At 37.9% G+C, this 72,089-nt stretch overlaps 1 protein-coding gene across 10 annotated transcripts; it reads left to right on the top strand.

The window, feature by feature from the left end:
• The first annotated feature begins 38,169 nt into the window (after positions 1 to 38,169).
• Positions 38,170 to 68,970, top strand: LOC105224339 (ATP-binding cassette sub-family D member). 10 transcript variants are annotated; one of them, XM_029549980.2, is made up of 10 exons: positions 38,251 to 38,269; positions 38,330 to 38,445; positions 39,190 to 39,863; positions 56,359 to 56,457; positions 56,520 to 56,659; positions 56,722 to 56,894; positions 61,514 to 62,388; positions 62,450 to 62,539; positions 68,574 to 68,699; positions 68,755 to 68,970. In XM_029549980.2, the coding sequence occupies exons 3-10, from the start codon at positions 39,250 to 39,252 to the stop codon at positions 68,840 to 68,842; spliced, it is 2,205 nt and encodes a 734-aa protein (XP_029405840.1). In that variant the 5' UTR covers positions 38,251 to 38,269; positions 38,330 to 38,445; positions 39,190 to 39,249; the 3' UTR covers positions 68,843 to 68,970. The 10 variants fall into 10 exon arrangements, with proteins under 10 accessions (XP_019845257.1, XP_011200709.1, XP_029405860.1 ...); XM_011202398.4 differs by having other exon boundaries at positions 38,256 to 38,274; XM_019989698.3 differs by lacking the exon at positions 38,330 to 38,445 and having other exon boundaries at positions 38,170 to 38,274; positions 39,186 to 39,863.
• The last annotated feature ends 3,119 nt before the right edge of the window (positions 68,971 to 72,089 follow it).

The raw sequence follows: 72,089 nt of genomic DNA, 5'->3' as shown, positions 1-72,089 counted from the left end.
TCATGTTTAAATGCATTTGCACCATGGCTACTAATTTGGAAAGTAGTAGTGCGCCACATAAGCCTAGTCGTGGGAGACTTATAGTTTTCAAAGGTGACACCTTTGCTTCTACTACTAATAAGTGGCTTGTGTTCGTGGTGTCACTTTGCATGCGCACATATATAGTAGCGCAGTATGCCTTTTCTGAGGCGTCACAAAAGCCATCTAATTCAACTTTGTGATCGGGAGAGTAATTTACCCATCATTTGTATCTGAGAAATATCATTCAGACTGTTTGCGAACTATGAACATTTTTCTAAGCGAAGAGGTTTCACTTGTTCGTCCCAGTCGGTTCCATCTAGCCATAATTCTTGTATTTAAATTTACGCTTGTATCATAATTGGCGAAAGCCATCCTGCGGGGTCGAAAAGTTTTGCCACCGAGGATGAAATCTGTTTTTTTGTGGTGGCTGATAATGCGGATATGGGCTCTGTCGGGTATGAGAACTGGTCCGATATCGCATCCCAATTGGATGCCTAATGTTTTTGTTGTTTTGCCACCGAGGATGAAATCTGTTTTTTTGTGGTGGCTGATAATGCGGATATGGGCTCTGTCGGGTATGAGAACTGGTCCGATATCGCATCCCAATTGGATGCCTAATGTTTTTGTTGTACTTTCCTTTTCGAAAATAAGGAAATTTGTGTCCAACAAATTTTCTTTTGGTATATTTTTTAATATACTTATGTGATTCGCCGTAATCTTTTTTAATGGAAACCCTGCGGATGTGAGGGCTTGGATTACTTGTGATAATGATTCGTATGCTTGTGGAAGATTGTGACTTCCAGACAGAATATCGTCTACATACGTTTGTGTTTTTAACACCTGGGTCGCCAGAGGAAATTCTGACTTGGTGTTTTCTGCCAATTCGTGGAGCGTTCGAATGGCTAAATATGGGGCACAGTTTACGCCAAAGGTAACTGTTTTTAATTTGAAGTCGCGTAAAGGACTGGTGGGGGATCTTCGGAACATAATACGTTGAAAATCTTGGTCGTCTTTATGCACGCCTATTTGCCGATACATTTTTTCAACGTCCCCATTGAATACGTATTTGTATCTACGCCAATTTAATATCAGAAGCATTAAATCTGGCTGGAGTGTGGGTCCCGTAAATAGGATATCATTTAGGGAATTCCCTGAACTAGTGGTTCTCGAAGCATTAAAAACAACTCTTACTTTTGTTGTTTTTTTATCTGGCTTTACTAATGCGTGATGTGGCAGATTAAAGGAGTAGTATTTGCCGTTGACGATTTTCTCCCCTGGGTTTACTTCCTCCATATGATCTAAATGGAGGTATTCTTCTAACACACCATCATATTCAGATTTGAGTTCGCCTTTTTTAAGTAGGTTTCTTTCCATACTTAGAAACTGCTGTATTGCAGAGGTGCGAGAGTGACCTAAGGCGAGTGTGTTAGGAAGTTGTTGCTTAATTGGTAGTCGTACGACGTACCGACCATTTTCTGATCTAGTAGTTGTGGCTTTGTAAAAATCCTCACAATACTGATCTTCAGGGGTTGTTACTGATATGGGGGGAAGCTCTTCTAGTTCCCAAAATTTTCTCAATTGTGAATTGAGGTACTCATTTGAGACTTCCTCCACTTGAGTTGTTAATGTTGCAACTGGTTCCGCAACTAGTCCGCTTAGGACCCATCCGAAAATGGTATTTTGCGCCAGAAGTGTTTTGGTAATTTTCTCAATACCTTCGAGAATAATTTGTGGTATGAGATCGCTGCCTAATAGTAGATCTATTTGAGCGGGGGTGTTGCAGTTTGGGTCTGCTAGCTTTAGGTGTGAAACCTTTTGCCAATGCTTGCTATTTATATGATAGCTTGGTAGCATGTTGGTTAATTGCGGTAAGACAATAGCTTCTGCTTGTATGCGCTTATCCGCTTTGGGGGAAAAGAGGGTAATGGGGCAGATTTTATTTGAGTTTTGAACAACTCTTCCGCCCATTCCCGTGATTTCAAAGTTGGCCAGTTTTGTCGGTAACTGTAGCCTGTTTTGTGCCCTAGACGCTATAAAGGATCGTTGTGATCCCTGGTCTATTAAGGCTCTGAGTTTAAACAGTTCTCCTCGGTGCTCGATGGAGACAACTGCTGTGGGTAAAAGTACCCTACTGTGATTTTCGCTATGTAGCGATTGGGTTTTTAACGCCTTTGAGCAGCATGGTGCTTCTTGGCGGTTTTCAGAATTTGTTGTGGCAACTAATCCTGTTGCTCGTTTAACGTTTGCATTGTTTGGGGGTAAGCTGGAAAAATTGGTTATATGTAACATAGAATGATGTCTTTTATGGCAATAAACGCAATTAAATTTGCTTTCGCAATCTTTAAGCGTATGCGCATGTGACAGACAGTTGGAACATAATTTTTTCGTTCTTACGAAATTGTTTCGATCGCTAACATTCATTTTTTTGAATTTTTCGCATAATTTTAGTTTGTGACCTCCTCTACAAAGTTCGCATGACGTTTGCTTATATTGTTCGGATGTGAACGATTGATTTTAAAAAAAAACTTCTATTTAAATTATTGTGGCTACTTGCTTGGGGTCTATTGAAGCTTCTATTGAGGTCGTTTTGAACGTTTTTCGTTCTGACTAGTTTTTTATCTACCCTTTCTGCAATTTCGTATTGGGTAGTAAGGAATTCTTTAATTTGCTGCCACGTTGGGCACTTTCTTCGCAATGAGAGCGATTGCTCCCACAATAATAATAACTTTTCTGGTAATGCTGCGGTGCATATGTTTACCAGTATAGGGTCCCAGTTGTCTGTGGGAATGTTTTGGGTCGATAAAATCGACAAACAATTGGAAACAGTTGATTGAAGTTTGATAAATTCTCCACTGGTTTCCTTTTGAATTTTTGGCAAGTTCATTAGAATTGTTATCTGCTTATCGACCAATATTCTCTCGTTTTCATAACGTGCTTTTAGAGCTTCCCAAGCAAAATTAAAATTTTCGTCATTGAGAGCGAACTGTTTCACTATTACGCCTGCCTGACCTTTGGTTTTGTATCGGAGGTGATACAATTTTTGTGCATTAGATAATTTTGGGTGGTTTATGTAAACGGCTGTGAACATGTCTCGGAAGGACGGCCATTGTTCATAACCCCCATGAAAAATTTCTGTGTCACATGCGGGCACCTTCAAGTGGATACCTGAATTCGCCTCTTGACTTTGTACTTGTGGCATCTCTACTCGCGGAAGTGGAGTAGGTGCAATTGCATTAATTAATTTTAGCTGATCTGAGATCATCGCTTTCGTCTCTTCGTACTGGTCTAGGCAGTTTTCATATTTGGAGTATGCTGAAGATTTGAAATTTTCAGGTAGATCTGATTCGTCAGATTCTACGATTGCGTCATATGCCGCTTGGAGACGCGTCCAAAAATTGTCTAAATTATCTTTTTTGATTTCTAAGACCGATTCAGAATTGTCTTGAATCGCTGAAGATGAAAATCGAGTGCAGTATCGTACTAAACTGTCACTCTCAGCAATGAATTTTGTATAAGAAATATCTTTACCCCTCTTTACTTTTGTAGCACCTTGCTTTGAGCATGTAGCTTCAGCAGGTGTACATGGGCTCTTTTCATCTAAAACCATTTTTGGGACTTTTAGTGACTGTGTTGTTTTAGATTCCTTTGAGTCTGAACTCATTTAAAGATGTATAGAATGAATTAAAACGTCTTAGTGAAAACTAGACTTGTAGCTGATTAGAAAAAGTTTCGTATTTAAGATGTTGAATAAAAGACTCTTTTGTATGTAAGAGTTTCAAACAAATAAATAAAACCAATGGCTTTTTGATAAACCGAGATTTTAAAAATATTTTCGTATATATGTATATGTCTTTATTTATATAATCAGACGAGAACTCTTTTAGCTAAATAAGAGTTTTGAACGAAATTGAAGTATAAGAAAGCGCTTTACGTATTTGATAATATGCGCGATCGCGAACTCTTGTACGTTAATAAGAGTTTTAAAATTAAGTAAATAATTGATCGCTTAAATTGGATTTAATTATTATTATTATTTTTTTTTATTTTTTATTTATTTATTTTTTTTTAATGACCGGAAATATTTTACGTATTTTATTTTTCTGTGTATATTTCTTTTATATATTTATTATGTCCAAATGTCCTATAGGGTATACCTATAGGTGGATATTTTATTATGTGCTAATGAGCGCTCGTTTTAGAGATCACTGCACTTTGTACATATGCATGTATGTACATATGTATTACGCTTTTGGTTTTTTATGCAATCCTGCTTGCTTTTGTTGCTCAAAAATCAAGGGGTATTGCTGGAATATGCCAATGTGGACTTTGAATATGTTTTATACGCAATCCTGCTTGGTTTTGTTAGACGAAAACCAAGGGGTATCGCGGAATATATGCCAATGTGGACTTCGAAGCAATGAGCGTATCTACATATGAGACAATACACTTTTGTACAAATATGAAAAAACAGTCTATTTGTTATATAATCTGTACCCGATGTCGATCGGGGATACTTTTCAGTATATATTGTATATCTGATATTTATATGCGCCCGTATGTGCATATATATATACGCATGTATGTAAATATGTATATATGTTCGTACGAAGAAACCACGAAAAGGGAATTAAACGACCGCAGGTAATTCTCTCAAGCTCACTCGTTTTTATGTATATATATAGGCTGGTATTGTCACTAGCGAAGCGAATGAAATTTTAGGCGAATTTCGCTATTTCGAATTGCGAGTAGCGAGCGGACAGTAAATTCGCCACGAAGTGGCGAAAGAACTAGCGAAAATGAATATTTGGTATTGCCACTTGCGAATTTATAAAATTCGCTTCACCTCAACTGTCAAAATTTGGCGAACGTTTGTTTGATTCGAGAATCTAATTAAAAATGGAGAAAACGTTAGTAAAATTTTAAAAATTTATTTATTGTATTTAATTTATTACAAATTTAATTATTTTTAGAATAAAACGAACTACTCAAAAGCAATTTGAGGTACTCGTGAAGTTGATGGAAGGAAATCCTGTGCTAGCCAGAGGAATGGCGCCGTTTGGCTCAACAAAAAAAAAATAGGATGGAGTTGTGGGAAGGTATTGCTTCAGAGTTAAACAATATCGGCCCTCCAATACGTAGTGGCAGCGAATGGAATAAGGTAAGAATAAACAATTTTGATTGCATATATGTATGTACATATCTGTATTGATTTGTGTATTTCTTAGGTTTGGTTGGACTATAAGCTAAAATTAAAAAGGAAAATTGCAGATAATCAAAAAGAGATTGCAGCCACAGGTGGAGGACCATACAACCAACGGAGTTTAACGCCTTTGGAGCAGGCCGTGGACGAGCTGCTCAGCTTGCAGCAGGCAGTAAATCCAAGCGGAGCCGCATTTGGTAGCACTACACCTGCACCTGCATATTTAGAAGAAGAACATCTGGAAGATGTCGAGGTGCAGCCTGAACAGGCTGGGAATGTTAGCATTTCGTCTAGGCAGGCACCTACAAGCAGAGTGGAGGACCGCGAAAATTTGCGTATGAAGGCTTTGGAGAAACAAGCAGAAACGCAAGAAAGCCTTGTCGGTATTATGCAAAATATTAATTCGTTGTGTAATGAAATTTCTAGATACAACAGAAAAATTTACGAATTAAAAAAAGAAAAATTGGCGCTTTATAAAATGAAAGAAGAAAGAAAGAAGGAAGAAAATAAAGAAAAAAATAGGCGACATAAAGAAAAAATTGAAATAAAACTAAAAGAATTGGAATTAAAAAAATTTAAATACTCAAAATAAAAAAACGTATTTTCTGCATATTCAAAATTAATTTCAGTTATTTTATTGTAGTTATGTTACATATATATACATATATTTTACATATACTTTAGGGATGCAACTAAACTACGACAATGCATTCGCAATTTGTCTTCGGCGATGATCTGCTGCTGTTCCACTGAAGTTTCCTTCAACTGGTTTTAGTGGTACTACGACATCAACAAAAGTTTCTTCTTCAGGATCATTCACATTATATTGTTTGCAAATATTGTGTAAAGCACAACAAACATTTGCAATAACAGTTGCTTTACTAGGAGGATATCGTAGTTTACGTTCACGTAGTATACAACGAAAACGACATTTCATCACTCCAATTGTCCGCTCAACTACGTTCCTTGCCTTTGCATGTTTCTTATTAAAATTTGATTCCACTGTTCCTAGTAAAGCGTTTCGGAAAGGCCTCCATAGATACTCGTGTAGTGGATAACCACAATCACCTATAATATATTTAATTTTAGTATTTATGTAGGTACATACACATATAAATTGTAGTTACCTAAGTAAACCGAATTATGATCTCCTCTTTGGTATGTTTGCTCCAGATATGTTTTTAATGCGCTATTGTTCCACACAAATGAGTCGTGGCTAGATCCTCCATATCTTGTATCAACACACCGAATAACCATATCTTGATCGCACGCCTAATAAAAATTAATTTTTTAAGACGAAATAATGATAAGTAAAAATTTATTTATTTAGTTGCTACTTACAATCATCGCATTTATGCTGTAAAATCCTTTTCTATTCATATATATGTAAGTGCTTGTTCTCACATGGAGCAATAATTGCAACATGGGTTCCATCAACGCAACCAACCACATTTGGAATTCCAGCTCTGGTGAAAAATTTCCTTCTTGTTCGTTTCTGCTCGTCAGTTATGTCTGTTTTGATCCAGACACTGCACAGAGTGGATTCCAATATCGGAAGCATTTCCTTAAAAATCAACGAAACAGTGGGCTGCGCAATACCTAGTTGGAAATCATTTCCCACTGTTTGCTGATAGCTCCCATGAGCAAAAAATTTGAGAACGCAGCACAGTTTCAACATTGGCGATATTGACGACGATAGGTTAGTCGGACATTTTTCCTTTATGCTGTCTAGCACATACATAAATGCGTCCTTACTTAACCGAAAGTTTTCTTTAAATCTTTTAATAAAAACTTATGTGACGTGATATTTGTTTATGCACTTTTATAGCAATAGATACTTACAACACTGAAGAAAGTTCCATGGGATTAGAGTGATCTCTGATGAACCGTCGCTGCCTAAGTAACTTCGTTGTTGTCCTTTCAACATAACTGTCTTCAAAATACAAATCTACGTTGTTAAACATTTTTATTCACTTTTTTAAAATCACGGTAAAATTTCAAAACACACAATAACGAATAAGCGAATAATAAAATTTCAAAACAATAACAATAATACGTCAAATATGTCAATTTCGGATGAACTCGTGTGACATTTCTCAATTATTTTAGTATGGCAACAAAAAAGTTGAGCGAATGTGTTCATTCGCCAGTCACAATGTGAACATGGCGAATTTTCGCCTAAAGCATTCGACTCGGCAATGCATTCGCTTCGCCAGTGACAATACCAGCAATAATATATGCATATATATGTATGTATATGTGTTCGCGGTACGAATAAATCACGAATAGAGAACCAAGTGCCCGTAGGTAATTTTCGCAAATTAGCTTGTTAACAAGTATATAAGTATGTAATTGTATAACTGCGACGCATATACATACGTATGTATATATGTACGCAGTGAGAAGAGGCCGCGAAAAGAAAATATAATGATATTCTGACTTTAGAATATATGTAAGTATGTAAATGTATGTATATATTTTGAAATATGCATATAATTTTAGCAGTAACTGAGCCAGTTATGCTCTTTATTGTTTTTACAAATATACGTGGAATATATGTACATATGTATGTATGGTATAAACTTGAATTCTCACTACGCTTTTGTTTGTTGTTATTTTTTTTTTCTTTTTGATTACCGTAGCTTACTTTTAGCAATTCTGCTTATACTTGGTTAAGTATAAGGGGTCTTGCTGGAAATTTCAAAGGTAAATACTTGAATTTTAATATGTATTTTCTCGGGGTAATTTTGTGTTATAACACAACGGTAATCATTTAATCTGTTATATACAGTACCAAACTGTTTTGTTAGCGGTTTTTGGTTTTTACCGAAAAATAAACCGAACTCCGAAAACAGTTTGGTAACGGTTTTCAATTATTTTTCGACCTGAAATTTGGTCTGAACCGTAAATTTAAGTTTAGATTCTACCATACATATGTATATAAAAGAGATATATAAATTGAAAGGAACGATACAACTCACTTTGAATTCCGCCAGGGGCTTTTGGGGATAATATGAGTGTATGTCTGTGTTTATGTGCCTTCGCTTTTGCCTTTGCTCGTGCCTGTGCTTCTTCCTCCAATCCTTGCGCTGCTGCTTGCTGTGGTGATTCCTTGGTGACTATCTTTTTTTTTGCCTTTTCTTTTTCCGTTTGTTAGTTATTTTTCACTGCACCTGATTTTTTTCTTTTTCACAGCGCAATTTTTTTTTTCCACCTCACTTATGCACACTTTTTTTTGTTATGTTTTCGGTGACTTTAGCCACTCCACTATCTCTCCTTAATTTATATATGCATATACATATGTATGAGTATATCATAAAAATTTTTTTTCTTTTTCTTTTTCCACCGCACTTTCCTCCTTTTTTTTGTTTTTTGCACTTTGCACGTTTGTTCACTTTTTTTTTCTTTTCGCACTTTGCACGTTTCTTCCCTGTTTTATATGTCATGCATTTTTATGCATGCATGTAAAAAAATTTTTGTCGTTTTTGCTAACGGTTTTTCCTTCCCGTTTTGGCACCAACGGGGTTTGTTTTTTTTTCCTTAGATTTTGGCACCACCGTTTTTTTCACTTTTCACCATCACCAGCAAGATTTTTTTTCCAATATGTATTAATATTTCACGGTTTTTTTTTTTGTTCTTACAGTTTTGTCACTAACGGTTTTCACACTTTTGACAATTTTTTTTTTTCTTTTTTTTTTTCACCGTTTTTTGTTAAATTATAATTTTGTGCACATAGAATGTGCTTGTTTCCATAAATGTACCAATGTACAAGTATGTATATTCTTTCACTGCACTACAATTTTGTAACTGATTTTATTTACCGCGTCGTCGCGTCACCGTGATTAAGTTAAAATTTTTTTTTTTTTTTTTTTCTTTCCGATTTTTAAAAGTTATCACTAGTGCCGTCCGGTACGGCTCGAAGGACCATAGAAAAACACTCAGAGGGTTTTTTATATAAAAACTCGCGGAACTTACCAGTGGTTTTAAGTTAAGAAAATGCGGGATAAGAAAAAATGCCGGTAGATGCGTATATGCGCGCTGATCGTATTGAAAGAGAGGCTGGCGCCGTCCGCCAGTCCCTTTTGTTAATTGTGTTTGGTGTCCTCGTGTGTGGTGTGAAAGGTGTGGTGTAGATGATGAGGTTACACCATCCGTGTTGAGTATGGTGTGTACGTGTGGGTGTAGCTTTATTATATTAAGAGGGGGGTCAGATGCTCATTTAGCCAAATTAATTTTAACTGGTCAGATATCATTGTTTTGGTATCTTCAGACTGATCTTAGCAGTTTTCATACTTATCGTAAGCCGAGGATTTAAACTTTCTGGTAGATCTGAGTCATCAGATTCTACTATTGCGTAATAAGTAGCTTAGATAGGTTTCCAAAAATTTTCGAGATTTTCTCTTTTGATTTCTAATGCCGATTTAGAATTGTCTTGAATAGGTGAAGGTGAGAACCGAGTGCAGTAACGTATTAGACTGTCACTCTCAGCGATGAATTTACTACACGTTATCTCCCCTTTTTTTGTTTCGTAGCACCTTGCTTCGAGGGTGTAGCTTCTGCGGGTGTACATGGACTTTTTCGTCAAAAATCGTCTTTGGAACTTTTAGCAACTGAGTTGGTTTAGATTCTTTTGTGTCTGAGCTCATATAAAAGATGTGACGAATAAATACAAAATGTCTCAGTGAACACTATATTGATACAATTTCAGAAAAATTTTCGTTTATAAGAAGACTCTTTTGTAAGTAAGAGTTTCACTCGTTGAATTTCAAGACAAATTTCGTATATAATAATAATACATAACGATTAGCCTCCTCCCTCCCAACCACTGCGAGGGGCGCAGTCCGCAAACGAGCGGAATTAGCCGAGTCATAAAAGGCAATCGAGTTTTAAGCGTTGCGATCTTAAGCTGCTTAACTACAGAAACAAAAATTTCAACAGCCAAAATTAAGAATTAGATTAAAGTAAATTTATTATTTTTAAATTTTACTTGTTAAGAGTAGATAATATATTAGGGTTATTCTCTTGCTCTTGCAAAACCCGGTGCACGGTGCAAGAATTGCAGATTTACAACGGCACAACAACAAACACACGCAGAAAAATATTTGCAAGGGCTGTAAAATATGTCAGACCAAAATCCATGTTTACTTGCGTGCAATGTTACGCAAAAATATAATTGCGACCCTGTTGTAGTTGCCATTTTACGTCGTTAAATTGTTGAGAAAGGTAAGTTTTAAATAGATTTCAAAATTTCTTTTTAATTTCTAAAGAATTTTTACAGTTTTCCACAAATATGAATAGCGAAGTTGCGCCCCCAGCGAAGAGGAAAAGGCAGCAGCCAAACAAGAAGTGGAAGGAGAGGTGCACTCTATAATAAAGTTTTTAATGGAAGAGGCGGAATTTGAGGTAAGTTGATACGTTTTTTTTTTTAATTTTTTATTTAATTCGGGTTTCTATTATTTCAGGCTCCAACTGCGGAATTGCTTTATAAACGATTATTACATAACTCGCAGTTGGATGTCTCATGGGATCTGGTGCGGTGGAAGGTCCGACATTTGAAGGCGCAGTACCGTAAAGCCAATGTCTGGCTCGCGTCATAGAGTGCAGGACTACAAGATGAAGCTGACGGCAGAACCATCGAAGGTTTATATTATACAGATATTTTAAATTTATTGTAAACTAGCTGACCCGTCAGCCGTTGTCCTGCGTGAAATTATGTAGTTTGAAATGAAAAGAAAGTTAATTTTATCATTTCATTTTTTTTTTTTCAATGTAACGCAACTTTATAAACAACATTTTTCGGTTTCTGTTCCGGTTTTCCAACTCGTGAGCACGCTACAGCCGTGTGAAAACCATAGCATTTCCAAATTTATACCTCACAGTATGCGACTATCTTTAGCTCCTGTTGACTGTCATCTCAAATTCAATTTTCACTGGAAACGGAATACGTTTGAACTGAAATGGCAATTCGTTAGAACTCAAAGGAATCAAGCATTCTGTCCCCTTGTATTTGATAGGTGCGTCACAATCAGTCGGGTTCCATTACACACGTTCTGCGCATGAAGATTGCGAAACATAATAACGGCGGATCCTACTTTGAGACGCAAATGATGCGGTGGCATACCAAACCTGTCAAAGAATTTAAGAATATCACTGGATAATTCACGGCGTCGTCTTCCTAGTCAAGACGATCGATCGATTTGTATGAGCGCAAGTCTCCCCGACTTTGAATCTTCCAGTTGAAGTCAACAACATCGGTATTTTTGGCAGCTAACATTGCGCGTGCACTTAAGGAATCGTAGTTACGATAATTTGGCCAATGTCCGAACATTTGTGATGAGTTCATCTTTCGTGAATTGATAAAGGGAAGATGGAATTGATATCGAACCACCAGAAGTATCAACCGAAATTGTACCATTTCCAATTTTTAGCGAAGACGATGTAAAATGTCTTTGGCAATCTCATTTTTGTTCGTATCCCATAACACCGGTCAACAAAAAAATATTTTTTTTGGGGTTTCTGTTCTCATGCTTGAATTCTGATTCTAGACATTGAAAAACACTTAAATATTAATCTTTGGTTCTTAAAGTTTGTTTGGGCTGATCTACATCGATAAGTATATTTTAATTTATTTCATAAATCAAAGATGGCAACACTTTGATTAACCCGAAAGTAAACAGTATTATTATTTGTAAGAGGCACAGTAGTGAATGTTAACTTGTTTATTATAGCTGTAACAACAATATTAGTGTATTACTCAGTTAAAAAATGGCATCAAGTCAGTGTGAAAATTATGTTGATTTATTCTGTTTTATTTGCGGTGAATTTATTAAAGTTAGAAGTAAAAAATTTGCTTTATAAACAAATTTGAAACTTTGCGAAGCCTATGAAGCTTATTTTAACCTAAAAGTCAGTAATCAAAATGAAAATTGGGTACCTCACTTCGCCTGCGTTAATTGTAAAAATACTTTAGAAGGTAAGAAAAAAAATCAAAAAATTGCTCTAATTTCTACGAAAGCATACTTTAACCGGAGAATTTTTTTCCTTATTTTTGTCATAGGAGAAACTAAAATTTAACATGTAGATGTCAGACCCAAAAATCGTGTTGACCGGTGTAATAGACACGGATTTGAAGGCATTTGCATTCCAGTGATTATCATTTTCCCGCAATTGTAATTGCTGGCTTGCTTCTCAAAAAGTTGCACATACCGTATCATTCATAGTACGCAATGACTCAAATGAAGTTGAACCGCGTACATTTATCAATAGCAACCGAAGGTAGAAAGAATCATCGTTTTTCGGTTGGATTGTGTAAATTCGTCTTAATGCATTAGCTGATAACACACCTGGATGTCCACCTACTGGTTGGCCTTGCTTTCTGCGAATTATTTCTTCGACGTTGCATTCTATGTATAATATCAAGGTATTTCCGAGTGTCCTCGCAAACGGATCACTGACGAAAGTTGAGCAAAAACTCATAAATGTTAATTGGGTTGAAATACACTCTTTGGCCATTCTCCAAATTAACTGCGATACGCACAACAGGTGGAAAACGTTCATGAATTGCAAAATTAAATATCCTTCAAAGCGCTTTATTGCAGTTCACATATCGACCGTATCGTTCAAGACCAATAACCGCCATGTTGCTTCCTCAACATTGATATGAGTTTAGAATGTGAATTAGACAATAATGGTGAATATAGTACGATCTATGTGTTGTCAACTTCGATATTCACTCTTCTAAATTGGATGTTGAATGTTTTGCCATTATCGTCTGGTGAGCAACGCCGATAGAGTGGATATCCATCATTTCTAGTTTGTGTTTCCGAAAGAAAAGCACGTGGATACTGTTTCGTGCATTTATTGTGAGACATACAAACCGAAGTGGGATTGTGGTGTCCGCAAGGTCCATGAACCTTATTCGTTTTTATCACTTCGTATAATACTGGATCTTTCTTTGCATCAGGAATTTCCGCATGATTGAATGATTTCATCAATTTGATCTGGTGTAACCACCATCCACAATCCAAAGAAGAATGTGTGCGTGCGCAAACCCTTCTTTTGCAACTCAACAGAGTACATCTAGTATCTAACAGCACCATATATATGTACGTTGCTTCAAGATAAAGTCCATCGAAGCTGTTGCTTGAAAAGTCGTGCTGTGACAACGTGACGATCGCTTGCTGATTGACCGCGATCCATAATACCGCACGTATGCCATCGCATCCTGGGAGTACTCGGTCATGTGCCTTGGGCTGCTAATGTATGTTGATGCCAAAATGAACGCCGACTGATATTAGCGCGACCTCTTCTTGGCATCGTAACAAATTTCAAATTGTAATTGATCACTTTATGTGCAACACACATAACATTTTTACTGAATAATTTTCAAAAATTTTTGAAGCAAACGACAAATTTGAACGATTCAAATAATTGAAAAACAAAACAAAAAAATTGAAAAAATAAAATTTGTATGGAAAAAATTAACTTTTTGGAATAATCCAATTTTCCGACTTTTCCTCACGAAAAGCATACAGGTTTTTTTAATTCTCGACCTTCACCGATTCACACAGAACATTCTCTTGAAAATTTCATCAATATTGGTTCAGCCGTTCTCTTAGCGTTGCTAACGAACAAACATTCATTCGTTTGTATGAGAAAAAGAAAAGGGCGTTTTTAGGGGTTTTCCGGCAATTATTCGAATTTTTTTTCTCCGCAGAAACCATCTCTGAACCTCAACGAACATTTAAAAAAACAGAGTTATCAAATTTGGTTCAGTCGTATGAAAGTTATGAGCGTACATACATTTTCGCGATTCATTTTTATTTATATAGATGAAATGTATATTTGTCACTCTTAGATTTTAGTCTTAGTATTATAATTCTCTCATATATGTATCTCTTTATTTATTCTCTCATTTAACATACAATGTGCTGTAAACTACGATTGCTTTTGTTTCCCTTTATGTAAGTTCAGTTGTATTTTGACGTTCAAATAAAGAAGACGCCCAGCGGTCATTCTAATCTGTCTGGTGACAGATACTCAGAAGTGGGATAGACATTTAGAAGTGAAAAGTAAATTAAATTTGATCGAAATGAATTTGAAGCAACTCAATATGTTGCAGCTTAAAGAGGTTCTCCGCCGCCTAGATTTAAAGGTGTCGGGAAATAAAGCGGAGTTAATTAAGCGCTTGCAGGAGGAAAGTGATGACATGGTGACACCCGTTGTTGAAGCCGTCTTGGAAGAGGCAGCAGGTATGGATGCAGAGGAGGACGATGACGGGAGCACGGGACAGCTGGAAGTACAGGTAAGGGAGCTACATGGTGTAGTGGAAGCCCTAAGTGCACAGCTAGAGGCTCTTCGTCCGCTGGTGACAAGTGTTCCGCAAGGGGACATGTCAGTGCATGCAAGAAATCCATACAACAACGCACATACGCCGCTACATACGTTACAGTTGTCGCCTCCAGTAATGCACGCAGTCGCAACATCAGTTTCAACAAAAACGGTACCAGTACAGTACACAGTAGCATCGTCGACCGTTACACAGCCGAAAGCAGCAGTTGTCGTCGCGCAGACGTCGACGTCGCAGCCAAGCTATCTGCTGACTCAGCAGGGTAGTTTGTCAACGCACATTCGTTCAACAGCACAACAAGTGGCACATGCGCCACTGTATAATATACCAGTTCACCAGAATATGACGCCGCAAACACATGTAGACAGAGCAAGAGAGAGACACACTCTGCAAGAAATCGCAGCAATTTTGCCTGTTTATGATCCGTGTGACAACGAGTATACATCTGTACAGTTTGTACAACGAATTGACCAATTAAGAGAGTTGTACAATTGGGATGACTCTTTGCTTATCTTCGCCGTATTGGGTAAGCTTAAAGGTGTTGCCAAGCGATGGGCAGATGCACAGCCTGTTTTTAGAGAGTGGAGTGAGTTTGTAAGTATATTTCTAATAGATTTTCCATATGTGTATAACGCTGCTGATGCGCATATACGTTTAATGAATTCAAGAATAGGTCGGGACGAAAAGGTTATAGAGTTTTATTATAGAATGCTTGCAGTGGGTCGTCGAGAACAAATCGATGATGTGTCAATAATTCGGTATATAATAAATGGTCTCTATGATGAGTATGTAAAGCGTACGTTAAGCGCAATGAATTTTGTAAAGTGCTCAGATTTACTGCAATCATTGACGAATTTGACAGCGAGTCAAATGTGTAAGAGAAGAGTAGGTAGCACAGAAGAAAGAGTAGTGTCGCAGAATTCGGCACGGGTTAAAGAATTTACAACAGACACAACAAAAAGTGAGGTAGGTCCGATATGTTTTAAATGCAAAGAGAGAGGACACATTGCCAGAAATTGCGTTAAGAAGCAACATAAAAATGGAAACGCTCCAAATGATAGAGTGAATAGTGTAGAGAGTGAGGAAGTTAACACAAGTATAGAAGAAGAGGCAACAGTTAATAAAATTCAAATTACAGAACCACAAAAAGAATTACGCAAGTGTATTAAGATTTTGGGAAAAGAAGAGATTGATTGCAATGCGTTGATTGATTCGGGTAGTTCAAAGTCGCTTGTTAAGAGATCAATTGCTAAGAGATGTAGTAAATGCTATACATCATGTGAGGAGAAGCTAATTGGTTTTGCAGGTGGTGAATTGATCTGTAAAGAGAAAATTTTAGTGAAGATTAAATTCGATGAAATGGTGTATGAGGTAGAATTATTGATTATCGATGACTCGATAATGAAATATGATGCACTAATAGGAATTGATATACTATCGAAGGGAAAGGTAGTTATTGAAGGTGGTAAGTGCAGTATAATGGCTATCGATAGAAAAGCGGTTGATGTAGGGAATCATCTACAACCGGAAACAATGAATAATTTATTTTGTTTATTGGAAAGGTATGGGCACTGTTTTGGGGAAAGCTTGTGTGAACTAGGAAGATCTAAACGGTTCAAGATGAACATTAGACTAACGACTACAAAGCCAATTGCAAAGAAGCCATACAGCATACCTATTCCAAAACAGCAAGTGGTAGAAAAGATAGTGAATGAATTATTAGAGTTAGGTATAATTCAGAAATCGAAGTCATTGTATGCATCTCCTATTGTCTTGGTGCGAAAGTCAAACGGTGAGGATAGGCTTTGCGTTGATTTCCGTGAGCTCAATGCGGTTACTGAGAAGCAGCCATGGTTGATGCCGACCGTAGATGGTGTGCTGGCTACGTTAGCTGGAAAGAAGTTTTTCACCACACTCGACCTTATGTCTGGTTACTATCAGATAGAGTTGGAGGAACAGTCACGATATTTCACTGCGTTTGTGACTCACAACGGTCATTATGAGTTTACCAGAATGCCGTTTGGGTTACGCAATGCTCCGTGTGCGTTTCAACGGATGATGTCGAACTTGGTAGCACCACTCAGCAACAAGGTGATCAGCTACGTCGATGAAGTTATAATTGCAAGTCACACCGAAGATGAAAATTTATTGCACGTAAAAGAATTTCTCGAAATAATTGAACAAGAAGGGTTAACGCTTCGACTGTCGAAGTGCACGTTTATGAGACGTGCGGTATCATTTCTGGGACACGAAGTAAACGAAGGTGGCGTGCGGCCAGGCGCGATGAAAACAAGAGCCATCAAGAATTTTCCAGTACCTCGTAATCAACTAGAAGTCGTTTCCTCGGACTTACAGGTTTCTTCCGTAAGTTCGTCAGTGGGTATGCCTTGATTGCTAAGCCGCTCACCGAATTGACAAGGAAGAATATTGATTTTGTATGGAGTATAACATGCGAAGATGCTTTTCGAAAGTTGATCGATCATATCACGAACTCACCGGTTCTTACAATTTATGATGTCACCAAGGTACATGAGTTACACACTGATGCTTCGAGCGTAGGACTCGCAGCGATACTGTTACAGTATGACGACACTGGTAACTTGAAGCCGGTGGCTTATTTTAGCAGGGCTTGTACAGAAGCTGAAAAGAATTATCATGCATACGAACTAGAAGTGTTAGCTGTTGTTGAGGCATGTCAACGATTCCGAACGTTCCTGTTGGGTAAACACTTCACCGTCGTCACCGATTGCCAAGCCATATCATGTGCGAAACTTACGACGCCGATGCGTCCACGAGTTGCAAGATGGTTGCTCAGGCTTCTTGAATATGACTACGATATTGTACATCGGGCTGGAACATCAATGTGTCATGTCGATGCAATGAGTCGAGGTCCAGAAAAGCTATCGAATACAGTCAACAAGGAAGGCAGTCACATCCAAGCATTGTCAGTTGATGACTGGGTGTCAGTGATGCAGCAGCAAGACAGCAAGCTGAGGATAATCATTGACGTATTGAGGGGTTTAGCAAACTCTGATCAGCAAGCTCAGATCAAGTCAGAATACTTGTTGAAAAATCACCGACTATTCAAACGAAACATGAAGGATAGTTATCCACTGGTTGTTCCAAAGGGAATGAGATGGCGAATAGTAAAACTATACCATGACGATTGCGGGCATCCAGGTGTTGAAGGCATCGTGAAGAGGACGATGAAACATTTTTGGTTTCCTCGTATGAGAAATTTCGTCAAGGGATACATTAAATCATGTATCGAATGTTGCTACCATCGCCACCCAGGGCGAAAACAGTCCGAGTTGTTCGGGATGGACGTTCCAAAGTTGCCATTCCAGGTTTTGCATATGGATCACTTGGGTCCATTTGTGAAGAGCCGACGCGGGTACGAATACGTTCTGGTAATTATAGACGCTCTAACCAGATATGCAGTTATCACTCCTACGAGGTCAACAAAGACAAAGCCAGTAACAGAAGCATTGAATCAACTTACGTTGTACTTTGGTCTGCCGCAGAGGGTAGTCACAGATCGTGGGACAGCTTTCACATCCACGACGTTTACATCATACTGTAATACCAACAACATACAGCACGTTAAGGTGGCAGTGCGCACACCGCGTTCTAACGGGCTGGCCGAGCGAGTCAACCAAGCAGTGTTGGCATATTTAAAACCGTCAATCGGTAATCCAAGAGATTGGGACATCCAATTACGTTCATTGCAATGGGTAATGAATACGAAAGTAAATTCAACGACTAAGTATGCTCCTATTGATTTAGTATACGATTTTCCACTTCGTGACATAAGCGGAAACAAAGTATTAGCTGCTGTACATGATGATGATGTACAGCTACTGATGAACAAACGGCGCGATGAAGCTACTCGCAACATAGAAACCGCCCGAGCTAAATGGAAAGCTAGATTCGATGCGAAACACTCCAAACCAGAGCCGTATGCAGAAGGTGACTTAGTACTGTTAGCAGCACCTGTTCCTAGCACTGGTGAATCTCGAAAGCTCCAACCACATTACAAAGGGCCATACATCGTGAAGAAGGTTCTACGATTCAATCGATACGTCGTCGAAGATGTTGATGGGCATCAATGCTCTCAACGTCGATATTCAACAATAGCAACTACCGACAACATGAAACCGTGGTGCGTTCTATTTCCGGAGGTTGATGACGAGTATGATGAATCCGGGTACATTACCAACGATCATCCAACTCGGGACGAGTTGAAGCAGCAGGAGAGGCCGAGTTGTCACTCTTAGATTTTAGTCTTAGTATTATAATTCTCTCATATATGTATCTCTTTATTTATTCTCTCATTTAACATACAATGTGCTGTAAACTACGATTGCTTATGTTTCCCTTTATGTAAGTTCAGTTGTATTTTGACGTTCAAATAAAGAAGACGCCCAGCGGTCATTCTAATCTGTCTGGTGACATATTTTTCAATCTTTTTGAGAAATTTTCTTAATATTTTTTTCCATAAGAACCTTGTACAGAGTATAAGAAAACTACAAAAAAAAAAATCAGTCAAATCAGTTCAGCCATTCACGCGTGATGCCGTGACAACGCATGCGTTGTCCTGCATGAAATTATGTGTTTTGAAATGAAAAAAAAGTTGAATTTACGTTGTGTTAAAAATCATTTATTTTCGATTTTTCTAAATTTTTTTCAATGTAACGCAGTTTGATAAGCAACATTTTTTGGTTTCTATTCCGATGCGTAAATGTACAGAGAAGATGGTTTTCCAACTCGGGAAAAGGCCATGTATAATTGGCGCACACCCATGCAATCCTAGTTACGATAATTTGGCCAATTTGGCATAAACATTCGTGATGAGTTCATATTTCGTTGAAGTGAATTGACAGAAGGGAGGTGGAATTGATATCAAACCACTGGAACCGAAATTTGCCTATTTCCAATTCTTAACGAATACGATGTAAAATGTCTTCGGCAATATACTTTTATTCGTGTTCCATAATTGACGCGGATTTGAAGGCTGATATGTCGAAATGACCATCGCGAAAAGTGTGCGCAATGACTCAAATCAAACTAAACGACGTACATTTATTAATAGCAACCGAAGGTATTAGCAATCGTAGTTTTTCGGGTGGATTATGTAAATTCGTCCTAAGGAATTAGTTGAGAACATACCTGGATGTCAATCTATTAGTTGGCCTTGCTTTCTGCGTACCTATTTCTACGGCGATGCATTCCATGCATAATATCAAGGCATTTCCAAATAGAGCAATGTTTTCACAAACGAATCACTGACGCAAGTTGAGAAAAAACTCGTCAATGTAAATTTTGTTGTTGGAAGTGTTTCCGCTGGCTGTACTGTATTCTCTGGGTTGATAAACACTCTTTAGCTATTCTCCAAATGAACTGCGAAACGCACAACAGTCGGAAAAGTCGATTTAACCAAACTACAATATCAAACATTGGCATGAGTTTTGAATGTGAATTACACAATAGTGGCGAATATGGTACGATCCATATGTTGTCGACTTCGATATTCACTACTCTAAGTTGAACGGTAGATGTCCTGCCATTGTCGTCTGATGAGCTACGACGATAGAGTGGATATCCTTCATTTCCAGTTTGCGTTTCCGAAAGAAAAGCATGTGGATAGTGTTTCGTGCATTTATTTCAAGTGGGATTGTGTTGTCCGCAAGGTCCATGCACCATATTGGTTTTCATCACTTCGTAGAATAATGGATCTTTCTCTACATGAGGAATTTTCGCAGAAATGATTTCATCAATTTGATCACCAGCCACCATTCAAAGAAGAATGTGTGCGTGCGGCAAACCTCTTTTTTGCAACTCAACAGAGTACATCCAGCATCTGACTGCACTATACTTGTATATACATACGCTGCTTCAAGATAAAGTCCATCAAACATCGTAGCTGTTGTTTGAAGAGTCGTGCTGTGACAACGTGATGATCGCTTGCTGATTGACAGCGATCCATAATTCCACACATACATATGTCATCGCATCCTGGGAGTCTCATGTAGTTCATGTGTCTTGGGCTGCCATACGTTGATGGCAAAAAGAATGCCGACCAGAGAACTGCAACGAGTAATAAATTTTTGTGTATACTTAAGTACTGATCCGGTACTCTGTCTGATTCTGCCAGTTCAGTTCATGTACACGAAGCGAATTGTTTTCCTCAAATCAGCGATAGAGAACAACTTTGTATCACTAGCGATCGGCTTATACCTGATTTGTTTATGAACGTTCGTATCAGCAGAAAATACCCGAAGTGATGCATACTTATGCTTCAATGATTGAAATGATCGTTCGGTTTGTATATCATCCCCTAAACACTGATTTAGTCGTGCACTTCTGTTCTATTTCAAATATATGTATGTGTTTGTATGTACATGTATGTATGTATGTATGTACAACATATGTTATAGGTATAATGAAGTGGTCGGCATTTCTTAGCAAAATTTTGCAAACTAACTTCAAGTACTAAACACATAACGACGACCAGACGACAAACGACAAACGAGAGTACGAAAGTGAAATGAAAACAAAACAACGCATGTACACAAACAACGCAGCTGTCCATTTTGCATGTACACAATTTCGTTGTGGCCATAGTAATACCTTACACTTCAATGAAATTTTAATATTTTGTTCAAAGTTAAATTTTTTATGCAAAAAATAAGTAAATAGGTATATATTTTTGTTTTAAATTATCAATTGTTATTACAAATGATAAAATAGAGCTATTTTATGCTTTTATTTGTAAAATAACATCAAGTTTGTAAGAGCTGTGAATAATTTTACATTTTACATATTAGTGGCATCACCACTCTTCCTCATCTCTCTTCTTCATTCTACTGTCGTTCTACTCTCGTTGGCAAATAGGAATTAGCGAGAATGACAACTGTCGGCCTACAGCCGTGTTTTCGTGTCGTTGTCAAAATAAGTGTCCATAAGAACGTGTGTAATATTTGACAGATGTCGTTTGTCGACCTGTCGTCGTTATGTGTTTACAGCCTCACACGTACGCTTACGCTCTATCGTTCAGTCGTTGTCGAGCCAGCAACGAATTAACATCACGCAAGACTATAGCGCAAAACCAAATATTCCCTGCGAGAAATATTTTATGATTCTAAATGCCTTTGGTGCCATGCAATGCCTTTTATGTTCCAAGTCTTTTAAAGATAATAGGGAATATATCCTTAAAAGACATTTTGTTAATTTTCATTATACTATTAATTATTTAGAGTAGATGCTTTTTTTTTAATTCCAATTTCTCACTGGGCTACTTTTTTTTCGTGCTCACCAACACAGTGACAGATCCTCTCATGCCGACCACTGGTATAATGGAAATTCCATCATGTACATACATACAAGAAATGTATGTACATATCGTCCCCTCAATATAACAATAGCGTATGTGCTGATACGCCATTATTTTTTTATTGCATATTTAGAATCTCCATCATTGATTCTATGTCTGGTCAAAATTTCGTCAAATTCTACTTCCACAAAGTGGGTCAAAATGTCATTAGAAAAAATGGTGTATAATTTCATGTTCAAAAATTTCCTTCAATAAGTGTATAGACATCTGATTTGACAAAAACTTTAAACTCGATTTTCTCAAAACCCAAAAAAAATTATACGCTATTGTTATATTGAGGGGACGATATATGTATATGTATGTACGTACTCGATGGAATTTGCATTGTTTACGCATCGAAAATTTGTAACATGCGCATATTTTCAAAGCTGATACGTTTTTTGCCACACATGATTCAAATCAGTCCAGCAGAAAATTGTTGTTGTTTGCTGTACTTTTAGATTTACCCATAGATTTACTCGAAGATTTACTTATAGTTTACCCAAAGTTTCATTTCAATTCAAACAATTGTCGCACATGATACGATTGCAACCGAAGCCAGCCAGACGTTTACACGATCGTGATTGCCGAAGAACAGATTGTTCGTGTTGCATCAGATCAGTTGACGCTGGCAGATACACGAATTGATTAACAATGTTGTCCAGAGATAATGAGATGTCCAACTCCTCTCTCACTGGAAGTGAGAGAACAATTGCTAAACGTCAAAACCACCTAAACTTTGACAGTTGACTGGATTGAGGAGGTTTTGAGAGTATATTTTAACTTTTACTAAATAAACTTGCATTTATTTAATACTTTTTTATTTATTTTGCAGATAAAATGCCGAAAACAACCAGCTGTTGGAGAAAGTGTATTGTTGGCTGCAACGAGGGAGGAATAACATTTAGGTTTCCAAACAGTGGAACGGACCTCGAACGGTGAGTGAAAAACATTAAATAGTGCAAAAAGTGTTTGTGAATTTGTGAAAAATTTCTATGAAATCAGTGTTTCGAATGTGCAATGAAAATAGTAATTTTGGATAATTAAATTGAATTTCCATGTGTTTTTAAATGTGATGTGCTGAACAAGTAGAGCGCGACAGACTGCAAGCGACATCTGTCAAATATTAAAATACACACATTCTTATAGACACAGTTATGTAGTCGTGCAGCTGCCTCAATAACTGTGTCCTTAAGAACATGTGTATTTTAATAGTTGACAAATGTCGCTTGCGGTCTGTCGCGCACCACTTGTTCAGAGCGTAACTGTCAATTTATTGCCATTGCCATTGCCGTTAATTAATTAAATAAATTATTTTAAAGTAATAATTCATAATTGAATATTTATGATAGTTATAAAAAGTCGTACTTTAAATATTCATTAAATATACACTTTTTGCACTATTATTATTATTATTACACATATTTTATAATTGAATTTTTACCTTTGTATTCTATTTTGTTTCTTTTAATAGGCGTAAATGTTGGCTGAACCATTTAGGTGTTTCCGATGAAACACCTAAACATATTTTTGCTTGTGAGCGGCATTTTTCGGCAAAAATGCGCCTTGAAAAGCGATTGCGTTCGGGGCCGTTCCCGATATAAATTTAAGAGTTGAGCCTACATTTGACGTCCCAAATTCGGAATTAAAAAATACAATTTTATTGGGTCTAGAAGATTTTGCTCCCCAAGTTGAAGAAGCTGTCTCAAATGCACAAAATGCATCGAGGCAGCTTTTTCCAAATATTGAAAATGAAATTGAAGATGGACTTTTAGAGCCTCTTCCATTTTTTGAGGAGGATGTATCTTTTAATTTTGATAAGGCCGCGCAAACCGCAGGAACAGAAAGAAAGAAGAAATTGAGGGAAGAGAATAGGGTTTTGAAAATAAAGTTAGATGAAAAAGAGCAGAAAAATAGAAGTTTAAAGGCCCAGTTAGTTGAAATGGCCGCAGAGTTAGAAAGATGTAGGGAACAGCTAAGGAATAGCTCTTTGAGGGCACAGTCAGCCCTTCTTTCTTTAGTTTGTAGCAAAGTTCCTCCTCAGTTAGGTGCTTGCATTAGGAGTAGTTTTACAAATAGTAATCGCCGTACCCATGGTCGGCGATATGACAATTTTTTGAAAACGATAGCTTTGGGTGTATTTTTTCTATCGCCAGTTGCTTATCGGCACTTAAAGCGCCAATTAGATTTTCCATCCGAAAGTACTTTAGAAAACTTTGTTACAGACTGGCCCCGTTTCCCAGGTTGCACCCAAAGTAGCATAAAATCGTTAGAGATTAGGAGTAGGGAATTCACTTTCGAACAAAAGTTCGTGTCGGTTTCATGTGATGAAATGTCACTGAAATGTCATTTGCAGTATGATAGGAAATTCGATGGGGTGGTAGGTATTGAGAATTATGGCGATGAAAATCGCACTTCTATATTAGCAACTACTGCAATGACTATAATGGTGCAAGGTTTAGGTGGAGTGCCTTGATCCCACCCATTATTTTTTCGTAAAAGGTTCCTGCAAAGGGGATGTCCTCAAGAAATACATTTTTGAAGCCATTACCCAACTGCAAAATATAGGACTAATTCATTGCCATTTTGTTTGCGACCAGGGCACCAATTTTCAGAATTTCGCTAATTTGTTAGGTGTTTCAGCGTCACGACCTTTTTTTAATGTTAATGGCAAGGAAGTGTATTTTTTTTACGATAGCCCCCATTTGATAAAAAGTAGTCGTAAATGTTTACAAAATTTAAAAAATACGGTTTTCTTTAAAAATAGTCGGGTAAGTTGGTCGGATATTGTTCATTTTTATGAAACCGACTCTAAGTCGAGTTATTGGTGTGCGCATAAATTAACCGATGCTCATATTTATCTAAATACCTTCCAGAAAATGAAGGTTAAATTCGCGTCTCAAGTATTGAGTAATACGGTCGCTTCTGCTATGTTGTCCCTATATAGCTCGGGAGCCTTAAGCTCGAATAGTAGGAGCTTTATTAATACCGCGGAATTCGATTCGTTTTTTAATAAATTATTTGATATTTTAAATAGCAGTTTCGTTGAGGTTGTTTGTAGGTTCCCCTGAACAGTTAGAGTTTTTAAATGAGGCAGAACAAGTTTTAAATACTATTCGCGTCCTAGACGATTTAGAAAGCAACACAACTAATAATTTTAGTTTTATAAAAGGGTGGGTGTTAAATATTAACAGTTTAAGACGATTGTGGCGATTTTTGTCACACTCAGGTTTTCCGTACTTGAAGACGAGACGACTATGTCAGGACAGTTTAGAACATTTTTTGGGCAGATTCGAAGCAGAGGAGGTACTAGAGTAACGCCCTATATGTGCTCTAGTTTGTTTAGGAAATCGTGGGGCTTACGTTACGTAAACGTCGTTACAAAAGGAAACTGTGAGCTGCCTTTAGAACCTGATGCTACAGTAATTTCGGAACATAGTAATAATGTTCTACTTAATGTGTGTAATGATTCACTATTGAATGACCTTTCTTGGCAGGATTTTCAAGGTTTACCACGGCCTGAACACTCTCTCCTTAGTTCAATCGCATTAGATAGTAGTTTAGAAGTTTTTGAAAGAAAATGCGTTTAACTACTTTTGCGGCTATTTTTATTTAAAAATTTTCAAACTACACACATGTTCCTTGCCTTTACCATATTTAGGAGATGAAATTCCTTCGGACGAATTCATCTTCATGCATCAAAATTAGAATAAGAATATATTTTTTAACTAAATTTTTAAATAAAGACCTTTCTGTCCCTAATTTTAAAAATAAAATTTTGTGTGTTTCACACCTATAGGTTTCAATTTTTTTTTATTTTTTAGTGGTTACAATAAGCGAACTTAAACTTACGATAGAAAATAAAAAAGTAAAAATTTTGTAAACAGTTAGGATAAAGAGGCTCTAAAATAAGAAAGCATTTTTTTTTAAGGAAAATTAAGATTTGGGATGTAAATGTAGGCATTTGTATATATGTAAATAACTATATTATTGTGATAGTTTTATATATTTTTTATATGAATTGTTATTGTTTTGTTTTAATCGTTATATGTATAATTTTATCGTTTTGTTTTTTTTTTTTCCGTTATACACTTGTTATTGCTATCGTTTTGTTGATTTACGTAAATAAATTTATTAATGGTGATATAGGCCTAAAGGGGAACCGAGCACCCAAAACTAACTTCGGTAACGCGCCGCTTTGCACACCTCCTGGGTGGTGTGGAAAGTGCAATTGGGCATTTTAATTTAAATGCCCAAAAATTCTTATTTTGTTCGATCTGGCCACAATGGAAAATGTTATAAAAAACGCTTATTTTGAGGCGCTCTCACACTGGAATAAGTTGGGCATCCCATTATCCCTGATGTTGTCTATGCTGAACTGAATTGATTTGATTGTGTTTTTGGCACGACTGTTTGTTCTGATTTTATCATACTCGTTGCACCTCTCTGATGCCGACCGATATTAGCGCGATGTCTTCGTTGCTTCGTAACAAATTTTAATCTGTAATTGATCACTTCCTTTGAAACACACATAAAGTTTTCACTGAATAATTTTCAATAATTTTTCTTTTAAATAGCCGGAATAAAAAAGCAAGCGACCGAAATTGAACGATTCAAATAATTTACAAATCAAAATATTGAAAAACAAAGGAAAAAAGAATTGTATGAAAAAAGTCAATTTTTGGAAATTTCCAATTTTTGGACTTTTTCTTATGAAAAGTTTTTTTTTTATTTCTGAACCTTTCCAGATCCGCAGCGAACAACTTCTGATTTCATGAAGATTGGTTCCGCCGTTCTCGAGCGTTAGCGTTACTAACAAACAAACAATAATTTTTACTTACATATGTATGTACATATGTATGTATGTACATATATACAAAATAAAACGTTTGTATGGGAAAAAGAAAAGGGCTGTTTTTAGGGGTTTTCCGGCAACTTTCGTATTTTTTTCTTACATAAGAACCTTCTCCTATTAATAAGAAATACAACAAAAAAAATCAGCCAAATCGGTTCAGCCATTCACGCGTGATGCCGTGACAACGAAAACGGTTCCATTTTTATATATAAGATAAAACATTTTTTTACTAATTTCAGCAAAAATTGCTAAAATGTGTCCATACTACGACCAGCTGAGGGAAATATTTGAAAAGCGGTTGCCAGCCACGCAACCGTTACTGGTTGAAAGCAACCTTCCTTCGCCTCAGTTATGTCCAGTTAGTCCTGCACCAGAATTCGAAGCAGAATTCTTGGAAGAATGTGTACCCGCTGCGCCATCAAATGCCGCATCGCCGATCGCACCGATCTGCACACCGGTATGAACATACCAATTGGCGGCTATCCTAGCAGAAAAAATTGCTATGGAAGCGAAAAAACTGGAGTTTGTTAAATATAAATTCGAAGAGGAAAAGAAAATTCAAGAAAAAAAGTTAGACATTGAGTCAAAAAAATTAGACATAGAGTTGAAAAAATAGAAACTGAGGAAAAATTCAAAATGTTAGAATTTGAAATGAAAGAAAGAGTGGCTATGTATGAAATTTAAAAAAAAATATGAAAATTAAAACAATTAAATATACTAAATAACATTTGTATTTATTGGGTAATGGGGCAGATTTTATTGGAATTTTGATCTACTCTACCGCCCATTCCCGCAATTTCAAAATTAGCTAATTTTGAAGGCAGTTGTAGCCTATTTTGTCCCCTAGATCCTATAAATGATCGTTGTGACCCTTGATTTATTAGGGCCCTGAGTTTAAACAGTTCTGTTCGGCCTTCGATAGTGACTACTGCTGTGGGTAGTAGTACCCTACCGTGATTTTCGCTATGTAGCGATTGGGTTTTTAACACCTTTGATTAGTACGGTGCTTCTTGGCAGTTTTCTGTATTTGTTGTTGCAACTAAACCTGTTTCTCTTTTTACGTTTGGGCTGTTTGGGGGGAGCTGGAAAAATTGGTTATATGTAACATTGAATGATGTCTTTTATGGCAGTAAGCGCAATTAAATTTGCTTTCGCAATCTTCAATTTGCAATTTCATATTGGGTAGTAAGAAATTCTTTGATTTGCTGCCACGTTGGGTACTTTGAGAGCGATTGCTCCCACAAAAGTAACGATTTTACTGGTAATGCAGCCGTGCATATATTTACCAGAATGGGGTCCCAATTATCCGTGGGAATATTCTGCGTCGATAAAACCGACAAACAATTTGAAACAGTTGATTGAAGCTTTATTAATTCTTCACTGGTTTCTTTCTGAATCTTTGGTAAATTCATTAGTATCGTCACTTGCTTTTCGACCAATATTCTCTCATTTTCGTAACGTGCTTTAAGAGCTTCCCAAGCAAAATTGAAATTTTCGTCATTGAGAGCGAAATGATTGACTATTACTCCTGCTTGACCTTTGGTTTTGTATCTGAGGTGAAACAATTTCTGCGCTTGTGATAATTTAGAATGATTTATGTACACAGCTGTAAACATGTCCCGGAAGGACGGCCACTGCTCATAACCACCATGAAATATATGTGTTGCATACTGACACTTTAAGGTGAAGGCCTGAACTTGCCTCTTGGGCTTGTCTTTGGGACAGTTCTACTCTCTGTTGTGGAGTAGGTGCAATTGATTTGATTAGTTTTAGTTGATCAGAGATCATGGCTTTTGTCTCTTCGAATTGGTCTTAACAATTTTCGTATTTTGAGCAAGCCGAGGATTTGAAATTTTCCGGTAGATCTGAGTCGTCAGATTCTACGATTGCGTCATATGCCGCTTGAAGACGTGAAATAAATTTGGTTCTGAAATATCTTTCACCCTTTTTTATTTTGTAGCACCTTTCTTTGAGCGTGTAGCATCTGCAGGTGTACACGGACTTTTTTCTTCTGAAATCATCTTTGGAACTTTTAGCAACTGAGTTGTTTTAGTTTCCTTTGAGTCTGAGCTCATTTAAAAGATGTTCAGAATAAATTAAAACGTCTTAGTGAAAACTAGACTTAGATACTAGACTAGATGTTTAGAAAAAGTTTCGAATATAAAATGTTGAATAGGAGACTATGGGCAGTAGTACCCTATTTTGATTTGCTCTTTTTATGTTTGCGCTGTTTGGGGGTGAGCTGGAAAAATTGGTTATATGCAACATTGAATGATGTCTTTTATGGCAGTAAACGCAATTAAATTTGCTTTCGCAATCTTTAAGCGTATGCGCATGTGATAAGCAGTTTGTGGAAAGACTTTTAGACTTTACAAAATTGTTTCGGGTTTTAAAATTTCTCGCAAGATTTAAATTTATGCCCTCCTTTGCATAGTTCGCATGATGTTTGTTTGTACTGTTCAGATGTGAGCGTTTGATTTTTGAAAAACTTCTAATTAAATTGTTGTTGCTACTGGCTTGGGGCCTTTGGAAGCTACCATCTTTTATTTGTTGCCACGTTGTGTTTTTTTCCTTGATGAGAGAGATTGCTCCCATAGCAATAACGACTTTCATGGTATTGCTGCGGTGTATATGTTTACCAGAATTGTGTCCCAGTTGTTGTGGGAAGGTTTTGTGTCGATAAAACCGACAAACATTTGGAAGCAGTGGATTGATAAATTCTTCACATTTAGGATTTTTGGCAAGTTCATTAATATCGTTATTTGCTTATCTACCAGTATTGTTCGTTTTCGTATCTGGATTTCAAAGCTTCCCAAGCCATATGGAATTGTTTGTCTTTTAACGCGAACTGTTTTGCGATGACCCCTGCCTGACCTTTTGTTTTGTATCGGAGATAATACATCTTTTGTGCATTTGATCATTTTGGATGATTTATGTAAACGGCGGATACCGGAACTTGCTTCTTGACTTTGAATTTGTGGCCGCTCTACTCTCGGATGTGGAGTAGGTGCAATTGCTTTAATTAATTTTAACTGGTCAAATATCATTGTTTTTGTATCTTCAGACTGATCTAAGCAGTTTTCATACTTATCGTAAGCCGAGGATTTAAACTTTCTGGTAGATCTGAGTCATCAGATTCTACTATTGCGTAATAAGTAGCTTAGATAGGTTTCCAAAAATTTTCGAGATTTTCTCTTTTGATTCCTAATGCCGATTTAGAATTGTCTTGAATAGGTGAAGGTGAGAACCGAGTGCAGTAACGTATTAGACTGTCACTCTCAGCGATGAATTTACTACACGTTATGTCTCTCCCCTTTTATTGTTTCGTAGCACCTTGCTTCGAAGGTGTAGCTTCTGCAGGTGTACATGGACTTTTTCGTCAGAAATCGTCTTTGGAACTTTTAGCAACTGAGTCGGTTTAGATTCTTTTGTGTCTGAGCTCATATAAAAGATGTGACGAATAAACAAAAAATGTCTCAGTGAACACTATATTGATACAATTTCAGAAAAATTTTCGTTTATAAGAAGACTCTTTTGTAAGTAAGAGTTTTACTCGTTGAATTTCAAGACAAATTTCGTATATAATAATAATACCCAACGATTAGCCTTTGTCTTAAAAATACTCTCGTTTTTCGCGCCAAAATAGTAAACTAATTAATATTCATTTTAGGAATTTGGACTTCTGAACCTCGAAAAATTTTGCTCCATTTTTCAATCAAAACCTCTTTTATGTGGTCCTTGTTTGAAATATTGTTTCCATAGATGATGGATAGGATTAATGTCTGGAAACTGCCGAGGGTTATCCAGAGTTTTGGTGTTTGATGTAACAGCCACTCACTAACAATTTTGGACTTGTGTTTAGGATCGGTGTCCTGTTGAAAGGTCCAATTTCCTGATAGTCCTATTTTTTTAATGATTGGAGCAACGTTATTTTTTTTAATATTTAAATTATCCAATTTGTTAATCGTTGACTCAATGAAAACCAATTTCCTATCACCAGATGCTGTCAGAAAGTCCCAGACCATAACCGATCCTTCACCGTGCTTTATAGTGTTAGTAACACACTTATCATCAAAGGCTTTACTTTTAGATCGGAGGTTTTTTCAATTTAAATATTTCGCATTCGCTTTTGTCCGTATACAAAATGTTTTACCAGAAGTTTGCAGCCTGACTTGTACACTTTTTTTGCAAACTCCAAGTTCTTCTTGATTTTTGATTCACCTTTGATGTACGAGGTCGTATAGAGGTTTTTGCGTAGCACTCGTCTATGCAAACCGCTTTTGTGCAATGTCCTACTGATTGTACTGGATTTACCCGATGTCTGCTACATCTGTTTATTTTCCAGGAGCATTTGAAACTGAATTTGTTTTTTCTGCAATAACTATTGTTCGTGCTTCAGTGTTATAAGGCGCTTTGGTCGGTCCGGCCGTGACAAATTTTTACCAGTCTGATGTTTACCATGTTAATCAATCAATTTTTTTTATTGTGCAATAGTGTCTTCCAAATATTTCTCTGATTTTACAAGATTTACATTTATAAAGCAAATCTAATATGATTACTTAAACTTAGAAAAAACAATTGTGATATTAAATAATATTGTTACGAATTTACTCTTGCTAGTTTACTTTGTTAGGTTCGTATCTCTGGATTGACAAATAAAATCAACACTGTTTAATTTAATTCAACAACTCTTTATTTCACAACTCGTCTACACTATAGCAGTTTACTCTTAGCACTGATTGATTACGTTGGCGCTGCCACGGCTTATATAGCCACGCACTTCTCGCTGATGCCGACGTGTCCTTCTAGAATATCGCGTCTGGAAATTACCAGAACATACGGCTATACGGCGCCAGACGCAAGCAGACAGTCGCGGCGCCAGACTCAGCAATTGTTTAACTAGACAAGCAGACAGTGCGGCGCCAGATGTCTATTGTTTCGACAAGCAGACAGCTGTGGCGCCAGATGTCTACAACAAGACAAATGCTATTCCATATACCTACAGCTATTGTTCATAATCAGGGATGCATATAGTAATACAAATACAACTTAATACTACTTTTGTAACACTGCCCTCCACTAAAGCCTAATCGTCCCGATTAGGCACAAATCCCCTTGAACCAAATGGGGCGAGCCTCTCCAAATGTACTACTTTCATTTTACATCGTGCTTTCCCATTTCTTTGTATGCGGTATACCACGTCATTAAGTCGTTTCATCACCATATAGGGTCCTTCCCAGGCTGTCTGCAGTTTCGGGGACAAGCCTTTCTTTCGAAGTGGATTGTACAACAGGACCAGATCACCTTCTTCAAAACCTTTTGAATTTGCCGCTTGATCGAACCGGTCCTTCATCTTATTGCTCATCAGATGCGTATGCTGTCTTACCATTAGATGCAATTCATTCATTTCTTCCTTTAAGGCAGAACAATAATCTCCATCATTCCTTACAGCTGTAGGATTCGTTCCAAACTTAAGATCAGCAGGGAGTCGCAGATCAGATCCGAAAATAATCTTTGCTGGCGTGTAACCAGTTGTCTCGTGCTTCGCTGAACGATACGCCAGCAGGAACATCTGGATGCACTTGTCCCAATTCCGTTGATCTTTATCAACGATTTTCCGCAGATGTTCTTCGAGCGTTCGGTTGAATCTCTCTACCATCCCATCTGATTGTGGGTGTAACGCTGTTGTCCGTGTCTTGTGGATGCCCAATAATGTACAGACTTCTTGGAAAATGGAAGATTCGAAATTCCTGCCTTGATCTGAGTGTAATTCGACGGGCACTCCGAACCTTGTTATCCAATTTTCTACAAACGCTTCGGCTACGGTCTTCGCTTCCTGGTTTGGTAAGGCATATACTTCTGGCCATTTACTGAAATAGTCCATGACAACCAGTAGATATTTGTTTCCGGCCGTACTGGTTGGGAACGGACCTGCAACATCCATTGCGACTCGTTCAAATGGTGATCCCACGTTGTACTGTTGCAGCCTACCGCGACTTTTGGCTTTAGGACCTTTAGCTGCCATGCACTCTACGCAATTACTTATCCATTCTGCTATGGAATCTCGACAACCGATCCAGTAGAACCGTTGTTTAATCTTCTCTATAGTTTTTGTAATTCCAAGGTGCCCTCCACTAGGTCCATTGTGATATTCTTTCAATACTGTCGGGATCATGGACTTCGGTACTATGATCAGCAGACGAGACTGCTTGCCATCTTCGCTTTCCCAGGTACGATGAAGGTATCCATTAACGAGGTTTATGCTGTTCCATTGGGCCCAATATGCTTTTGCCGTTGGACTCTCGCTACTTATTTGTTCCTTTGGTGGTCGTACCCCATTTTCTTTGGCTATTATCAGCTTTGCAAGATCAGGGTCCTCCAGCTGATTGATTCTGATGCGGTGAGGAGTCCAATCATCCTCAGGTTCTATATTCAGTAATCGCACGTCGATTATACCTTCTTTTCCTTCTGATTTGGAATAATGTTTACATTCCAGTGGACAAGGGCGACGTGATAATGCATCCGCATTTTTGTGGTGAATCCCCTTTCGATGTTCCGTTTCGAAGTCGTAATTCTGTAATCTTTCGATCCATCGTGCAATTTGGCCTTCCAGATTCCTGAACTGTAATAACCATTTTAATGCTGCATGATCAGTCCTCAGCAAGAATCGTTGTCCATACAAATACTTGTGGAAATGTTTTACACATTCCACCACAGCTAGAAGTTCTTTTCGCGTCACACAGTAGTTTTTCTCTGGTTTCCCGAGCACTCTGCTGTAATACCCAATTACTCTTTCTCTTTCCAATTCCATAAGCGCTCGCATCTGTATCCAGGATGAATTTCTTTCCAGGTATTGGATAAGCCAACATCGGCGCCGTACAAAGTAGTTCTTTAAGCTGCTCAAACGCTTTTTCTTGTTCCAACTGCCATACAAACGGGCGATTCTTCTTTGTTAAATCATGTAAACTTCTAGCCACGTTCGCAAATCCAGGTACAAAACGGCGGTAATACGTGCATAAACCGAGGAAACTGCGGAGTTCTTGTATGTTGGTGGGTCGAGGCCAATCTTTAACTGCATTTATTTTTCCTTCCTCGGTGTGAATCCCCTCAGTTGACACTTTATGTCCGAGATATGTGACCTGCTTCTTCCATAATGAGCACTTTTTGGGATTCAAGAGTAATCCGGCTGATGCTATTCGCTGAAAGACTTCCTCTAGATTTTTCAGATGATCATCAAAACTTTTTCCCATGATGATAATGTCATCAAGATACACCAAACATGTCTTCCAGTTGAGTCCTTTTAACACATGTTCCATCAGTCGCTCGAACGTTGCAGGCGCATTACATAACCCAAATGGCATCACAGAGAATTCCCATAACCCGTCGCCCATACTGAAAGCGGTCTTTTCTCGGTCACATTCATCGATCTCGACTTGCCAATATCCACTTTGTAGATCTAATGTAGAAAACCATTTCGCTCCTGACAAGGTGTCTAATGTATCGTCGATTCTCGGTAGAGGATAACTGTCTTTCTTTGTGACATCATTCAACTTCCTATAATCTACGCAGAAACGGGTGCTACCATCTTTCTTTTTAACTAAGACGATAGGTGAGCTCCATGGACTTATTGAAGGTTCGATTACACCGTTTTTGTGCATGTCTTCAATAATTTTGTTAGCATCCTCACGTTTTGCTAGTGGAACCCTACGCGGAGCTTGTCGGATTGGTTTAGCGTCTCCGGTATTTATGCGATGTTTGACAATGCCGGTTCTTCCTGTGTTTCCTTCGTTTGCAAATATGGATGCGTATTTTTCTAATAGTTTTTCTGCTTTTAATTTTTCATTTCCATGCAGTTCGTTCAGCAAATTATTTAGGAGTGTAGGACTTATCTGCTGTGGCTCAATAGTAGGCTTCTGTTGTGACCGTTCGCATCGTGCTATTGAACTTATATTCTGGCACTGTCCAATTACTGCTCCTTTCTTCAGACTTATAGGAGTGTTGAATTCATTCACTACTCTGACCGGAATGGTGGCGTCTTCTCTAGATTTCACAAGCGTTCTTCCTACCAATATGGGTGTATCTATTTTTGTTGGTTCCACAATCCACAACTCTTCAGTCCCACCTCCTCCATTCACTTTAGCCCATACAATCGCCTCAGATTTTGGTGGAATACTCTGATTATCATCAACAATCACCCTCTTACTTTCAACGTTGGTCACATATCCGGTGTTTATAGGCATCTCCATGTTCTGGCAAAACAGCATTTGCTTATTTAAATCCAAAGTAACCCCGTGATCAATCATGAAATCTACTACCATTATAATTTCATCCGTGATTTCTGCTACGATGAAGGTGTGATTAACTTCCAGGGTACCAATTATGACTTCGCAGAACACTTTTCCCGCAACAGCTGCTTCCTCTCCAGTGGCCGTTCGAAGCTTGCAACCAACTAATGGTTCAACCGTTCCTCTCACCACATCCGGTCGGATAATTGAATGTGTGGCACCAGTATCCAAAGTAAGCGTTGACAGTCGTCCATTTACGATGCCGTTGATAGTAAGATTGTTGTCATGGCGACCTATTTGTAATATCGAGATGGCGGGGCAAATAGTTGTGGGAACCAGCTCAATCCCCTTTGAACTGTTCCGTTTTAGTTTAACGACTTGTGAGATGTGGATGCTCCGTCCTCGTTATCTGTTGGTTGTTTCCGTTTTGATGGGTCAACTCTTTGTACTTTGTGTGCTGGTTTACTTAGTAGGGAAGCTGTTTCCTGTGTGAGGGCGTGCGAAACCGTTTCAGCAAACGTTCTTTTTGGCAATGCATATGTGGCGCGTTTGGTGTCCACATCACGAATTCCATTTATGAAACATTGAATTTTTACCCTCTCAATGTAATCCACAGGTGCATCTGCATTTGCCAAATGAGCCAGTCGTTCTATTTCAGTTGCGAACTCTTGCAATGACTCGTTCATTTTCTGACCCCTATTTTGCAGTTCGATCTGGTATATTTGTTTCCGGTGCTCACTGCCATATCGTCTTTCTATCGCACTCATCAATGCCTCATAGTTGTCCCGTTCACAGTCTGGAATAGTCTGAAGGATTTCTGCCGCAGGTCCTTTCAATGATACAAACAAGGACGCCACTTTGTCCGCTGTATTCCAGTTATTGGCCATCGCTGTCTTTTCAAACTGAAGTTTGAAAATTTGAAATGGAATACTTCCATCGAATGTGGGTGCCTTCAATCTTTGATTATTTGTTGATGGTGCAGGGCCATGTAGTTGCAGTTCTCGCACACGATTACTTAATTGCAGAACTTCTGATTTTAAATTTTCTTCGCCATTTTTTAAAGTGCTTAATTCGTCTTCAAATTTTGAAAATTTCTCTTGCACTTGTTTTTGTAGTTGCGTAGTATTTATTTTCCGTAATCTGCTGTGTAAGGCGAGACTCTAACTGTGATGTATTTTCACCTATTTGCGTCATTTGCTGTGCCAAACGATTTTCTGTTTGCACTACATTTTCTGTTATTTGTGATATATTTTCAGCTATTATTTGCTTAATAGCCACTAACAGCATGTTCGTGTCTGCACTTGATGATGTTCGTTGTTCTTCTACTTTTTCTTCTACCTTTGTAGAAGTTTCTGGCCCATTAAATTCGAACTCGTCCACATTAATTCCATCCGCTTCCATTGCTTCACGTAATCGTGCCTGCAGATCCGCCTTTTGCCCGCTTATCGGCAAATTACGCTCCTCCAGTTCTTTTTTTAATTGCTGAATTCTCAATTCTCCGAATTTAACCATCTTGAATTTGGATTATTTGACAATCCCACTTCTGACACCAATTGTTACGAATTTACTCTTGCTAGTTTACTTTGTTAGGTTCGTATCTCTGGATTGACAAATAAAATCAACACTGTTTAATTTAATTCAACAACTCTTTATTTCACAACTCGTCTACACTATAGCAGTTTACTCTTAGCACTGATTGATTACGTTGGCGCTGCCACGGCTTATATAGCCACGCACTTCTCGCTGATGCCGACGTGTCCTTCTAGAATATCGCGTCTGGAAATTACCAGAACATACGGCTATACGGCGCCAGACGCAAGCAGACAGTCGCGGCGCCAGACTCAGCAATTGTTTAACTAGACAAGCAGACAGTGCGGCGCCAGATGTCTATTGTTTCGACAAGCAGACAGCTGTGGCGCCAGATGTCTACAACAAGACAAATGCTATTCCATATACCTACAGCTATTGTTCATAATCAGGGATGCATATAGTAATACAAATACAACTTAATACTACTTTTGTAACAATATGTTTTACTACACTCACTTTCTTGAATAGTAACGGTTTCCAAAGGATATTTGTTGCTTCCTTGGAGTAAGTATTAAAAACATACAACGGTTGTTGCCACTATTTACTTATTTCGACGCGAAAAGACGAGTGTTTTTAGTTTAAGTGAATTATAATATTTTTGACTGTGTTTAATTTTTGTTTATTATTAAAACTATATTAAACTCTTATAATGTAAGCCTTGAATTATATAACAAATTTTTTGTATTATTTTATTAAGGACTACGTTGTAATAAACACTTTAATATTAATAGAATTACTGTTTACTTATTTTTGACGCTCACAATATATAAATAACGCCTTTGAAAAAAATAGTTCTCCATTACATTTCAAGAAAATAAAAAAAAAAAAACTTAACCAATTTTGCGTTATGAGGTGTGCTTTTAGGCATCACAAATTTGGGAGGAAATTATGAGGTTTTGAAATCACGAGAGCATGTCTGTTATTACACGCGACAACTTCTGTTGCTAATTCTCTTTTGCTGTCGCCATTTACATTCACACGAGCAAAATGTGTTATGCAACTCTGTACGAGTTTTTTTCCCATTCTCTTTCACTTTACTTTAACTCATTGTCACATATATTAATCAGTTCTGTCAATTAAGAAATACATTTTATTTATACTTCAAAATTAAAGCAAAGATTATATAACAGACATTCACATATATCACCCTTTGCACTATCGTCTGAATCAATTTGTATGACTACCTCCATACATTTCACAATATCTTTAATTAATTCGATTTCGTTATACTCTATTTTCTAAAATATTTATATTATATTATGTATATTTATTTATTTATTATTTTTATTAATTTCAAAAAAATATACGCAAATACAACTATGTACTAAGAAAGAAAGAACACGAATGCCGAAAAATGTCACAGCGAACTGTTACGAATAAGAACACAAAGCGTGTAGCTGAACACTGGAAACTCGGCGCGATTGCCGCAACAAATGTTGCCGTGTGTAATAAAGCACCATAGGGAAAACCTCTGAAATAACAAAAAAATCGCAGTACCGTGGTTGGTGATTTTTGTGAGGACATGAGGATAGCGCTGTGGAACTATCAATACTGTCGATAGTTTCATCGATTGTTTTGCAGCTGTAGAAACTAAAGTGTTTAGTAATTTGGAATTTCATATTATAAATAAAAAATAATATGTAAAAAAAATTTACAGGTTTTTCTGAGCAAATTATATTGTTGAATAAGCTGATAAAAATAGCAATTTGACAAAGATTATTGTGAATTGATTAAATAGGATTTAGGTTGCGTGAGCAAAGGTTAAAAAGGAAAGTTTTTCAGAAGTTAATATAAAATTGTTTATATGAATATCACATGAATATTAAATATATTTCAATAATTTGTCCCGAATTACATATCGACCTTTAAAATACAGAATAGAATGATAGATTCATCAATAATTTCATATATATATTTTCCCGTAATTTCATAATGGAATCTAAATATGTATGTACAAAAATTTGCTTTCGTATGCTTTCGTATGAAATCATAATATAAATTTGTATGGATATGAGTAGTGTATCAGTTTCTAAATTATATGTAAATGTACGTATTTGAATGAGGACAGTTAAAAGCCTCGAGTCCAAAGTAATATAGTTAAATTTTTTCTTGTGTTGTGATGATACTTGTAAGTATGTGTGTATGTACCTTAATACCTATTCAGCAAAAGTGATAAATACGACTTTGCTTCGATACCTTTTCTAAAGTTCAAAAATTCAACAATTTAAAGGAACTAACTATTCTAGCAAAATGTAGCAAGAGAGAATAATAAGAAATCGTTCCACAACTCAATATACGAAAATTTGTATGGTACAGGACATCGAAGTAGGAATGGGCTATTGTAGTTTGATATTATTTAAAAAGTTTATCATCCAAGAAGAAATTCATATCACACACAGTACAGAAACCTTTTCAATCAAACTAGCTGAAAATAAGTTCTAGCACGTCATCTTTGTAAAAATAGATGATGCCAATTTTTTTAATTTTAAGTTGAGAATAATTTTTTTTTTCAGGAAGTTCGAAACACAGCGGCAAAAAGGAGCATAAGCAATCTCTTTTAATTACTATACTAACAAAATGGCTGTTTTTTCAAAATACATTGATCTAGCGATGCAGAAATACGACGAAAACGGTTTATCGAAAACCACAATCAGTAGAGTGATACTCTGCGCGGCAATCTGTGCCTATACTTTTAAGACTACATATCCTTTATTTGGAAAGCAGTTTGTGAATAAGAATAACGTTGAAGACGCATACAAAAATAATAATAGAACTTCATATGTGGAACTAAATGATCATATAGTTAATACTACGGAGGATGAAGATTCCAAATTGACTGAAGCAGAAAAATTGATTATAGCAAGACAATTGAAAAAGCAATCTTTACATCTAGAACCTGGCCTTAACAAAGAATTCGTTCTGCAACTAAGAAAGCTCATAAAAATTATAGTACCAAAAGTGTTATGTTACGAAAGCAGCCTATTAATAGTTCATACTTTATGTTTAATATCTAGAACATTTTTATCAATTTATGTAGCTGCTTTGGAAGGTGCCATCGTGAAATTTATAGTACGGAAGGATTTGAAACGGTTTGTTATAGTACTTTTAAAATGGTTTGGAATAGCCATACCAGCTACATTCATAAACTCAATGATAAGATTTCTGGAAAGCAAGCTTTCATTAGCATTCAGGTAATAAAAAACTCACCTAATCGCAAAATACCTATTAATGCTTATTTTAATGCTTGGTAGTATTATGCGATGTGTTACTAATTAAAAGAAAAACAATATTTACTTTTTTACGTTTTTATTATTTTGGGTAAATTTTAGATAAGCATCCCCTGATTTATATAGAGGATGTCCTCTAAATTAAGTTGGATTTTTGAATTTAAAATGCAATTATCTTAAAATTTATGTGTCAGCGGCAACTATATATACTTTTTCTGTACATAACCATTTCGGCCCTGAAATAGGGGGATGCTATTCTAAATCCCAGCGATGTTTTTAATCGTTTGATTTTATTTTAATTTAATTTATTTTCTCTTATTTTTTTTTATTTTATTTAATTTTCTTATATACTCTTATTATACATTTTTATTTATACATACATATACACACATGGTCAAAATAATAAGTACATACGCCCGTGTAGCATTCAATGACTAATAAATTCTCTTTTATTCATGTTTAAAGAGAAATAATATCATATTTCATTACATATATGACTTAAATAACAAAAATAAAGATATATGTAATAATAGTTGAAATAGGAACTCTAGTAAATAAGGATTTCTAGCAAATAATAAAAAGCTTAAAAAAAATCCTGGACAGAAGTATAAGTACATGACGTATCTGTGAATGAAAATATTTATTAGTTTTAGTTTTTTGTTTCCTATTTGATTTTTATTTACTTTCATCAGTATCCGGTATATTCGCCATTATTTTAAATTCCTTTTGAGATTCGTTGTGGAATACTGAAGATAAATTTGCGGCACGTATCAATTGGAATCTCATACCATACCAAACTGATCCTTAGTGCTTCCCAATCCGTTGCTTTAGCTCCTCCCAAAAGTTTTCAATTGGATTCAAGTTGGGAAATTGACATGGCCATTTAAGAGAACTCATACCATGTTGCCGGCACTGTTTTTAGCGGGCTTTTTTTTTTGTAGACTAAATGCAATTACTTGCCTTTCGGACGACAAGGCGTCATTTCCGATCAAATTAATTTTTGTTTCGTCGCTCCACAAGATATTCCACCAATTTTTTCTCACCACTTGCATGATTTTTCCCGAATTGTAATGTTATCTTTAATATTTTTTTAATAATGGTATACTTCTGGATATCCTGCTAGGTAAATTAGCTCGATGTAGCCTTCGTCGGGCTACCAATATCATTTCATTTCATTTCATTTATTTAACGCCAATCGGCACTTTACATCTAATAAAAATTATAATTACACTGTGATAGTCAAAAAAAAAGACAAGACCAAATTCGACGGTTTCCCCCTATTTCGGGTCCTACGAATCGAACTGCATCATTACTTTTTTGAGTTACAATCATGGTTTCATACAAAAATTTTTGTTGAAGTTTTTCATCAAAGTGGCCTATGGTAAGAGAAAGGCACATTTTTCTTCGGTCTCTAACTCTTTTAATGTAAACTGACTTTTTTGGTAAACTTTCTTTGGCAAAGCTTCTCAGAATAAGTCCGTCTTTAAGTTCTTAGATAACTGTAAACCCCAAAATCAATGTTTTTTATGTCCTTATAGCCAATATGTCGAAAAAACTGAAATTTAATTCATTTTTTAATGTTTTTTCCCTCACCTTTTGTCAATATTTTAATTTACCCTTTGATACTTATACATTAAGTGACATCTTGTAATAGTAAGAAACTTAAGCAAAGACAACGTTCTGAGCAAACTAACCATTAGAAAAAAACTATTTGGTCTCGTCTTTTTTTTTTTTTTTGAAAAAAGCTGTCACGGTGTTATAAATAAGACAACATAAAATTAGAAAATAAACACGTAACATAGTTCGTATGCTAGTATTTTAATAAAGTTTTTTTAACAATCCTTCTGAGGTTCTGTAGAGATCCGCTGAAGAAGTCGATGTCACCGCGCAGAGAGTTTACCAATCTACAGATTCTTTCCTTTGGGCCATTGATTACATAGTTTTTGTTCGATCTGCAAGTTTTCAGGATCCTCATGTTGTTGTTGTTGTAGCGGCAGAGTTCTGCCGAGTTGACAGTCCTTGGCCGGATAAAAATCCGGGTCCGTTCCGGTTACGTAGACCCGACTGTCGTGGGATCCTCATCTGTCTAAGTTTAAGCTCATTTGGTACGATTTCAAATTCTGCGAGGATTTCTGGGGCATCAATTAATCCATTGAGGATTTTGAATAAGAAGATGAGGTCTGCTACCTGCCTTCGAGATTTCAGGTCATTTATTTTCAGGATTTTTCGGACGTCTTCTGTTGAATTGGTATCGTTTCTGTGTCTGTTGTGAAATAGCAGCGCTTTGCAGAACTTGTGCTGGATTCTCTCTACTCTGTTGATCATTGAGTCTGTGAATGGGGACCAAATCACTGTTCCATATTCTAGAATAGGTAGCACTAATGCTGAGAATAGGCAGGTTAACTAACGAGCAATTGTTCTCAAATTCCCTACACATCCGATTAATCAATCAAATACTTTGTATGCCTGCGAAGTAATTTTGTCGATGTGTTTCTTGAAATTTAGTCTTCTGTCAATAGTTATACCCAGGTCTCTGATGTCTTCAACTTCCGTGAGTCTTTGGTCGTTCAACGTGTAGGTTAAAGGTACCTGCGTATGCGCACGGGTGAAGGACATCACTGCGCATTTTTTCACATTCAAAACCATTTTTTTTTATCTTACACCAGTTATACAGCTCATTTATATCGTTTTGTAAGATGTGAATATCAGAAACGGTGGAAATTCTACGAAAAATTTTTAAATCGTCAGCGTATAATAAGTATTCAGACTGCAGTTTCCTCGCAATGTCATTCACAAATATGTTGAAGAGTATGGGTCCAAGGTGGGATCCCTGGGGAACACCAGATGTGACATCATACTCATCTGAAATGTGTCCATCGATTCTTACTTGCAACCTTCTTCCTGTTAGGTACGATCTGATCGAGCGTAGTCCATTGCAATTAACTCCATAATTTTTTAGCTTCACCATAAGAGTCTCATGGTCCACTTTGTCGAATGCCTTGCTAAAGTGCGTATATATTGAATGAACTGGAATACCACTGTCCATGGCCTTCAAGATGTAGTTGACATAGTTATATAAGTTTGTTGTAGTGGATCTGCCACTAACAAATCCGTGCTGCTTAGGAGAAATGATATTTCCAAATGATGATATCAACTGAGGCAAGACAATTTTCTCAAACAATTTTGCTAATGCAGATTGGATACATACAGGTCTATAATTGGTGACGTCAGATCTTGGGCCGTTTTTGTGGATGGGACTGATGAACGACGATTTCCACGCCGATGGAAAGGTTCCGTGATAAAAAGACTTACTGAATATATGCGTGATAGATTCACAGAACCCGACAGCACTGTTGCGTAGAAATATATTAGGCAGACCATCAGGTCCTGCTCCTTTTTTTGGATCTAGGGCCAACAGCTGGTTAAAAACTTCATTGAAGTTAGCATCAAATTCATTTAGCTCCACATTTACTACAATATCAGCAGATTGGTGATGACCAACTCCGATGGGGCTCATTGTATAGGTGTCTTTGAAGTAAGATGCGAAGATATTACTAATCTCCGCACCCGAATGAGCGGTTAGGTCATTCCATGTCATGGTAGCTGGGACTCCTATGTCGGTACCCCTTTTGTTCTTAACAAACCTTCAGAATTCATTTTTGTCTGAAGAGACTAGATTTTCCACTTTATTAATGTATGACTTGTAGCATATTGCACTTAATTTCTTGCATTCGAGTCTCAGTTGGCTAAAACATCTATAATTTGACTTAGTTTTATTCCTCCTATATCTGATATGTGCAGATTTCTTCAATTTAATTTTATTTATAAGTTCTTTAGAGAACCAGCAGGGAAATTTACTTGGTTTCCTCGAATATACAGGGACGAACTGAGAAATACCTTCTTGTACTATATTATAAAACCAACTAACCTTATCATCCACTTATTTTATTTTGTATAGCTCAATCCAGTTAGATCTTAAAAAGAAAGCATTAAGACTCACATAGTCGGCGTTCTTAAACGAATAAGAAGGAGGATAGTTTGGTATTAGGCTAGGCTGAAAATCCAAGGAGATCTCCAGAGGCGGGTGATATTTATCCACAGTCGTGAAAGCAAGAGTTTCGTTGATTGAGATATCCAAATTACTGAAACATAAATCCAACAGTTTATTATTTTTATTTAAGATGTTATTGAATTGTTGACACTCAATAAGGGCAGTGGTATCGTACAGCAGCTTCTCGCAATCAAAGCGCGGTGTACTGCTGGGCAAATTGTAGTCTCCCACTATCATGATCCTTGAATCCGGAAATTTTTCTCTCAAATGTATTAAAGTTTCAGTATGGGCATAGTATATCTCATAATTAGATTGTGGTGGTATATATACGCACCCAATGATGATACAAGCATTATCACCTTTGATCCTTATGAAGATCTGTTTTAGGTTATTGTTCCCAATGGATATAAGCTCAGCTTTTATTATTCGTTTAAAAGCAATCAGGACACCACCTCCTCTCTCGCATCCTGTCGAAGTATCTCTGTCCTTCCTTAGTGTGATATAGGAGCTATCGATGAATTCGTTATTTTGAATAGATGAGTAAAGCCAGGACTCTGTGATACATATTACGTTGTTGTTGTTGTTGTTGTTGTTGTTGTAACGGATATGCTAATCCCCGTTAGGATGGTAAGGGTTATCTGTGTTGTCGTCGAGGTCATCTAACGGTAGGCCCAGGAAACGCGCTGTTTCGACGGGGTCGGACCAAAGGGAGGAAGGTGTTAGATGGGTTGGGTTTGTGGGGCATGCAAAGAGGTGGCCAGTGTCATGCGGAGACTCGTTGCACGCAGGACATATATTGGAAATGTCGGGGTCAATTCTGGATAAGTAGGAGTTTAACCTGCTACAGTACCCAGAACGAAGTTGCGCTAGGGTCACTCGCGTTTCTCGCGGCAACTGGAGCTCTTCATCTGCAATAGGTGGTGCTTTGACTCCAAGAACGCCATTCACGGCTCCACTGTGAATGGCTGTCAGTGCCTGTCTGAAGTCTGTAGCGTCCGAAGTTCGGTCGGCGTACTGTACGATGTCGTCGACGTAGTCGAGGAATGACCTCTTGATGCTCCTAGGAGGCGGCTCCGCTCCAAGCAGATGGCTGCAAGGGTGATTCCTACGGAAACATCCCAGCAGGAACTGCCTGGAGAGGAGTTCATTATGCTCCTTTACAGGAAGCATTCGCGTCTCACTATGGAGGTGTTCGATGGGAGACATCAAGAGGCATCCCGTCGTAGTCCGGAGTGCTGTGTTCTGGCAGGTCTGTAGTTTCCTCATCTGCGTGCCACTGCATCCAGGCGACCATATCGGTGCTGCGAAGTTGAGGACCGGCCGGCCGATTGCCTTGTAAGTTGCCAACAACGTTTCTTTGTCTTTTCCCAATGTGCTGCCGGCTAGCGACTTGAGGATCTTGTTGCGGCTCTGTACTTTGGCGATAATCGCGGTCGTATGGGGAGAGAAGGAGCATAGACTATCAAGGGTTACGCCTAAAATTTTAGGGTTATTGACAGTCGGAATTTTGACGCCATCGACTGCAATATCAAGCTCAAGTCTATACTCCTTCGTCCAGTTTGTGAATATGGTCGCTGTGAATTTGGTGGGGGAAAGTTGGAGATTCCGTGCAGTGAGGAAACGAGAAAGGTCGGAGAGGTAGCTGTTCACTTTCGAACACATGCCATCGATTCCATTGCCCGACGTCAATATCGTGCAGTCATCAGCGTACGAGGTTATGGAAACCCCCTCTGGTGGTTGTGGGAGTTTCGAGATATAGAAATTAAACAGTAACCGGGGAGAGGACACCACCCTGCGGAACCCCCTGTTTAATTCTTCTAAGTTTAGATGTTTCACCTCGAAATAGTACGGATGACTGACGACCGTTCAGATAGTTCATAGTCCACCTCTTAAGCCCTGGAGGGAGAGTGGTTTTTTCAATGTCCTGCAGTAGCGTTGTGTGGTTGACCGTGTCAAAAGCTTTTGACAGGTCCAACGCTACGAGGATCGTTCTTTCGCAGGGTGGTTTCTGGTTGAGGCCATGAACTATCTGGGCGTTTATGACGCTAAGTGCTGTGGTGGTGCTGTGCACTTTGCGGAAACCATGCTGGTGGCTGGCTAGGCTCAGGTGGTGAGTGAAGGTCGGGAGTAACAAGGCCTCTAGTGTCTTCACTACTGGGGAGAGGAGAGTTATTGGTCGATAAAATTCCCCTTTGTTGGCGGGTTTCCCAGGTTCCAGTAGTGGGACCACTCTTCCGACTTTCCACACATCGGGTATTTGAAGAGTGGTAAGCGACAGATTGAGGACCTTGGTGAGATATTTTACTCCCGTCGAGCCTAGATGCTTTAACATTAGCATGTTGATTCCGTCTGGGCCGATGGATCTGGAGGATTTTGCCTTGTTGATGACACCCTGAACCTCCTCATCGGTGAAAGTAAGTGGCGCGCAGTTGTTTGGCATTTTGCGCAGCCGTCGGTTAACACATCGTTGGCCTTGTCTACCGAAGGGTGCAGTGTAAACTGCCGGCTAAAATAGCTCGCGCACTTCTTCGGGTCTGAAGAGGCATGACCATTGAATTGAACTTCAACTCGGTCGTCGTGTCTCTTCGGATTAGACAAAGCTTTGACAGTAGCCCAAAGCTTACTCACACCGGTGGAGAGGTTGCAGGACTTCAGGTGCTCTATCCATTTCGTCCGCTTATGTTGATTTACCATTCGCCGAATCTCCAAATTGAGATCCCTTATTCGGGGATCCCCGGGATCGGCATGGCGTAAGGTGTCGCGCTCATTAGCTAAGACAGCTGCTTCGGCTGGGAAATTGGGGCGGATTTCCGCTATTCTTCCAGCCGGGATGAAGCGAGCAGTAGCTGCTGCGATCACCTTGCGGAATTGACGTTCGCCAACGCATACGTCCGTAGGAATGGGTAGAGCGTTGAAGGTGCTCTCAGTGAATTCTGTGAAGCCGACCCAATTAGCTTTTTTGAAGTTAATGAAGGTACGGTTGTCCACAGAAACGATATCGGGAGGCTTCTCGATCGAGATAATTATGGGCAGATGGTCTGATGCAAGAGTTAGCATAGGTCGCCAGGTTATACTGTTTATCAGGCCACCGCTAGCAATGGTAATGTCCGGCGAGCTATTACAGGTGCCCATAACTCTGGTGGGGGCTTCGTCATTCATTGTGCAGAATGTCGAATCGTCAATCTGTTCCGCCAGCTCCATTCCCCTACGATCGTTTGACAGGCAGGAATGCCAAAGATCGTGGTGCGCGTTAAAGTCGCCTAGTACCAAACGGTTTTCACCACGAAGTAGCGCGCCTATATTCGGGTGATATCCTGTAGGGCAACATGTAACTGGGGGAATGTATATATTAAATATTTCGAGCTCGACATCGCCTGACCGGATAGCTATGCCCTGACATTCTAGGGTAGTATCCCTGGGGTCGATGTCTTCATCGATTTGACGATACTGCACGGTGTTGTGCAATATGAAGGCTAGGCCACCACCATTATCTCGATCGCGATCTTTACGAATGATGTCGAAACCTGCACAACTCAGAAGGTCTGAGCGGCTGTTGAGCTTGGTTTCTTGGACCGCAGCTATCGATATAGGTTCCCGATTCATGAGTGCAACTATCTCCTCGATCTTGCTCTGGAGTCCGTTGCAGTTGAATTGAAGTAGTCTCGTTTGTCGCGGGTGTCCGTGAATGATCCTGGGGGTGAGGGAGTGACGTGTTGGTGGTGGTTGTTGCAGCTGCAGAACCCGCGGGGGCGGTTGTCGCACTGGGGTGTTGGTTGGCGACGCCACTGTTGTGAGTTGCGGGGGCAGACTCGTGCAGCATGGGGCAACGTAGGTGACACTCCACTCACGTGTGGTGCGCAGGCTGGAACACGTCGGGAAGTGGCACCAGCCAGTGCAGGAATTGCACTTAACTGATGCGACGTTCCGACGTATGACGGTCTGACACACGGAACAGACTGTGCGAGGAACCAAGAGTTGCTGATTGGTTCTCGGACGAGGATTGGAGCGGGATGAAGGTTGGGGGGGGGACAAGTCAGTGGGAGCTGTGTTGCCTGTTTGAGCTCCTGACCGTAGAGGTCCTTTGTTGGCCACTCTGATTGAGTGGCGGCGCGGCGCGCGAACAGTGTGCAGGTTGCACAGCCGTGGAGGCTTGTATCGCAGTATTGCGCAGACAACACGGGGCCACGTAACGCGTGGTCCACTCCCTGTGGGTCTTAAGACCTGAGCAGGTCTTAAGATGGCTCCATCCATTGCATGTATTGCACCTGACCGAGGTGGAGTTTGGATGGAGCCTTTTAGCGCAGACGCAGCAGAAAAATTCCTCCGGGCCCGGGTTGGACTCAATGTCAGCACGAGTCAGGAGGATACGGAGCAACCCTGCTGCAAGGCGTTGGTCTAAGGACGACAAACACAGATTAATACTCACCGATCCAAACGGAGTTAGATCGCCGAAAGAACAGCCCTTGGTCGGATAAAATCCGAGTCAATTCCGGTGCGTAGAACCGGCTGTCGTGGGAATTGCTACATATTACGTCGTGCGAACTGCTTGCTGATGAGGTTAGGAACTCGCTCAGTTTTGTCCTTAGACCGCGCGTATTCTCGGTAGAATACTTGTAGATGCCTTAGATTTCCTTTCCTCGACGACTTGGCGAAAGTTTGTGTTAACAATTTTAGGCGTGCCATTCACGTATTTAATGGTTTTGTTTTTCACGCCACTTTCATTCAGCAATTTAAGTTTTTCTCTCAGTGATTGCAAATGTGACTGCTGAGCCGGGGTGAGATCTGACTTGAAGGAGACTCGTGTGTCAGGATCAGGTTTGGATCTTAGTAAACTTCTGGCATAAGTGACAGACTGTGTCTCAATCAGCAAAGGCCTAGACCGATCGGCCTGCGTAGCCTGAACGATTTCATATTGTCATGGAGCTCTTCAGGAATGACTGATGATAACCGTGCTCTGTCTTCTTCTAGACGTACTTTACTGTCTACCGCCTTGGATTCGGTAATATTAAATGCGATCACATTGGCTTCCCGCTTCTTACGCTCATTGATCTCCGTAATAACCTCCTCCGAAGGAAGTGAAGAGAATGAACTTAACTTGTCTTCTATTTCCGCAACTCGTTTATCTAAATGTGAGCACTTTTTCGTCATAGCCTCGTTCAGTTTATTTATCTCACTCGTTATATCTGAGAGGTTACCCTCAATCGACTGCTTAAATTTATCGAACTTCGATTCAATTTTGCTTGACAGTTTGATGAGTAAATTTTCATATTTATCGAGGGATTCCTCGTCTGTGACGTCATTGTCAACTAACTTAGAATCTCGCTGGGCATCTGGTAGCCTTACACTAGCCTCGCAAAGACACTTGTCGCACTTCCAAACTGATTTGTTTTTTAATACTTTATTACCTGTAGCCCTAAATTCTTCGCTGTTGAGTCCGGTACACCGAGCGTGCTGCTGGTACCTTCACGAATAACATTAAGACAAGCCCCGCAAGCAAATTTGCTGGTTGACTTTTTAGGAGGCATAATCACCGTACTTATTGTTCACTGCGATTACTTTCGATTACTTTCACCTAACTTAACAAATCGTTAAGCAATTAAATTTAGATATTTATGAAAATAAATAAAACAACTAATAAATGATCAGCACAAAATTTAGCACTTGTTGTTTAGCCCAGTGTTGCCACATACTTATCAGCCATATCGGCTGATATTATTCTTGAAGAAACAAATACTACGGTTGTCCGTTGTTGTTGATGTCTTTTTTGGTCGACCGCGAGTTTCAACGTTCTTTTTAATCCTTAGGGAATTCTGCACGAAAATACAATGAACGGCCTATTGTTTTAACGATATTCTCTTTGGCGCTCTTTTTAAGACGATTTCCCTTTTCTCCGTACCATATGTGTATTTATTTTTTTAATTTTTATTTCCAATTTTTGTTTTATATTTTTTGCTATTAAATAAAGCTTAGTTCGTTAACATCCTTTCAAACTGTTCCAAAAAGTCGTTTGAAACAATTAGTATTAGTATTAAAAGCTGCAAAGCATGTATTCATTTAAATATGCCTTGCTAAATTTACTCTCAATATATTAAAATCATGGATATTTTCAACGTTGAAGGAATTTTAAGATTGTACATATTTTCAAAATCGTTGAAAACCGTTGTAAATACCACTAATGTTAAACACAGTTATTAAAAGTTACAAAAATAGTGATCTTATGTAGGAAATTTAATAAAATAAAAAAAGTGATTATCTGAATCATTTAATTAAGTATGACAACTTTAAAGTATAAATTAGTTAAATTGTAAAATTTGTGTACTTAATTTTAATTAATAGCTAAAATATATATTATTACTAAACTGCCAGATTTTTTTGATTGCAAGCCTTCATACATATATTCAGACAGCAACTTGTACAAAAATGTACTAGTATTGAGGCTTTTCTCCATATACCGCTACCATTCAGTAATATAATGTTGCTGTTGTAGCGGCAGAAAATATTACTGACAATTCCCACGACAGCCGGTTCTACGCACCGGAATTGAACCGGATTTTATCCGCCCAAGGGCTGTTTTTTCGGCGATCTAACCTCGTGTGGATCGATAAGTGTTAATCTTTGTTTGTCGTCATTAGAGCAATGCCTTGCAGCAGGGTTGCTCCGTATCCTCCTGACTCGTGCTGGAATTGAGTGCAACCCGGAGGAATTTTTCTGCTGCGTATGCACTAAACGGCTCCATGCAAACTCCACCTCGGTCAGGTGCAATACATGCAATGGATGGAGCCATCTTCAGACCTGTGTGACCCAAGCCTCTACGGCAGTGCCACTCAACCCGAGTGGCCAACAGAGGACATCCACGCTCCCCAGGAGCTCAATCAGGCAACGTAGCTCCCACTCTGACTTGTCCCCCCCAACCTTAATCCCGCTCCAATCCTCGTGCGAGAACCAGCCAGCAGCTCTTGGTTCCTCGCACAGTCTGTTCCGTGTGTCAGACCGTCATACGTCGGAACGTCGCATCAGTTAAGTGCAATTCCTGCACTGGCTGGTGCCACTTCTCGACGTGTTCCGGCCTGCGCACCACACGTGAGTGGAGTGAAACGTACGTTGCCCCATGCTGCACGAGTCTGCCCCCGCAACTCACAACAGTGGCGTCGCCTACCAACACCCCAGCGCAACAACCGCCCCTGCGGGTTCTGCAGCTGCAACAACCACCACCCACACGTCACTCCCTCACCCCCAGGATCACCCACGGACACCCGCGACAAACCCGGCTACTTCAATTTAACTGCAACGGACTCCAGAGCAAGATCGAGGATATAGTTGCACTTATGAATTGGGAACGTGTATCGATAGCTGCGGTCCAAGAAGCCAAGCTAAACAGCCGCTCAGATCTTCTGAGTTGTGCCGGTTTATACATATATTATACATCCCCCAGTAACATGTTGCCCTAGAGGATATCACTCGAATATAGGTGCGCTACTTCGTGGTGAAAACCGTTTGGTCCTAGGCGACTTTAACGCGCACCACGATCTTTGGCATTCCTGCCTGTCAAACGATCGTAGGGGAATGGAGCTGGCGGAACAGATTGAGGATTCGACATTCTGCACAATGAATGACGAAGCCCCCACCAGAGTTATGGGCACTTGTAATAGCTCGCCTGATATTACCATTGCTAGCGGTGGTCTGATATCCTGGCGACCTATGCTAACTCTCGCATCAGACCATCTGCCCATAATTATCTCGATCGAGTAGCCTCCTGATTTTGTTACTGTGGACAACCGCACCATCATTACCTTTAACAAAGCTAATTGGGTCGGCTTTACAGAATTTACTGAGAGCACCTTCAACGCTCTACCTATTCCGACGGATGTACGCGTTGGCGAACGTCAATTCCGCAAGGTCAGGGATGGGCACATTTTTAGCCCGCAAAGTTAGCAAAGTGCGCACGGGGGCTAGATGAGGGGAATATCAGTTTACGGAGAGAAGGGCATAACAAGTTGAGAAAAATTGCGAAAAAAATGAATTACATTCCTCCGTAACTTGATGTTCATCGCAGAGTGGTTGCGGCAATACTGACATTGTACACAAATTTAAGGGTGGTAGTTTACTTCATATCGGAATTGTACAGTTGTGTGAACAAAAAGGGGTAAACATAATTTGCAGAGTTTAGAGTTTCGCATTAAAATTTGTTTTTATTTACCTTTGCATTGTGGGAAATTTTAATCACTGTTAGGAAAAAATATATATATGTTATGTTATGTATCTAAAAACAATTTTATTTAATAAGAAAACAGCATATTTTAACACTTCACAACACCTTATGGTTGTTTCTATTTTGTTCACACCACTGTACATGTGATAGATCAGTCAATGGTGGTGGAAAATACGTTGCTCTCATTTGTAAATATGGAGTGGTAAAACGTTGCTCTCACTTCCCTCTTCATGTTTGCCCGCGATGATCCCCTCACCTAGCCCTCAAAATGTGCACTCGCGCCCGCACGGGCAAAATGCCACTGAGGGCTAATGTGCCCATCCCTGCGCAAGGTGCTCACAGCAGCTACCGCTCGCTTCAGCCCGACTGGAAGAATAGCGGAAATCCGCACCAATTTCCCAGCCGAAGCAGCCGTTTTAGCTAATGAACGCGACACCTTACGACATGCCGATCCCGGGGAACCCCGAATTAGGGATCTCAATTTGGAGATTCGGCGTATGGTAAACCATCAAGCGGACGAAATGGATAGAGCACCTGAAGTCCTGTAATCTCTCCACCGGTGTGAGTAAGCTTTGGGCTACTGTCAAAGCTTTTTCTTACCCGAAGAGACATGACGACCGAGTTGAAGTTCAATTCAATGATCATGCCTCTTCGGACCCGAAGAAGTGCGCGAGCTGTTTTAGCCGGCAGTTTACACTGCACCCTTCGGTAGACAAAGCTAAACGATGTGTTAACCGACGGCTGCACAAAATGCTAGACGACGGCGCGCCACTTACTTTCACCGATGAGGAGGTTCAGGGTGTCATCAACAAGGCAACATCTTCCAAATCCATTGGCCCCGATGGAATCAACATGCTAATGACAAAGCATTTAGCCTCGACGGGAGTAAGATATCTCACCAAGGACGAAAAGTGCACAGCACCACCACAGCACTTAGCGTCATAAACGCCCAGATTTTTCGTGGCCTCAACCAGAAATCACTCTGCGAAAGAACGATTCTCGTAGCGTTGGACCCTTTTGACATGGTCTACCACACAACGCTACTACAGGACATTGAAAAAACTACGCTCCCTCCAGGGCTAAAGAGGTGGACTGAGAAGAATTAAACAGGGGATTCCGCAGGGTGGTGTCCTCTCCCCGCTACTGTTTAACTTTTATATCTCGAAACTCCCGCAACTACCAGAGGGGTTTCCATAACCTCGTACGCTGATGACTGCACGATATTGACGTCGAGCAATGGAATCGATGGCATGTGTTCGAAGGTAAACAACTACCTCACCGACCTTTCTCGTTTCCTCACTGCACGGAACCTCACACTTTCCCCCACCAAATCCACAGCGACCATATTTACAAACTGGGCGAAGGAGTACAGACTTGAGCTTAATATTGCAGTCGAAGGCGTCAAAATTCCGACTGTCAATAATCCTAAGAATTTAGGTGTAACATTCGACAGTCTATGCTGCTTCTTTCCCCATACGACCGCGATTATCGCCAAGGTACAGAGCCTATATGGTCGCCTGGAGACAGTGGCACGCAGATGAGGAAACTACAGACTTGTCAGAATACGGCACTCCGGACCACGACGGGATGCCTTTTGATGTCTCCCACTGAACACCTCCACAGTGAGACGCACATGCTCCCAGTCAGGGAGCATAATGAACTCCTCTCCAAGCAGTTCCTGCTGAGATGTTTTCGCAGAAATCACTCCTGCAGCCACCTGCTTGGAGCGGAGCCGCTTCGTAAGAGCATCAGAAGGTCATTCCTCGACTATGTCTACGACGTCGTACAGTACGCCGACCGGACTTCGGAGGAAACAGACTTTCGGCAAGTATTGACCGCCATTCACAGCGGAGCCATTAACACCTTCACCGACTCCCTTCCCGTGAATGGCGTTATTGGAGTCAAATCACCACCCATAGCAGACGAAGAGCTCCTGCTGCCGCGAGAAACGCGAGTGACCCTAGCGCAACTTGGTTCTGGATACTGTAGCAGGTTATGTATGTCCTGTATGCAACGAGTCTCCGCATGATACTGACCACCTCTTTTCATGCCCTACGAACCCTACTCATCTAACACCCGCCTCCCTATGGTCCGACCCCGTCGAAACAGCACATTTCTTGTGCCTCCCGTTAGATGACGTCGGCGACAACATGGATAACCCTTACCATCCGAACGGGTATTGATACTCCAGTAAAGCAACAACAACAACTTTACTGACCATTCCGGTTACTTAGACATGACTTTCATTGGAACGAGACGTTCGAAACACCTCCTACCTATCACATACACTTGAACTCTGCTTTCATTCAAATTCACTAACTAATGTTTCGTTACATTTCGTTAGAATATTATCAAACATGCTTAAATATGAAAACAACCAATGGGGTGCAACTATAATCTAAGCTTGTCTAGTTTTAAATTTGTATAATTTTTAGTATTCGTTTTTAGTACTTATTGTATGGAACGAGCTACTTGGGTGCAAAGTTCAAAAGACTTATGCGAAACGGTAGGAAGTACTCAAAATTCATAATGCCACTTGATAGAAGAGACTGTAGGAACATGATGGGGATACTAACTGATTACTGTCTGCTGGCAACCCACGTTCGCAGGATGGGGCTGATTGAAAGAGAATACTGTAGGAAGTGTTTAGAGAGCGCCATCATGAAACAATGGAGCATCTCTTGTGCATTTGTCCTGAATTGACAAGACTGCGCTATAAGCATCTGCGGTGCCCGCGGTTTGATACACTGTAGGAGATATCGGAAGTGAGGCGGCAGAGTCTGTTAAAATTCGAGCAAGGCGTCCTAAACAATGACTACTTATCTTGGTCTTACTGAACTGAACATTTGATTTCGCAAAGGACCTAACTGGTCTATGTGTGGCTTATTGGCCCACCAGATTAACCTAACCTTATTACTTATTATATTTTTAGGCTTTAAACAAGCAAATTTCATAAATAAAGAAATTTTATATATTTTAAATAATTTTTATTTAATATTATTTATTTGCGATAGTAGCATATAAAGCAGTTTTAGTTAACATGTACTTATCGATATTAGAATGGTGGTTCTGTAGGCAGATGTTTCTAGCAAAAGATCGCAAACTGTATGCGTTTTATAGTAGAAGTAATGTTGTCTGTCCTTCACTAATTATCGAAAAAGTCGAGTACTATTTGTCGGATCTACAGCTGCGAAGACGAAGCAGTACCTATGGCCACTTTGTATAAATTCGCATATCGGTGTAAGATTTTCCTTATTTAATTCATTATAAAATTAATTTCTTTGATGATTGGTACAGGGCCTGCCACTCCAATTAAAAGCCAAACTTAAAGAAAAAAAACTATTTTCTTTCACAAAAATAACATTATATTTTTATTTAATCGTTAGGTAACTACATAAAATGCGGATTCTTATACATTAGTGTTTCAGTTGTACTATCCGTTTTGGATGGTAATTATGACCCGACTGCTTACTGTAAGTTATAATGAAGTATAATGTTTTACAATTCTTATATTAATATTTGTTTAGGACCTTAGTTGTTTTGTCTTTAATGCATTTTCCTAGTTAAGAGAACAACTGCACTAAATATCTTATGTCTATGCATAAGATAATGATACATGTGTATCAAGAACATACTGGTTAACTCCCAATACCAGTTGACATTGGTTTCTTGTCATAATAGTGTAAATATACAATTTGTATGAATCAACATTATTTTTATTTTTATATTTCGCTTTATCTTTATATTTTCGCTTTATACTTGCCCAACATAATAAAATTTGTTTTGAATGTAAACCTAATAATACAACAAACAAAAAATATTTTACTCACTTTTACTTTATTTGTTATATTGGTATTTTTCCGTTAGAAGAGAAAGTAATGCCTGACTTCTCAAACACTGCTATTTTAATGTTTTATGAAACACGTGCTTATAGCTGAAATTTGCCGTTATTTTCAAAACTATAATATTTTATTATAATTTTGATGTTTACACAAGTTGTACTGATTTATCAGATCATTTTAAAATAAAAACTTTTATTTTATTAGTTGCTAAATATGCTCTATACGGATTTATACAAAACTGCCACAGGTACTGCTATTTTCATATTCGCAGCTGTACTTCAAAATTTCAATGAATATTTTTAAAATTCTTTATCCTGTATTTTTATGTTCATAACGCTTTCGCATCTTACTTTTTAGGACTAGATTGGTGCGACACTCATATCGTTTATATTTCAAGAATCAAAATTATTATCGGGTTTCTAATTTGGACGGACGAATAGAAAACGCTGATCATAGGTAATACAATTACAGTAAGCATTTAATCATAGTTCTGTTTATTAAAATTTTTACGTTATTAGATTAACAGAGGATATAGCAATATTTTCTACCTCAGTAGCACATCTATATAGTAGTGTTACGAAGCCATGCTTTGATCTGATGCTTATTGGGTTCGCTTTAATGCGATCCACACAAAAAATCAAAGCCAACATTGTTTCAGGTATCAATCTACTTATTATAAATATTTCTTTCTGAATGTTTAAATAATTTTTTCCTTAACAGGCCCAACACTGGCCATTGTAGTGATATCATTAACAGCGCATATAATCAGAGTTGTTTCACCGAAATTTGGCCAACTTGTAGCCGAGGAGGCTAATCGTTATGGCTATTTACGTCATATACATTCTCGAATTATAACGAATTCTGAAGAAATAGCCTTCTACGGTGGCCATAAAGTAAGTTTTACTTATTGTTTAAGGCGTTTTAATAAATATACTTAGGGTATTCCATCAAACTCATAAATGCCTCATAAAATTCAAAAACTCGTAAAATTCTGTGCCTTATAAATGAGCTGTCAAAATTTGTATGAAAAAGAGTTTACGCGTTTCGTATAAAACTATGAGGCAAAATCGACGCGTATTTGCTTCATAAACTGATATTTTACCTATTACGCGGCTTTTATACGTATGAAAAAAAGGAGCGTTCCAAAAAACTAAAGCGTAAAATTTTGAACTTATAAGTTTCTACATTTACGAGTTTGGTGGAATACCCTAACTATTATCCAAATATGAATTTTATTCTAAGCTCATATTTTCATAAAACTAGTGAAGTCCAATTTGGCTTTTTGCTTCTTATAAAAACTGAATGTATTATTTTTTTTGCCTCAAGTTTTGAGGTATCGCTCCGAAATTTTGTACACGTCCCTTTCTCCTCAAGAAGCTACTAATTTATGTATTAATGAAACTTCACAAAATTTGGCAGGGATTGCCTAAGGCAGAGCTGCAATGTCTGAAAAATCGGGCTGCTATAGCATAGCTGCCATATAAACTAAGAGATCAAAATTAAATTACACATCCCTATTACGCAAGGCTAGTGAATTTTAGTTGCCGTTATTGTTGTGTTGGATACTAAAACAAACGCTACAGACTTAATTTTGTTTGAAAATTCAGATTCCAACCTTGAATTTATATTTTTATGAAACGTTTTCAAATCATTTGGAAGAGTTTATAAAATTTTTTACCAAAATTTAAACATACGTTTAAGTACTGTAATTTACCATTAGCTTTTATGACCTGTCAAACACGGAAAAGTACCAGAATCTTGAAGTCTCGATGAAGAACTATAATCGACCAGCTCTTCAAGTCATGTTATAGAAACCGCTAAGGAAATGACAACCGATCCTTTATTTGATTTACCTGGATGTTCAACAGTGCCGCATCTAATTCGACAGGGTGAACTTAAAGGTTTAGTTCGAGATCTAAGCCTTTTAAAATCGCTGTCCGAACTTTTCGCATCCAGACTAAAAGGTTGGAAGCTTTTCCAAAGTAACGTTTTAAGGCACTCTTTGGTTTAAAAAGTAATAATAACATCGCTATCGATGAAATTCGGAAATTTTGCTTGTTTACATAACCATTGAGCAAGAAATGGGCCTCATCACTGAACCAAGTTTGGTTCGAAATCGACAAATCTTCTTGAAACTTTTCAAGAGCCCATAGAGCGAATAGTACGCTCGGTAGGTTGATTATAAATTAAGCGAAGGGCGCGAAACACATTCTTTACTGAACGTAAATTTTCGTAATAAAGTTGAACGATTTGTAAACTTTGTGCAAATGTTAGTCTTTTCATGATAAAATGCCAAACAATACTAAACAAAAAGGCAGGTAGCAGGTGGTTTATTATACATCTCTTCTTTACCCGCTTACGCGGTTATAGCCGAGTTAACAACATCACACCAGCCGCTTCTTTTTGTTACATGGCGCCAATTAGAGATTCCAAGCGAAGCCAGGTCCTTCTCCATCTGGTCTTTCCAACGGAGTGGAGGTCTTCCTTTTCCTCTGCTTTGAATACTTTCAGAGTTGAACTGTTTTCGTCCATTCGGACAACATGATGTAGTCAGCGTAGCCGCTGTCTATGTGAATGTCGTCGTATATCTCATACAGCTCATCATTTTAGTTTTTGTTTGTCGAGAGAGGACTTTACTTCTCATTGCCTACTACGTCCAAAGTAGCACCTGTTGGCAAGAGTTATTCTGCGTTGGATTTCGTGGCTGACATTGCATAGGCGTATACCAGCAGCTGTACACTCTGATAGAAGATTGGGCCTGCTCGATTAAGTTCTGCATCTCGAATAATTTTCTCCAGCAACAGATTGAAGAACTCGCCTTGCCTGAAACCTCGTTTGGTATGGCTCGGAGGGGTTCTTCGCGATCCTGACGGAAATTTTGTATTGTTCAACGTCAGCTCACGTAGCCGTATTAGTTTTGCGGGATGTTATATACATATATCCTAAATATTCAAGCTAAAATAAATAATTTCATGATAAATCCTATAAGAGCCCCAATCGACAGTGTGAAAATGGATCATAACCTCGCTCACTCCATATAAAACGGTTCTGTTAAAAAAGTGTGATAAATCAAAAACTAATACCTTAGTTATCTCGTTACCCGCTCTACCGATTTCAACCAAATTAACTGTATAACATTATTTTGAAATTCTTATGTGACTGTGAGAAAACTGATGAAGTCCTTCCCTTATAACACATTTTTAAATTCCATTTTATTTGTACACTTTCCGGTATAAAAATAAAAAGTGCCTTTAAGGGGCTGTACCACTGTAACGCATGATAAATTAGGCGATTTTCGTGTATTTATTTAAAAGAAGGTACTCAATTGAATGTTTTGAACTTCTTACGATCAAAGATATATTTTCAGCGATATTTTAATATTTTTGGAAATATAAACTATCGAAAAAGCAAAAAAAAAATCTGAAAGTGTCACACTGGTATTTCAGAAATCGGACCAAAACTGATCAAGCCACTACGTACCGATTATGTGGACTCCAGTATGATATAGATAATTGAAATTCATAGAGTATCTTTTCCAGATAATAGTATGTCTGTGTGTCAAAAATATAGAGATTTTCGAACTTCCTGGTGACTTTATACGACATACATTGGTCAATATTTGAATTGTCTCAATGAAAATGAGACAGCTTTTTACTCATAACTGTATCCTTGTCCCATCCCATTTATCAATAATCAGGTTTCTCGCCTATTAATTGTACCTCCTCCAATATATGTCAAGAAAATACCAAATTAGATTGTAATTATGATTTAGATTTGATTTTTAGAATAGTAGATGTTTAATTCGTTCAACGTTTTTTAATATTCATTTTTTTCTGCACCAGAAGGAACCTTTGCCCTTGACCTTTGCAATTTACAAGAGTATATAATGTTCGGTTGCACCCGAACTTAGCCCTTCCTTACTTGTTTTATGTTAATTATATTTTTTCATTATCATTCAGAAGTGACATTGTGTGACAAAGGGTGAGGTCAAAAGCTTTGTGACATCACATTTCAAAATTTGTGATGTACAAACGTGAAATTTATAGGTAAACAAAAGATATTAAATATTTATAAACATAATCTTTGTTTTTTAATACTTATTTGTAACCAAGCTTTTTGCTTCCCCTGTTTCTTACAAGTATAACTTACTGAAGTATACTCGCCGTGTCCAGGGTTCGTTACAATAAATTTGTAAACATTGGGGCTCTTCTGCGAATCGTACTTTATTTTGTTTTATATTATAATTTTAATCAAAGTTACAAAATTGTCTCCCGCGTTATAGTTTAAGCTTTACCACATTTTAGAAATTTTCATTTAGATGCAATTTATATAGCTAATACATAACAGAGTTGAACGACGCATGGCACCTCTCAGTCGCGAACTTACTCGTGTACTATTGAATCATGATGATTTTGGGTCACATCTTGATTCAAGTAATCGAACTACTGACTTAGATCTAGAAAAACGAAACTTCGAAAGTGCGGGCAATGTGTTGGCTGACATTTGGAGCAAGTTCCAGTCGTTGCTGAATGTGTTGCACCAACTGTTACTGGACTGGATATTGAATATATGTTGAAAAATAATGCTACTTAGTGTGCTAATCATGTACGTGAGTCACAATATTTTTTACAAATGGTTAAATGTAAAACTATTGCATGTTGCGGTGTAAGACGTTCTAGTCTTTGGAAATTATTAAAAGAAGGATTTTTACCACCACCTGTCTTAATTAAACAGACATCAGAAGGTTATGGAGTCACAGGGAGTGATGACAACGACGCTGAGTTTGCTCCATTATTACTACATTTAATTATTAAAAATTACTAAACCTGCGCAAGGTGCGCGCGAAGATGGTCTCGAAAGTGCTCACTGACCACCAGAAATTGTGGCGAGTGGAACTGTCCCAAGGAAATTTTTGAATAACGTAATAGGATATATAGGAATAAAGTAATTGTTTCCTGCCTTTAAGACGTCAAAGGGGATCCAAGCAGCATGCACCTCGGCTCTCAAGGCTATTCCAGAGGATGCCTTTCGTGACGCTTTCAGTGCTTGGAAATTGCGCAGGCAGCGTTGCATCGACGCAAAAGGAACCTGTTTTGAAAGTTTTTAAAGAATTGTAACGATTGGTTCAATAAATATTTTTAAATCGACTCAGTCCTATAACTTTCCGGATAAACCTTGTACCTCTTCTCGAACGTTTCAAGGCGCTTGAGAACCCTCTGCAAATTATCGAATAACTCGAAAAGTACTAGTCGAATTTGCTTGAAATTTTAAGCGAATATTAGATAAATATACTCTCTATTCATAGCATTTATTCATATTTGGATATGATTTTGTGGTTTGTAAAAGAAATTATTTCTTCCCAAATATGTGAAATCGGCACTTGACCGCTATGTTACATAAATGATGCATGCTAAAGACCCAGTAAAATGTGCTTTAATTGGTTGTATATCTACGAGCTATAATATACTCTAATTTCACAAGTAAAATAATTTTTGATATTCTAACATTATAGGTAGAATTGCAGCAACTTCGTCAAGCATATAACCGCTTAGTTATTCAAATGAACAACATTTTTATACAAAAACTCTGGTTTGTTATGCTAGAACAGTTTTTCATGAAGTACGTCTGGTCTGGGACGGGAATGATAATGGTTTCGCTCCCGATTTTGATGTCCGGCACATCATTACCGAAAAAAGATGTCACCGATCCAATATATAAAGAAGTATTGAACTCAAGCGTTAGTGAGCGAACACAATATCTAACTACTGCACGAAATTTACTTATATCTGCGGCCGATGCTATTGAGCGGCTGATGTCATCATATAAAGAAATTGTCGCATTGGCTGGGTATACTTATCGTGTTGCTGGAATGATGCAAGTATTTGAAGAGACTGCTCAAGGTGTTTATCATAAAAATACAATCGTTGAAAAGAATGAAATGAATGGCGTTATTGAGTTCAAAGATGGTAAGCCAATCGCCAAGGGCCGCATTATCTACACAGATACCCCAAATGATATGACCATCACATTACGAGCTGTTCCTGTGGTCACACCTAATTGTGATATTGTTGTGTCAAGTCTGACTCTTTGTATTGAGCAAGGAATGCATCTACTTATTACTGGGCCCAATGGCTGTGGTAAGTCCAGTCTATTCCGTATATTAAGTGGTCTGTGGCCAATTTATGCTGGTGAACTGCATATACCACGGCCTGTGGAGGATAAACCATGTATGTTTTACATCCCTCAACGTCCATATATGTCAACGGGAAGTCTTTGTGACCAGATTATTTACCCAGACAGTCGAGAAGATATGTTACGCAAAGGTTTTACAGAGAATCAGCTCAGAGGCATTTTAAAAATGGTCTGTTTAGAACATATTGCACAGCGGTAATTAATATCGAATAACTACATCATATTTCTTCGGTATACATTTAGTTTTATTTTATAGTGATGGTTTTAATGCCGTACGAGATTGGAAAGATATACTCTCTGGGGGAGAAAAACAGCGCATGGCAATAGCACGGCTTTTTTATCACAGGTAAGTATTGTTTTAAATGCGTACTTACCAATAGTAAAAATATTACCGTCTGTGTGTATTTACTTTTGCTATTTGCTGAAAAACAAAACCTCACATTTCCTTTGCATTTAGGTGAAATTGGAAACCTTTAATTTGTATAACGGTGTACAAACTCACAATCAAGTTATATCTGCATAACAAATAAAAGCAAAACATATGCATTATTAATTATAATAATATTTATGGGGTATTCCATACCAAATCGACCACTTTTAAACCCGACCCCTTTAGATTTTGCTGAAACTTATCCATCCTTTTCTACCCTTTGAAAAACATTTTTGAGAATTTTTTCAAAATTTTTTGTCCAACTTCAAAAAAGTTATGAATTTTGCTTTTTTTTGCTAAAAAATGGCTTTTTTATATTCAAATAGCCATAACTTTTGCAGAAATTGACTTTTGGGGACCATTTTTTTTTTTAATTTTTGTTTTTGAATGAACTTTTCGAAAAAATGCTCGAAAAAATTTAACACGATCAATTATATAAAATGATCGGTTTTTAAAGTAAAATCATAATTTTTTTTTTTGAAATTTCGCCATTTTTGTTTTTTGTTTTTTTTTTCTCAAAAAAAACTTAAATTAATATAACAACTATCCCTGTTAATCTCGGAGTGGGCCGATTTTTTTATATTTTTTTTTATTTAAAAAATGAAAAAAATTTTAAATAAATAAAAAAAATATTTAAAAAAGTCGGCCGACTCCAGGATTAATTTAAGTTTTTTTTCGAAAAAAAAAAATAAAAAAAATGGCGAACTTCCAAAAAAAAATACGATTTAACTTAAAAAAGTGAAGTTCGCCATTTTTTCTTTTTATTTTTTTTCCCCAAAAAAAACTTCATTATATGTATATATTGTGTTTAAACATATTGCGGTTCCATTTAATGAAAATGCTTATATAAATATATGATTTGTGATATTTTCAGTTTGGTTGTTTTATCAAAATATTCAAAGATTTGAGGTTTTTTCCATAATTGTTTTGTTAAATTTTAAAAATCTGAGTTGCCTCTGGAAATGTATTAAAATAATAATATGCGCTATAGAAAGGGAACACATATTTTCAAAAATAAAAGAAATCATCAAATAAAAATATATTTGCGCGGTATGGCATTATTGATTGAGAGTGGCTAAGCACACAAATAGAATACAAACGCTAATGGCATAAACATCTTCTCACTTCGCTACGAGCGGCAAGCGTTTTGTTCTCGTTTTCATTCGAACAAAGTTGCCATTATTCGATACGCATATGTAGTTTTGTACACATCGAAATTTTCAATTATAATTTTTCATAATATAAATATCAAAACTGAAATCAAACTATTAAAATTAGTTTATATATTTGTAAATAATAGCATTCGATTCTGAATTTGAGTTATTTTAAGAAAATTTCAAATATATTGAAGACAATTTTTATAATTACTACAGTATATCGAGCCTGGCAACCCTGCGGAAAACGTAATGTCGTTGGAAATTCTACGATTGGCGGGTGGTAGAAGGGTTTTTGGGTAATTATTTACATTGCGCTCTCATAAGATTCATTTGGTCATATGTGTTTGAAGAAACAGTGGTTCATAAATTGAAGTTATCACTGAAATTACTTTTAATAGGGAAGTTTAAAGAAATAACCTGGTTTGAAACTTTTTGCTTCGAAAATTATATCTAAAATAAGAAGTAGGTTATCTGATTTAAATTTTGGTACAATAATGCGTGTAGCTATAGCAAATGAGATTAAACCAAACATATAATTTATTATTTCAAATAAACAAAATTAAATGCTGGTAGAAAGACATATTAGAAAAAAATGATTACTAAAATCAAATATGTATTATACTTTTTGTTATTTGTCTTACATTTTATAAATTTATAGTAGTTACAAAGAAATTTAAAATTGTTAGGAAATTTTATAATTATTACCCACAGTGCAACTTCCCATATATTCGTGCGTCTCATTTGTAAACATGGTGGGGGAAAATACGTTGCTCTCATTTGTAAATATGGAGTGGTAAAATACGTTGCGCTCACTTGCCTCTTCATGTTTGTCCGCGATGATCCCACCACCTAGCCCTCAAAATGTGCACTCGTGCCCGCACGGGCAAAATGCCACTGAGGGCTAATATGCCCATCCCTGTAATAAGGGATGCATATAGCAATACAAATACCAAACTTAATACTACTTTTGTAACACTGCCCTCCACTTAAGCCTAATCGTCCCGATTAGGTACAAATCCTCTTGAACCAAATGGGGCGAGCCTCTCCAAATGTACTACTTTCATTTTACATCGTGTTTTTCCATTTCTTTGTATGCGGTATACCACGTCATTAAGTCGTTTCATCACCATATAGGGCCCTTCCCAGGCTGTCTGCAATTTCGGGGACAAGCCTTTCTTTCGAAGTGGATTGTACAACAGGACCAGATCACCTTCTTCAAAACCTTTTGAATTTGCCGCTTGATCAAACCGATCCTTCATCTTATTGCTCATCAGATGCAATTCATTAATTTTTTCCTTTAAGGCAGAGCAATAATCTCCATCATTTCTCACAGCTGCAGGATTCGTTCCAAACTTAAGATCAGCAGGGAGTCGCAGATCAGATCCGAAAATAATCTTCGCTGGCGTGTAACCAGTTGTCTCGTGCTTCGCTGAACGATACGCCAGCAGGAACATCTGGATGCACTTGTCCCAATTCCGTTGATCTTTATCAACGATTTTCCGCAGATGTTCTTCGAGCGTTCGGTTGAATCTCTCTACCATCCCATCTGATTGTAGATGTAACGCTGTTGTCCGTGTCTTGTGGATGCCCAATAATGTACAGACTTCTTAGAAAATGGAAGATTCGAAATTCCTGCCTTGATCTGAGTGTAATTCGACGGGCACTCCGAACCTCGTTATCCAATTTTCTACAAACGCTTCGGCTACTATCTTCGCTTCTTGGTTTGGTAAGGGATACACTTCTGGCCATTTACTGAAATAGTCCATGACAACCAGTAGATATTTGTTTCCGGCCGTACTGGTTGGGAACGGACCTGCAACATCCATTGCGACTCGTTCAAATGGTGATCCCACGTTGTACTGTTGCAGCCTACCGCGACTTTTGGCTTTAGAACCTTTAGCTGTCATGCACTCTACGCAATTACTTATCCATTCTGCTATGGAATCTCGACAACCGATCCAGTAGAACCGTTGTTTAATCTTCTCTATAGTTTTTGTAATTCCAAGGAGCCCTCCACTAGGTCCATTGTGATATTCTTTCAATACTTTCGGGATCATGGACTTCGGTACTATGATCAGCAGACGAGACTGTTTGCCATCTTCGCTTTCCCAGGTACGATGAAGGTATCCATTAACGAGGTTTATGCTGTTCCATTGGGCCCAATATGCTTTTGCCGTTGGACTCTCGTTACTTATTTGTTCCTTTGGTGGTCGTACCCCATTTTCTTTGGCTGTTATCAGCTTTGCAAGATCAGGGTCCTCCAGCTGATTGATTCTGATGCGGTGAGGAGTCCAATCATCTTCAGGTTCTATATTCAGTAATCGCACGTCGATTATACCTTCTTTTCCCTCTGATTTGGAGCAATGTTTACATTCCAGTGGACAAGGGCGACGTGATAATGCATCAAAAATTTTGTGGTGAATCCCCTTTCGGTGTTCTCTTGGTTGATTCCGTTTTGATGGGTTTACTTTTATATTGCAATTTCGGGCAAAGTGACCCGCTTTTCCACTGTTGAAACATCTGCCTGTTGTATTTACTCGCGGTGCAGCAATTGTCTTCAGAGTCTTCAATATTTCTTCCATCAACGCCGGTTGTTCCATTTCAACACTTTGTACTTTGTGTGCTGGTTTACTTTGTGTGTACCTGTGTGAGGGCGTGCGAAACCGTTTCAGCAAACGTTCTTTTTGGCAATGCATATGTGACGCGTTTGGTGTCCACATCACCAATTCCATTTATGAAACTTTGAATTTTTACCCTCTCAATGTAATCCACAGGTGCATCTGCATTTGTCAAATGAGACAGTCGTCTATTTCAGTTGCGAACTCTTGCAATGACTCGTTCATCTTCTGACCCCTATTTTGTAGTTCGATCTGTTATATTTGATTCCGGTGCTCACTACCATATCGTCTTTTTATCGCACTCATCAATGCCTCATAGTTGTCCCGTTCACAATCTGGAATAGTCTGAAGGATTTCTGCCGCAGGTCCTTTCAATGATACAAACAAGGACGCTACTTTGTCCGCTGCATTCCAGTTATTGGCCATTGCTGTCTTTTCAAACTGAAGTTTGAAAATTTGAAATGGAATACCTCCATCGAATGTGGGTGCCTTCAATCTTGGATTATTTGTTGATGGTGCAGGGCCATGCAGTTGCAGTTCTCGCATACGATTACTCAATTGAAGAACTTCTGATTTTAAATTTTCTTCTTCATTTTTCCTCTTCAAATTTTGAAAATTTCTCCTGCACTTGTTTTTGTACTTGTGTAGTATTTTCTGTAATCTGTTGTACCAAACGCTTTTCTAACTGCGTATTATTTTCAGTCATTTGTTGTGTAAGGCAAGACTTTAACTGTGGTGTATTTTCAGCTATTTGCTGTGCCAGACGATTTTCTGTTTGCACTGCATATTCTGTCATTTGCTTAATAGCCACTAACAGGATGTTCATGTCTACACTTGATGATGTTCGTTGTTCGTCTACTTTCTCTTCTATCTTTGTAGAAGTTTCTGGCCCATCAAATTCGAACTCGTCCACATTAATTCCATCCGCTTCCATTGCTTCACGTAATCGTGCCTGCAGATCCGTCTTTTTTCCGCTTATCGGTAAATTACGCTCCTCCAGTTCCTTTTTTAATTGCTGAATTTTCAATTCCCCGAATTTAACCATCTTGAATTTGGATTATTTGACAATCCCACTTCTGACACCAATTGTTACGAATTTACTGCTTGCTAGTTTACTTTTCTAGGTTCGTACCTCTGGATTGACAAATAAAACCAAAAACCGTTTAATTCAACAAAATCTCTTTATTACGCAATTTGTCTACTCTTTACTCTTAGCGTCTGGCAATTATAAGAAAATAATGCTTTACGGCGCCAAAATGCAGCTATTGTTTAAGTAGACAAGCAGACAGCCGCGGCGCCAAATGCAGCAATTGTTTAAGTAGATAAACGCGGCGCCCAATGTTTATAATAAGGGATGCATATAGCAATACTAATACCAAACTTAGTACTACTTTTGTAACAATAGTAATAACTGCTCTCAAACGTTTCTGAGCCCCCGAGAACCCTTTGCTTGTTACCAAGTAATTCTAAAAGTATTAGCGGATTTATTCCATTAAAATATACAGATAATATAAATACGATATTATACTTTAAGAAAATGAAAAAATAACGTTTTGTTAATGGTAAAAATTTAAAGGTTTTTTTATTTTTGAAAAATATCATTACATTACATTTTACATTTTATACTATTATTCATAAACTATTCAATACAGTACATTTTATTTACCAATAAAGGCGAAAACGTTTTTGTCGGTATAAGAATCCAAGGGATTGTACTTGAGGTTTAATTTTGAATATGTTCATCTACTTAAGAAACATCATCAATGTGCATGGTTAATGGAGATGTCCATTTAATAGAGCGTCCACTTAATACAGCTTTCAATGTAATATTTATTATGAATTGTTTTTACTATCCTATCTTCTGAGTTGGTTCGAACTGGACACAGTGCGCTAAATTTTACTATATCGGTTCAGTAGTTTAGGGTCCATCGCGGACAAACAACCTGACGCGTATGTACTTTTTATGTATAAAGATTTAATTTATCTGTGAGTATAAGCATAGACCGTAGATGCAAATTATCCATCTCAGATTTAATTTTTCACTTATTAATTATTTATCTATCTACCAACGAATCTATACTTCATTTTATTTTTTTAAGTCGTTGGAATAAACAAATTCCAAGTTTTCAGGTGCATTTCAAATCAGTTCATTATTCGTATCATATATATTTTTAGACCGAAATATGCTTTGCTTGATGAATGTACCAGCGCTGTTTCCATCGACGTGGAGAGTACAATATATGAAATTGCAAAGAGCATGGACATAACTTTATTAACAATAACACACCGTCCCACGTTATGGTAAACTAAATACATAAATAACAAAACAAGTGTAATTTTATTTAATATTTACAAGGAAATTTCATACACACGTTCTGGAATTCGACGGTCAAGGTAATTGGAGTTTTCGCCAAATGGAACCAAATGAGCAACATCTACCTTAAATTATATTCCTCAGCAGCAATCTGGGAAAAAGTAAATATTCTAAGAATATAAAATATATTCGGTTCTAGCTGCTTCCTTTATATATATATATTTCCTTCAAATAAAGCCTTGAGTGTGATATAAAATATCTTAAATTGTTTTCTATTGTCTATATAGTGCTATTTGTAACCAATCTGTAATAGCTAGTTTTATGTACTGATTGGAAGAGAGTAACTTTCGTTTTAGAGTAAACCATTTCACGAACACGAACGAAGTAGGATTCGCAGAAATGAGAAGGAATATTTAATTTCATAGAGATTATGTGTAGATAGTTCAAAACAACTTTGCCAAAAGTTCTTCTGCTTCAGGTACTCACGTTCATGCATAAACATTTTGTTAAAATGATATGACTTCGCATTTGTTCCAGAGGCTTATTGGGGTACTTCCTAATTAAAGCCTCTAACCAAACCAATACACAGTAGGTTATTTGTGGGTGGACAACTCTTGCATAGGGCCTATACATCAATGGAGAGCGTTAGCACCATACTTCGTTAGAAACCGGAATTGACCCCGAGTTTTTTCTGGTCAAGGGCTGTTATTTCTGCGATACAATTTTGTTAGCTTCGTTGAGTTTTAGGTTTAGATTGTCATCATACTCTCATACTCATAGAAGCGTGACTCGTGCTTCCTTTGGTTTTATGATCTGACAGTGATGGCTCCGTGAAAACCATCCACTGGGAGATCATTCCCTTCGATAGGAGGTTGCGCAGAGTAATATCAAGTACCTCTTCCCTTACCTTAGTCACGAGGATTGGCTGACAGCCACCATTGCTTATCTCTAGGTTACTTTCAAATATATTAGGTTGCAAAATATCTCCCTTCCGTTTTTTGCTCTCTATTCAATGCTTTATAAAAAGTGTTACAGTGATCGTATTTAGTTCAAATATGCGTCGTTTCGTTCGATAATCTGTTTCTAGACGGCAACTTCATAATACCCCCTCCTCGTAGAAGCCCCCTTCTTATTTGGAAAGAAATCGGACAGCTACTTTTCACAAACCCATTTTGAGTTCAACTTTAGGTTCAAGGGCGTTCGCAATAGACAGAAACAGGTCGTAATCGCATGTGAAGTGTGTGGTCTGGCGTTGTCTTGGTGGAACACTACACTCTTCCTGTGGGCCTGGACGCTTCTGGTCGATCGCCTGCTTCAAGCAGTCCAGTTGTTCGTAGTAGATGGTAGAATTACAGAAGTTTTTTTTTGCGTTAAATCATGCGGCACCAAACATCAAACCTTTTTGTGGATCCAGCCTTTTGCTGATGTTTTAAAATGGTTTGGTGACTAACTTCCATCTTCTAGGCGATGTCACAAGATGCCACATACCGGTCTATTTCGATGTTTTCCATGATTTGATCGGTATTCGTCATCACAGGTCTTCCGCCGAGTGGCTTATCCATGGTGTCGTTTTCACCCGCTTTGAATCGTCGAAACCATTTGTCCGCAATTCGAAGTGATAGAGTACCATCCCCCAAAACAACATTAATCTCATGGAACGTTTCTTTAGCGGGTTTGCCGAACGAAGGAAAATTTTAAAATAGCGCAAACTTCGGCGATAGTGAACTCGATGTTTACACATCTATAACTGTTGAACGCCATATCCAAACTAATCATGCATAGCGTCGTTTTGTAGGTTATGTCAAGATCTTTCAAAGATGTACAGTATTGCCAGATACGAGCTCTGTACCGTAGTATTTTCAACCTAATATAATCGAATAATTACGATATAAGTTTACAGTTACTTCCTCCCACTCCAGATGATGTGCGTTGGCAGCACATCTAATGATGAACGGGAGACTGTTTGGTGCAGTAGTCCACGAACTTATTTGTTTCTTCTGTTGGGATCAGCCAGTACTACATCTCCTTCTTAACCTGACTGCAACGAGGTCTTTCGTTAAAAATAAAGACAAACAAAGTTAATCACGGGTGTTTTAAAACCAAGATCGGTACGTTCCAAAATATTACGACGCAAATTGAATTGCTATTTTCTATTGGAGAATCATATACAGTAAAGAAATGGACAATCAAGAAAAGAGAGTAATTTTGAAAGTCTACTAAGTTTTGTGCGTATATAATAATTTCATTTATATTTAGGATTTCAAAATGTGAAAGAACAACTCAGGAGCAGCTACACCCATCAAAGCATATTATTTAAATATAAATATCTTTTTATTCGCACATGTATTAAATACATAAATTTTTGTCCGAATCAATAAATAATAATTGAAGTTTAACAATATCACTTACAAAGAAGAAGTATAAAGACCGTAAGTTACATATTTATTGTAACAAACAAATACTTATATTTAATACTAGCTGACCCGGCGAACTTCGCCCCGCCCAATTTTTATTTTTTTTTTTGGAAGTCATAGACTCGTATAACTTTACCACAAATAATATAAACTTCAAACAACGCATTTTCATTTAATGTTTGTAGCGCCATCTACTGTAACATACCGCACTCAATACCGCACTTAGCGCCACCAACTGGTGGATAGCTCTTTGCTAATAATAAACAATTAATTTGCAATAAATAAATAATGCGACTATAAGGAGAATTATAAACTATCCTATCTTTTAAGTTGGACCAAACTGCACACAGTGTTAAAAATTTCATTAAAATCGGTTCAGTAGTTTAGGAGTCCATCGCAAACAAACAATGTGACACGTGATTTTTATATATTAAGATAAATAACGCCGTTGGAAGAATAGTTCCTCTATTCTATTTCAATAAACAATTTCAAAATTGTTTTAAAAATATTGAAATTAACACAACAAACACAACCGATTTTGCATTGAGAGGTTTGCTTTCAGATTGTTGGGAAATTGTGAGCATTTGAGTTTTGAAATTACCTCAGCATACGGAAAACCTCATAATAGTCAAGGGTGGTGGCTTTTTGAGAGTATGTTAATTTGTTAATTTTGCAGCCCTATTCTGAAAAAACCTCAACCCAACTGAGTTGAGAGGAAACATTTGAGAGATTTCTTGTGAGGCATATTTTGTGAAGCTATTGTTGCTCAAACCTCATAAGAAAAAAGCTTAAAAAAGTCACCACGTGTGGTAAAAAGTTTTCGCTGTCAAACAGCTGTTTTAATAAAAATAAGTACAAAAACGGAAAGGACAACTCAGGAGCAGCTGCAACATTATATAATGTTTTGCAAGCAGCATCCTGAGTTGCAACGGGGGAAGCTAACTCTGACCAAACCTCAAGGGC

This window comes from Bactrocera dorsalis, chromosome 6 (assembly GCF_023373825.1).
Source record: "Bactrocera dorsalis isolate Fly_Bdor chromosome 6, ASM2337382v1, whole genome shotgun sequence".
In the NCBI taxonomy this organism is placed as follows: domain Eukaryota; kingdom Metazoa; phylum Arthropoda; class Insecta; order Diptera; family Tephritidae; genus Bactrocera; species Bactrocera dorsalis.
Note: the sequence above shows the minus strand (reverse complement) of the source record. Positions and strands in the feature narration are given on the sequence as shown.

Coding starts and splice junctions, on each gene's coding strand:
- LOC105224339 (XM_019989698.3), top strand. CDS start 39,250: ATGGCTGTTTTTTCAAAATACATTGATCTAGCGATGCAGAAATACGAC. Junction 56,458..56,519: donor ATAGAAAACGCTGATCATAG/GTAATACAATTA, acceptor TTACGTTATTAG/ATTAACAGAGGATATAGCAA. Junction 62,389..62,449: donor TTAGAACATATTGCACAGCG/GTAATTAATATC, acceptor TTTATTTTATAG/TGATGGTTTTAATGCCGTAC.